General features: G+C 45.9%; 3 protein-coding genes across 4 annotated transcripts; 2 read left to right on the top strand and 1 right to left on the bottom strand.

Moving 5' to 3' along the window:
• Positions 1-7937: 7937 nt before the first annotated feature.
• LOC308494505 (melanoma-associated antigen 10-like) lies at positions 7938-8912 on the top strand (the record flags this gene model as incomplete). Its single annotated transcript, XM_081042278.1, has 1 exon — positions 7938-8912. One exon carries the CDS (start codon positions 7938-7940, stop codon positions 8910-8912), a length of 975 nt encoding a protein of 324 aa, XP_080898404.1.
• A 30122-nt stretch (positions 8913-39034) lies between these two features.
• Positions 39035-42958, bottom strand: CETN2 (centrin 2). The gene is made up of 5 exons (XM_081042780.1): positions 42805-42958; positions 41706-41864; positions 41253-41381; positions 39686-39823; positions 39035-39230 (listed from the first exon to the last, which is right to left on the bottom strand). Exons 1-5 carry the CDS (start codon positions 42805-42807, stop codon positions 39141-39143), a joined length of 519 nt encoding a protein of 172 aa, XP_080898906.1. The 5' UTR covers positions 42808-42958; the 3' UTR covers positions 39035-39140.
• An 81-nt stretch (positions 42959-43039) lies between these two features.
• NSDHL (NAD(P) dependent 3-beta-hydroxysteroid dehydrogenase NSDHL) lies at positions 43040-66942 on the top strand. Of its 2 annotated transcripts, none has more exons than XM_081042778.1 (8): positions 43040-43179; positions 50121-50234; positions 52050-52208; positions 55555-55701; positions 59437-59565; positions 61962-62104; positions 63362-63464; positions 64567-66942. In XM_081042778.1, the coding sequence occupies exons 2-8, from the start codon at positions 50163-50165 to the stop codon at positions 64897-64899; spliced, it is 1086 nt and encodes a 361-aa protein (XP_080898904.1). In that variant the 5' UTR covers positions 43040-43179; positions 50121-50162; the 3' UTR covers positions 64900-66942. The 2 variants fall into 2 exon arrangements, with proteins under 2 accessions (XP_080898904.1, XP_080898905.1); XM_081042779.1 differs by having other exon boundaries at positions 43046-43179; positions 50124-50234.
• The last annotated feature ends 4231 nt before the right edge of the window (positions 66943-71173 follow it).

Genomic DNA, 71173 nt, shown 5'->3' with positions numbered 1-71173 from the left:
AGACCCTCTTCTGTTACTGTGGGGTTTGGTGTAGGCCAGGGCTCCCGGACAGTCCCCATCCTGACACTGTCTCCATAGAGGAATATGTGGATGCTTTGTTAAGGGAAGGTCCCTCCCTTCCTCTCCAGTGAGTAAAAAGGACTCTGCCCCACCATGCCACCAGACAACAGCTAACCACATAATGCCCACTTTGTTACAGCATAATCTGTCAGAGGTTAGGTGTGTGCTGCTGTGGTGACAATCCCCAAATCCCAGTGACTTAACCCCAAAACATATTTATTTCCTTCTCACACTGTGTGTCCGATGCAGGTCATCAGGGAAGCTTCTGCCCAATGAAGCCACTCAGGGACAAGCTCACAGAGGCTTCATCAACATGTGCTTCTCCAATCTTTGTAGCAGGGGGAAGGAAAAGTGAGGAGCTGTCCCACACCAGTGATTAAACACTGCAGTTGGAAAGGACACATGTCACTCACACTCACAACTCATTAGCTAGAATTTATAGCCCAACCCAACTGTAAGAAGCAAGGACGTCAAGTTTGCTACATACCCAGGGGAGGTGAACCACTTATCAATTAGTAGTACTAGCAACAACCAATGGGAGTTTCCCTTGATTTTGCAGGGACGTTGCTTGCTGCTCTTCCCACTCCGAGGCACTCATGCACCTTTCTGTTGTAGTCTGCTCACTTTTAACTTTGACACATGAGTCAGCAACACACATCAAAATTCTAAAATCCTGCCGTTCATCAATGAGAGTGTCTGCCATTCGTGTGTTTTTTTCAGTAACGGTTGGCATTCAATATTATTTTATATTAGTGTCAGATGTACAGCATATGCTTAGACATTAATATAATTTACAAAGTGATCCCCTGATTAGTCTAGCACCCCTCTGGCACTATACATAGTTCTTACAACATGATTGACTACATTCCCTAGGCTGTACTTTATATCCCCATGACTATTTTGTAACTACCAATTTGTACTTCTTAATCCCTTTACTATTTTCACCCCAAACCCCCTCCCATCTGGCAACCCTCCATTTGTTCTCTGTATCTGTGACTCTGTGACTTTGTTTCTGTTTTGTTTGTTTGTGCAGAACTATTTAAAATAGCCAAGATATGGAAGCAACCTAAAAGCCCATCAAAAGATGATTGGATAAAGAAGATGTGGACATATATGGAATGGAATGGAATATTACTTGGTCATAAAAAAAGAATGAAATCTTACCATTTGAGACAACATGGATGGACTTAGAGGGTATTATGCTAAGTGAAATAAGTCAGACAGAGAAAGACAAACACCACGTGATCTCACTTACCTGTGGAGTGTCTGCCATTCTTGGAGGAGGGCTTTCTGGCCTCTGGAGGAGGTTGTACCCTTCCTATGGGTGGGACTCCAATTTATCCTTTCAGCCACTCTGGGCCAATCACTATTACTCCCATCTGGGGCAGTTGCATTAGCTGAAGGTCACACCTTCATGGTGTGTGGGTGTGGCCAGTGTCCAGAAGGAGATTAAGGTAGGCAATCACTCCTCTCAGTCTTCCCCCAGAAAAAGAAAAGACAGCCCTTTGCTATTTCACATGGCTGCACTATCAAAATCCCAGAGGTCATGAGGGCCAAGAGCTGAAACTCAGCTTCTAGCTGTGTCCTGGTTTAGGAGACCTTTCTTATCTGAGCTTTCTACCTTTACCACTGAGGATTTATACCTAATTCCAGCTACAAGGAGAGGCTAACTGCATTTGAGACACTAAAACCAAAACTGAGAAAGAAAGCACACCCCACCATAGCTCACTTGGTCCTGGGCAAAGTGGACCTGAAGATGGGGCCAACCCTTCAGTGAAATTGCTGACAAAACTACGAGTAAACTTCTTTTGGCATCTCAGGGTTTCTGAATTCTTCTGAGAGTCCTGTCAAGAGTGAGGGCAGCTGAAAGGAAGTATGTGGAACAGAAATAGGGGTGGGCCCTGTTCTAACCTAGCAACTCCCCATGGGTGGATGAGATGACCCAAATGGACTATCCTCACGCAGGATCCCCTCAGCCAAAGAACTTGTGACTCCATTGTCATTCAGAGAATGAAACTGCCAGCCTAATGCCCTTCCAATCAGGAGCTTCAAATCCCATTTTGATGGCGGAGAGATTTCATTAAGGCACTTCCATGACACCTCCTGCCCAGATCGGTGGCAGTCCATGTGCTAGAGGGGTGGCCTTCCCACTGCCATCTCTGGAAGGACCCTGACCAGTGTGGAATCACTCCTTGATTCCTATCCTCTCACCACTTAAAGCACCCCTGACTTGAGGAAGGAGAGAGACCCCCTTCATCGCTCCATTAAGTAACCCAAACCTCAGTAGTGGGGGTCTACTGAAAGGGTTTCCTGCAAGACAGCAGGATCTGCAGGACACCTTCACTGGAGCAAAACAGCCCCTTGTCATGAGTCTCTGGGATCATGCTGTCAAGTCATACATCTATGGGTCTGTCAAGATATAGTCTCCATAGCTTCAGAGGTCAACAAAGACTAGTGCAGTGGGAGACGAAATGAACAGATCATTAGCCCCGATGGCTTTCTCCCAAGCCATTGCTAAGTAACAGGCCCTGCTCTTTGAAAGCAAAGGCCCATGAAGGTGGCAAGGCCATCAATGTTGGAAACAAGGGCACAGAAGGAGCTACTATTTCCTATTCTCCTCCACAATTCATATCATCTCCACCCTTTTGTTACTGATCTGATCAAAGTCCCCAGCCTCTTCCAGTCCTTTCTCCTCCAGCATTATCCATACCCTACTTGACCCAGATAGCTGGCTGTCTAGATGATAGAATATATAAAAGTTTATTTTACTATTTTGTATATTTATACATATGGTTGAACATTTGTATAATAACAATGTAAAAAGTAGGTCTTTAATCCCTCTGCAGTTGGCAACAGGGCTCCAGTTGCATTGTGTTTTCTATACGGGTTTCCAGTAGTTTAACTGCCATTCACTTAAAAGACTGTCCTTTCCCCACTGCTCTGAGATTGCACCTTTTTTCATGAAGCGAATGTTCATATATAAGTTTCAGGGCTCTATTTAGTTCCATAGGTTTATTTGTCAACTCCTATATCCATACCACAAACTTAATTACTATAACATTTTAACAATCCTTACTTATCTAGTAGTGTAACTCGTCTTATCTTCTAATATCTCAAGAGTATCTTGGCCTACTTTATGTCAATTTAAATTTTAGAATCATTGTGTCATGTTTCATACACAAATATGCATAAATACAGACATTCACCCACAAAGTCTTTTGGGCTTTCTATTGGGATTGCAGTCGATCTATACATTAATTTTAGGGAGAACTAACATGTTTATGATATTGAATATTCACATCTATGATCATATTATATTTTACATTTATGTAGAGCTTCATTAATTTATCTAATGGCATTTTTACATTTTTTCCACAAAGTTGTTAAATGTTCTTTGTCTAAAATTGTTCTTGGTACTTGATATTTTGGTATGATAGGTTACAGATTATATTTTGTTTACTTTCATTTTCATATTATTTGTTGCTGTCGAAACAAAGTTTACTTTTTGTACATTGGTGTTAAATCCAGCAGCTTTTATATACGCTTTTATTGATTGAATTGTTTAACTTTAGCTCTTTTGAATTTTCATCACACGCTAATCATCTATTAATCATGGCAGCTTTGTTTCTTGTTTTCTGATCTCAATCTTTTTTATTTTTCTGCTTCCCACGACTGCACTGGCTACTATTTCTATCAAAATTTTGAATAGAATTGGTGATAGCAGGTATCTTTGTCTAGTTCCCAATTTCAAATGAAAAGTTTTCAACTTCTCCTCATATAAGTATGATGTTCACTGTGTTTTTTATGCATATCCTTTATCTAGTTGACTAAATTTTCTTTTTAATTTTTAATAAACTTTGTTATTATAGAATAGTTTTAGATTTACAAAAAAATGCAAAGATAGTACCAAAAAATAGTACATATACTCAACACTCAGTTTCCTCTGTTCATAACATGCTATATTATGGTACATTTGTCACAACTAATGAACTAATATTGTTACAATGTTACAATGTAACAAAAAAACCCACAGTTTATTCAGATTTACTTAGTTTTTATCTAATGTCTTTTTGGTTTGTTTGTTTCAGGAGCCCATGTAAGATCTCACATTACATTTATTCATCATGCCTCCCTAGGATATGTCTGGCTGTGACAATTTCACAAGCATTCCTTATTTTCGATGACCTTGACATTTTTGAGGAGTACTGATCAGGTATATTTTAGGAGTCTGGAGTCTGTGCTATAGCCATCTGAAACCGTCTTAGTGGGTGAGGATGCGTCTCTCAAAAAAATTATTATATTAATCTCATATGAAGAATGGAATACATATAGAATAATGAGTGAACCACACGGTAGGTATTCTTTTATGAAAAAAATGTATATTCTAAAAATACACTAGGTAGAAATGTAAAATGTATTCCTTACTATGAATGAGGATGAAAAAGTGAAAATCCCTGCACTGGACAAGGCAAACGTAAAGAACTGCAAAGCACAGGACCTCCCCAAATCCTTGCTGCTGCTCAGCATCTTCAGTGAAAAGTAAACCTTTAGGACACGTTGTTTCTAAAGTCTCCTTCAGACTGGTGAAGGGACGCCATTGAAAGGGGGCCTTCTCTGACCCTCCCCCACGGTCATAGGAGCTGCAGCCCCCCCTCTAGCTTCTGTCCTGGGACTGCATTTTCTGCATGGATTGTGAGGATCCTCGGAGTGAGGACTGAGGGGTTTACCCGCCTCAGAGGGCTTTGCCGAATCCATCTCCCGGCGCTACTGTCAGCTCTGAGGGACCCCCGGCACGGCAGTCGGTCTGAACAGCCCCCACCACAACCACCCCCCACCCCACCCCGCCTCCACCTCCTCAGGGAACTCAGGGAGTCACAGCCTTCATCTGAGGGCACAGACTCAGGTCGCCAGAGGGCAGGGACCTAGGTCCTGCCCGTCAAGATGGAGATCAGAGTGAACACTTCGGGTTCCCACGGAACCCATCTCTGCTCCTCCTGTCAGTTCTGGCGGACCCAAGAAATGCTGTCCGGATATGACGCAATAATGTCCGGATGTCACGTCCACTGACTTCCGCCTCACAAGTCTGAGAGTGGAGAAGATCACGTCTCGGAGGCCAGCTTCAGGTCGGTAGAGGGAAGGCGTCCCATCAGGCAGAGGTTCAAGGTATGACCCCGAGGGAGGACTGAGGGCCTCCACACGATCCAGCCTTGCCCTTCTGGTAGCTCTCAGACTCACAGGGACTGGGTTCTGTGGCTGAGTACTACCCCCCACAACTCACCCGCCCACACCACCACCCACACTCACATCTTCAGAGAAGTCAGGAACCAAGGACAAGACCTTAGGAGAACAAGCTCAGGTTGGCAGGGGGCGAGGCCCACACTTCACCTGAAATAAAGGTGGGGACTAGAGGGAGGGCTGAGGGACCCACAGAATCTATCTCATCCCCTGCTGACAGTCCTGGGAATATTTAGGCTTGGTGGCCTGATGTGATGTCCCCAGACTTCACCTGGGAGTCTCAGGGTAGTGAGGACCTTGGTCTTAGGTGCCTGGCCTTAGGTCAAGACAGGGAGGTTCCCAGGACCTACCAGGGCTCAACGTGAGGACTCCGAGGGAGGACAAAGGAACTCTGGACCCCAAAACAGTCACTCCTGGGAGGCCCAGAGGACAGGATGACCACACACGGTGTGTCCTGACTTCTGCATCTGTGTCTGAGATACTCTGGGGGCTTGATGTAAAGGGCAGAGCATCACGGTGGCAGAGGGAGGGCACAGGACCTGCCAGAATTAACGTGACGACCATGAGGGAGGGCTGAGGACCACAGACCCCAAATCAGAGATGGAGCCTATGCCTCTGCACTCGGTCTCTGGAGGTCCCAGAGCAGGATAACAAGATGACACGATTCCTGACTTCTGCCTTAGGGGGTCTTCGGGAGGTAAAGGCCTTGAACTAAGGAGTGTAGTAACAAGCCAGCAGCTGGTTAGGTCCCAGGACCCTGAGGGAGGACTTAGCAGACCCCCACCCCAGACACAGGGGACCCCAGCAGAAACCTCTCCCTGTGGTTTGTCCTGGGAAGCCAGGAAGGATATCAGGAAAAGTAGCCTCCCCATGTCCTCTTGGAGGGTATCAACAACATGGTGCCCTTGTCTTGCAAGGATGTGTCCTCCGATCAATAGAAGGGATAGTTCCAGGACCTCCCAGGAGTAAATATGAATACCTTGAGGTGACTGAGGGGACTCCCACTGCAGACACAAGAGCCCCTAGTGAAATTGGCCCTGCACCTATCATCCCTGAAGTCCCCAAGCAGGGGTAGCCACAGGTGGTACACCTTCATCTCTGCCTTGGGCTCTTAGGTTCTTCTTCTTCTGAAGGGCAACTCCAGGTCAGCAGAGACAGCTCCATCTGGTCAGCAGAGAAAGGAGTCCCAGGATTTGCCAGGTCTCAAACAAGGACCCTTGTGAGGATGTAGGGCATGAAGGTGCCCCCACCCCAAAAGATAAGGGACCTTAGAGTCCACTTTGCCCTGTTCTCAGGCCTGGGAGGATCTGGGCAGGGATGACTAATGTGGCATGCTCCCAAGACTGCCATGTGGTTGGGGAAGGGGGTTCTTGGGGATACAAGGACCTTGGTCTGATGGGAAACATGAGGTCAATCGAGGGAAAAGTCCCAGGATCTGCCAGGTGTCAAGGTGAGGACCATTCGTGAAGCTGGAATTTGCCCTCCCCACCCCCATCTCAGAAAAGGAAGGACAGCGCAGAGTCTGGCTGTCACCTATTTTTAGCTCTGAAAGAAACAATGGTTGCCCTAAGTGGCATGCTTAGTTCTACCATGGGCAGGACAGTGAGGAGTCCTCAGTGAGGTGAGGTCTTGGTCTAAGGGGGAGAGGTCAGCCATCCCAGGACAGGTGTGAGGAGGAAGGGTAGGTCCTGGCAGGACTAAAGATGAATGACCTACAGGAGGACTGTGGAACTAACTCAGGGTAGATGGCCCGGTCCTCGCTGCCAGGCTTGTGACACTGGCAGGGGTTGGTGTGGGTTGCAATATGGTGCCTCCTCACTTTTCTTTTCATGCTCTCAGGGAGGTGAGGACCTCGGTTTGAAAGGACAACATCTGGTCATCTGAGGAAGCACATCTGCTCAACAGAGAGAAGAGAACCAGGTCCTGCCAAGGTGAGGACCCTGAGGGATGAGTAAGTGTACCCTAATCCCTGGAATAAAGAGGGGCCACACAGAAATCTGGCCTGCCCCTACTGTCAGCCTAGGGTGTGGCTGAGCCCCTCCTCATTTCCAGATTGGTTGGCTCAGCTACTGGAGGGCCTTGGTCTGAGGGTCTGGACCCCTGGTAGGGGTCCCGGGGGGGGGAACCCAGCAGTTTCCCCATCCTAGTATCCCTGGGAGGCCCTGAGCAAGTGTGGCCAGATGTAGGGTCCCCCACACTTCCTTCTGTTTAGTCACAGGGGTGTATAGTCTTATTCTGAGAGTTTTGCCTCAGGCCAGAAAAGTGGGGGAACAGGCCCTGACAAGGAAAAAGTGAGGACCCTGAGTAAATAGAGAGGGGACCATCCACCCCAGAACAGAGGAGACCCAACAGTTTCTGACCCCATGACACCACACTGTCCGCCCCCAAACCTCGGGCTGTGCCACCTGAACCCTGAGATGCTGTCTCACTTCCTCCTTTAGGTTCTTAGTGGACAGGCTGCCCAGGAGAGGAGACGCTGTGAGGCCTGAGAGCAACTGTAAAGACACCTGTAAGTCGCCTTGGTCAGAGCCACCGAGGGTGTGTTTCTCAGCTGAGGCCACTCACACTCCCTCCCCCCCAGGTGTGGGTCCCCATCGCCCACCTCCTGCCCACACTCTTGTTGCCTCCTGACAGGAGTCGTCATGCCTGTGAATCAGATGAATGAGCTCGGCAACCTTGGGGAAGACCATCAGGACCCAAGAGAGCAGCAGGATCTGTTGGAGGAGCAGCCGTTCAGGGCTGAGGAGGAGGAATCCCCCTCCCCCTCCTACTTTATCTCTCCCTCCCCCTCTGTCCTGTTCCCTCACGGCCCAGTGGCTGCTGCTGTGGCACAGAGTCTTCCCCGCAGCTCTTGGGGGGCCTGTCGCTCCGCTTCTGCCATGGAAGCCATTCCATGGAGCCAGTCAGATGATGAGGGCTCCAGCAGCCAAGATGAGGAGGAGCCGAGCACCTCGGAGGTCCCGGAAAGGGTCAGTTACTCCCCGAGAAGCACCCGGCCTTTCAGCATGAACAAGCTCTTGGCTTACCTGCTCCTGAAGTACCGTGCAAAGCAGCCAACCACACAGGCGGAAATGCAGAGCATCATCCGAGACCATGAGGACCGCTTCCCCGAGCTCCTCAGACAAGCTTCGCTGTGTCTGCAGCTGCTCTTTGGCATTGATGTGAAGGAAGTGGACCCCAGCGACTACTCCTATGTCATGGTCACCTCCCTGGGCCTCACCTATGATGGGATGGGGAGTGATCGGCGCCACCTGCCCAAGACCGGCCTGCTGGTCATGTTCCTGGGTGTTATTGCTGTGGAGGGAGAATGTGCCCCTGAGGAGAGAGTGTGGAAGGCGCTGAATGACATGGGGCTGCATGACGGGGTGGAGCATTCCGTCTATGGGGAGCCCAGGGAGCTGATCACCAGGGTTTGGGTGCAGGAAGAGTATGTGGAGTATCGGCAGGTGGCCAACAGTGATCCTGCTCGTTATGAGTTCCTGTGGGGCCCCAGGGCCCACGCTGAAACCACCAAGGTGAAAGTCCTTGAGTTTTTGCTCAAGCACAGTACCACTGATGCCAGTTCATACCCATCCCTGTCCGAAGAGGCTGAGAACTCTGAGGAACAGAGGGCCTGAGCCACACTTGCATCCAGGCACATTTCAGGCCCACGCCCAGTAGCTTCTCTGGCTGGGCATGAAGTGAGGTCCATTCTTCACCCTGTGTTTGAGTAGAGAGCCCTCAGCGTTCTAGGTAGTGAGGGCCAGGGCAAGTTGGGGAACATGCGTGTAACATTTTTGGGCTCCTGTGGTGACATAGAAATTGATCTGTTTTCCTTTAGGGATTTCTCAAATGTTGTTCTTTTTTAATACAAGTTTTAATAAGCTTCAGCATCTAAGTTTGTGAATAATTTTGACCATACATGCGTTGTGCTAAGCAGTTCAAGAGTAAGAGCTGTGCTATTGAGTAACACAAATTGGGACACCTTCCATCCTAGTTGTGATCCCAAACTGGATCCCATGGCATTGGAGCAGGATTTCCTTGGAAATGTGAAAGAACTTAGCAGTACAATCGGTGGGTCATGAAATAGAGAAATAAAAGTGAAAGGTTGTAAACTCTTGCTTCTTATCCCTTCTTGCGTGTCATTCTGTGAAACATTATATGTGTATACCCTGAATTGCTTGGTTCATTCAAGAGTTGGAGAGATTTCATCAGAATAAAGAAGACCCCTGCTCAGTGGTTCACTCATCTCACAGACGTTCACTGAGCCTCTGTCCTCTGGAAGACCCTGTGTTAGTAGTGGGGACACTTGGATCAGCAGGACACACCCACACATAGAATGATAGGGTGGGAGCCCCAGTCCTATGAAGAAGGTGGTGAGGAGTCCCCTCATCCTAGAGAACAAGTGAAAGAAGGGGAGAGGCGGTGGGCCTCCAGGGGAGAGCACTCCAGTGTAAAAGGCCCGAGCCAGAGCTGTTTGGGGCTTTGGGAAACTGGTTCCCTGTGTGGGAGATGATTGTGATGAAGCTGGTGGTGGAAGCGGCCAGAGTGGGCAGATGGTGTGTCTTGGGCGTGAGAGGAAAACCTGGAAAGGAGAACTGCACTTAGCAGTCATTTGGGGGATAGTGGATAAACCAGAGAGCAATCCCCACCTGGGGCTGATAGGGAAGGGGGTCCCACACGCTTGTTCCAGTGCAGGTGAATACAGGGTACAAACTAGATGTTTCATACCCATCACCTGCACGGATTTCTGCAGAAATACAGTCATGTTCCTTTGAAGTGATGCCCAGAAGCCTCTAGACTGACACTCTTTTCCCTGGCCATGGAACACCAGCCACAATGCATTAAAGAGGATACTTTAATTACATTATCTTGTGTGTAATTTGTACAACTCTAAGCAAGGGCTAGATATTGGTGAGGGTGAATGAATGAAAATGATGCTTTGGAGGTAAGAGCAGCTGGGAGGGAGGGAAAAGGTTGGTCTTTGACTCAAATTCTAGGAGCTTTGAGTTATATCCTGCTGGGAAAGACTCCTCTACACTCAAATTAAATAATAGGTCCTCTAGGAGGGAAATTGTCCTGAGTTTTATTTGTGAAGCAGTATTTTTGGCTAATTTAATATTCTGTATAAATTAGCATTGCATAATCTCTGAGATCTGAGAAACAAAAACCAAATTTTCCAGAGTAGAGAGCAGTAGGGCTTCGGGGTAATATAATACTAGACATCACTGCCACTCACTAAAGTGGTAATGTACACCAGGCACTGTGCGAGTCACTTTACAAACACTTCACATTCTCCTGCAGTCCTACAGGACAGGGCTCATCAGACCCACTTACTTCACAGATGAAGAACCTGACGCTCATAGGACTGGTAATTTTCTCAAGGTCACGTGACTAGTAAGTGACAGGCCAAGTTCAACTGCAGCCTGTGCCCTGCCCAGGGCCACCTGGCATGAGTCACAAAGCAATTTTCAGATGGAAAGTGCCCTCTCTGGACTTGGAGGTGCCTCGAGAGGCCAAGCCACAAACTGAGGCAAGCTATTGCTGCTGTTGGGTTTAGAGCTGCTTAGCCAGCGGTATGGGATACATGAAGCCAGATGCTGCTTGTTTTTTATTTTTTGAACCATTGAGTGATTTTAGGAAAGTCTGCAGCATGAGCTAAGATAGGCTGTTTGTACAGAAAAGCCACGGGAAGTGGCTTAGGTGTGCCCAAAATTTGGGTGGGGCCTTGTCTCGGGGTATCACCAGGGTAGGGCAAACTGGGGAAGGAAGGAAAGGAGAATAATCCCTTTGTGAGTAAGAGGAAGTTACTGGAACTGATTGTGATTTTATTTCAAATACAGAAATTTGACTTAGAAGTGGTCTGAGGGTGCTATGAAAGGGAAACTGAGGATCTCTGACAAACAGAGATAACAGGAAAGTCAGAACTGGACAGTCAGCATAGACCTGGTTCTCTGAAGAGGACACTGCCCCCAAAATTGTGGAAAACACTACTGTTGGAGCAATAGCATCCTGCAGAGCACGCATCCTTACCTAAGACCCCATTTGCCTCCTTAGTACTATCTACACTGTGGAAAGACTTCAGGCATTAATGGCTGAGTTTTTCCACATCCCCTACCCAATCACTTTCTCCTGAAGGCCTCTTCTCTCCCTTATTCCAACAGCTAGACATGAGTCACCTCTAAATAATCAGAAACAAAGGCTGCAAATATAAGGTAGACTAGTAAGGAGGGGAGGAAAAAGCGATTTTCCGTCCAAGCAGCAGACAGAATGATTTAAATGCATATATTCCACTTTGAATATAAAGACACACAACAGCACTTGAGGAGAGGAGGAAAGGAAAAGATTAAGAAAGCAAGACACCCAGCTAGAAGGTGCATAGCCTCAGACCCATGTGGAATGATGACTGGCCCAACCCTCTCCCACCCCCATTCTTGTGTGATAACCTTCTCCCATCCCCTTCCAGCTTTACAATCCTCACTGCCTAGGGCGCTCTTAAAGCAAGCCCCAGACAATGAATCTGACACTTTGAGGAATGATGAGGATTGAAGGGAAAGTCTGGCCGTAATTACAGTACACTATAAAGAACCAGTTGAAATCACTCCCTGAGTAAATAGTAGCCTTGTTTTATAAAACAGGAAAGAAAGGAAGGGAAGAAGAAAGAAAGGCAGAAAAGTGAAAAAAGAAGGGAGGGAGGGTAGGAAGGAAAATAATTTTTTAAATCCATGAAGCAAATAATCGAAAAGGATGATTTTGAAGGGAGGTGGGTGGTCAGAAAGGAAGGGGAAGCAAAAAGAAGGTATTTGTTCAGCTCTCTCATCCATTTTTTTACTCAGTTTGTTCATTTTTCTTGTTGTTGAGTTTTAAGAGTTCTTTGTATATTTTGCATAACAGTCCTTTATCAAATATGTCTTTGCAAAGGTTTGCTCCCAGTCTATGGCTTGTCTTTTCGTTCTCTTGACAGTGTCTTTTGTAGGGCAGAAATGTCTAATTTTTTTTTTAGAATATTTTTTTATTAGTTTCAGGTGTACAAGACAAGGTAATACTTAGACGTTCATCATTTACAACCCTCACACTGTGAACCCCCCTCCCCCCATCCATTATCCCTCCGACCTCACACCCAGCCATCACATTATATATATAAAATTATAGTTGGCATTCATTAATGTTTAGCTTCCAGAAATGTCTAATTTTAATAATATAGAGCTTATCAAAGATTTCTGTCATGGATGGTGCCTTTGGTGTGGTATCTAAAGAGTTATCTCCAAATCCAAAGTCATCTAGATTTTCTCTTATGTTATCTTCTAGGAGTTTTATGCTCTTGTTATTTACATTTAGATCTATGATCCACTTTGAGTTAATTGTGGTGAAGGGTGTAAGGTCTGTGTCTAGATCTATTTTTGCATGTGTGTGTCCATTTTTCCCATCACCATTTGTTGAAGAGATTGTCTTTTCTTCATTGTATTGCCTTTGCTCCTTTGTCAAAGATCAATTGATTATATTTATGTAGGTCTATTTCTGGGCTCTCTGTTCTGTTCCATTTATCTATTTATTTATTCTTTCATCAATATCATATTGTCTTAATTGCTGTCACTCTATATATTTTGAAATCAGGTAGTGTCAGGTCTCCAGCTTTGTGCTTCTTCTTCAATATGGTGTTGACTATTCTGGATCTTTTTTCTCTCAATATAAACTTTAGAATCAGTTTTTGTCATATTCACATAATGACTTTCTGGGATTTTGATTGGAATTGCATCGACACTTCCATGGTGGAAAGTTCACAAACTTAATTGTCTGACCTTAGATCAAGTTGGGAAGAACTTACATCTTGACAATATTGAGTCTTCCTATCCATGAACATGGAACACCTCTCTGTTTTAGTTCTTTGATTTCATTTGTCAGAATTTTGTGGATTTTTTAAAATAGATTTATACCTATTTCATTTTTGGTGGTGCTGATGTAAATGGTATTGTTTTTCATTTCTAACTTCATGTTCATTGCTGGTATATAGGAAAGTGAATGACTTTTGCAACCTTGCTAAAATTGCTTATAAATTCCAGGATTGTTGTTGAATCTTTCATATTTTCAACATAGATGATCATTCATCTGTGAACAAAGAGTTTTATGTCTTCCTTCCCATTCTGTATATCTTTTACTTCCTTTTCTTGTCTTATTGCATTAGCTGGGAGTTCCAGTACAATGCTGAAAAGCAGTGGTGACAAGGGACATTATTTCCTGTTCCTGATCTTAGTGGGAAAATTTTGAGATTTTCACAATTTAGTATGATGAGTGGTAGGTTTGGGTAGAATTTTTGTCAAGTTGTGGAGATTCCCCTCTAGTTCTACTTTACTAAAAGGTTTTTTTGTTTTATCATGAATGGGTATTGGATTTTGTCAAATGCCTTTTCTGTATCTATTGATATAATCGTGTGATTTTCTTTTGTCTGTTGATGTGATGGATTACATTAATTGATTTCTGAATGTTGAACCAGTATTGTATACCTGGGATAAATCCCACTTGGTCATGGTGTATAATTCTTTTCGTACATTGTTGCATTTGATTTGTCAATGTTTTGTTGAGAATTTTCACATCTATGTTCATGAGAAATATTGGTTTTAGTTTTCTTTTCTTGTAATGACTTTGTCTATTGGTATTGATATTAAGGTAATGCTGACCTCGTAGAATAAGTTAGGAAGTATCCCCTTTGATTCTATCATATGAAAGAGATTGTAGAGAATTAGTATAATTTCTTCCTTAAATGTTTGGTAGAATTCACCAGTAAACCTCTCTGGGCCTGCTGCTTTCTGTTTTGGAAGGTTGTTGAATAATTGTAACAAATGTACTATGCGATGGGATGTGAATGGTAGGGGAACTTGTGCATGCATCAGAACTCTCAATACTTCCCACTTAATTTTACTGTGAACCTAAAACTTCTCTAAAAAATAAAGTCTATTTTTAAAAAGCAGTTTTACTCAACAGAGTATGCACATTTCTCAGTAATTCCAGTGATTAAACATTCTCACCAAATCTTTTATCTTTATTTTTTCAAAAGCTGTTTTTTTTCTGCAGAGAATACAATTTTTTTAAAAAAAAAGTTTTATTGGGGGTATATTTGGCATACAAAAAAACTCCATATGTAAATTTGATAAGTTTTGACACATGTATGTATCCAGAGAACCATCACCACAATAAAGATAGTGAATGCACTCATATTTATCATCCCCAAAGTTTTCTCAATAACCATTGTAATTTTTCCCATCCACCCTTCCCTACACCCACATTCTCAAGTAACCACTATTTTGCTTTCTGTCACAATAGATTGTTTTTCATTTTAACAGTTTTATATAATTAATTAGGTGTGGGACGCCTATATCACATGGTAGATATATGTTTAATGTTTTAAGAAACCACTAAACTGTTTTCAAAAATGGTTGTACCATTTTACATTCTTACCAGGTGTATAATGAGAGTTCAGGGTTCCACATCCTCACCAACACTTGCTATGGGTAGTCTTTACTATTTTAGACATTCTAATAGTTCTGTACTGGTATCTCATTGTGGTTCTGATTTGCATTTTCCTAATGACTAACAATGTTGAGCTTCTATTCATGTAAATATCTGCCATCTATATGTCTTCTGGAGAGATGTCTGAATTTTCTGCTCATTTTTTGTTGGATTGCTTTATTCCCTCTTATTGAGTATTGAGCATTCTTCACGTATTCTGGATATAAGAAATTTATGAGATATCTTACTTTAGAATATTTTATCCCAAGAAATTGTTGACTAACCAAAGACAATAAATATGTTTTTCTGTGTTTTTTTCTAGATTTATACATTTAGTTTTACATACAGGTCTATTATCCATTTTGAGTTACTCTTTTATATAATTTGAGATATGGATTGAAATTTGTTTTTTGCACATGGATATTCAATTGTTCCACACCCAATTGTTGAAAAGACAACTTCTCCCTTCTTCTCTAATCTTTCTTTGTATCTTTATCAAAAATCAGTTGTCTGTATGTGGGTATATGTTTGAGTCTATTTCTGCACTCTCTATTCTGTCCTAATGATTCTATCATTATGCCAATATCACATTGTACTGATTATTCCCACTTTTTAATGACTCTTAAAGTCAAGCAATGTAACCCCTCCATCTTTGTTTTCTTTTTTATATTTCTTTTAGCTACATAGGTCCTATCCATTTTCACATGAATGCCGGGATCAAACAGCCATCTATGTAAAAGTTATCTGGATTTTGGTTGGGATTGCATCAAACCTATCAATGAATTTGGAAATAATTAACATCTTAACAATACTGAGTGTTCCAACCCTTGAATAAGATATATATTTCTGTATAGTTAGGTCTCAATTAATTTATCTCTGCAATGTTTTTTAGTGTTCAGTGTACAGGTTGTCTACATATTTTTTACATTTATCTCTAAACATTTCATATTTTCTAAGGCTATTTTAAATTGCACTGTTGTTTATTTCAATTTCCAAATATTTATTTCTGTCATATAAAAATATGATTGATTTTTTTATATTGATAATGTATTCTGCAACCTTGCTAAACTCAATGATTAGTTCTAGAAGTATTTTTTTAGATTAATAGAATTTTCTGCACAAACTGTCCTGTGGTCTTTGAATTAAAACAATCTTACTCTTCTTTTTCATTTGGGAGGTCGTTTTTCCACTTGTTGCACTAGACAAAATTTCAAGTAAATGTTGAACAACTCCCCCCTCCACCCTACACTGTGATATCATTAGTCTTGGCTTTAGTTTCCTACATGCAAACATCCAGGACAACATCCGTATAGGAATATCTCCTTCATGGCCCCTACACTGTTAAAACCCAAGCCTGGGTACTACACCTATGGAGATGAACACAATCCCCAGATTTGAAACAAGACTAGGATATTCTGAGGAACAAGTTTATTAACTGAAGTCTTTCTTTTTCTCATGTTTCTCACTGTCTCTTTGATCAGGTTTTTATTCAAAATTAGCTGTGCAAAGCGATTTGACATTCATGGAATGAAATTTCAGTTTATGCCTTGGGATACTTTTCTTCTGTGGTGGGTTTCTTTTCTGTGGGCTTCTTCTCAGCTGCTGGTTTCTTGGTAGCTGCAGCCTTTTGTCCCACCAAAGGCTTCTTCTGTTTCATAATACTAACAGCCTTCTTTCCTGTCTTTCCTACTGCTGGCTGCTTGTCTGGAACCCCCTTCTCATCAGATTTGTCTTCTAGCGCTGCTGCTGCTTTATCCACCCAGTGCTTATGGTTCTTGGCCTGATGAAGAATGGTGTTCTGGCGCATGGTCTTTGCACATTTGTTTAGCTTCAATATGATTCTCAGGTTTTTCAGGGATTCTTCTTCAGGACTCTGCAATGAATCTTCTTGCATGGTGCTCGGGCAGCCCTTTGGATCTCTGGGCTTTTGAAGACTCTGCTCAGGTCTGTATGGAGCATCTTGTGCATAGGATGGTTTTAGTTACTTTTGAGGGAAGCAGCTTTATGCCAAGTGCCATACAAATCATCTAACTTGTGGAAAGTACTTTCAGTCCAAACACAGACATGGCCCGCATGGCCACCAGGAGCAAGTTGTAAAATGTTCAGTTTGCTTGTGTTTCACAGAGTAGATCTAGGGATGTTTCCGAAGGCTCTGATGATGCCATTGTCCTCATTACAGATGATGCAAGGTCCCCTGTGCTGGATACAATGATGGTTTCTCATTTTGCCCTTGCCAACTCTCATTTGCTGAGAGGCATAGGCCTTTTTGATTTATATGGGGGACTTCTGCATTGCTGGTGATATTCTATCTCTAAACTTGTGTGGTGGTTATATGGGTATTAACTACATAATCACTGCTAAATTGTGTACGAGGTCGGACAATGAAGTTCATGAACTCATCCCAGAAAAAGTACTACATACCTCACTGCTGAATATCACTATGCTCACCTTTGAAGTCCTCCCCTTGGGAAGCTGTGCACCGACGCCAGCGCCTAGTCCACCCTTCAAAGCAATTTTGGAACTCTGTCTGGAATGGCCATCAGAGCTGTCGTCGTATTACCCTTGATGTCCTGAATGTCATCAAAATGTCTTCCTTTCAATATTTCTTTTATCTTCCGGTAAAGAAAGAAGCCATTTGGGGCCAGACCAGGTGAGTAGGGAGGGTGTTCCAATACAGTGATTTGTTTCCTGGCTAAAAACTCCCTCACAGACAGTGCCACGTGAGCTGGTGCATTGTCGTGATGCAAGAGCCCTGAATGGTTGGTGAAAAGTTCAGGTTATCTAACTTTTTCAAGCGGCCTTTTCAACACTTCCAAACAGTAATCTTGGTGAAGTGTTTGTCCAGTTGGTACAAATTCACAATGAATAATCCCTCTGATATCAAAAAAGGTTAGCAACATCGGTGCAACAAGTTCACTAACTTAATTGTCAGACCTCATATATGCAGTTTTCTGTATGTATATTTCATATTTATAAAAAAAATATTTAAAACAGATATATTTAACAAAAGATTGGTATCCAGAATATCTAAGGAACTTCTATAAACTAACAAGAAAAAGACAACTTATTATAAAAATGGGCAAAATAAACAGGAGTTTCACATAAAAAGAAGCACAAATAGTCCATAGACATTTTAAAACAGCTTTATTGAGATAAAATTTGCATACCTTATAATTCATCCATTTAAAATGTACAATTCAATGTTTCCAGTCATGTATTTATTTACTTGTTAGTTATTCATTCTCTCTCTCTCTCTCTCTCACTCTCTCTCTCTCTCTTTCTCTCTCCCTCTCTCTCTCTCTCTCTCTCTCTCTCTCACACACACACACACACACACACACACACACACACACACACACACACCAGAGTATAAGATCCTTGAGGGCAGGGACTTGTCTTATTCATTTTCTGTGTCCTGATATCTAGAATGGTGCTTCAGAATAGCTGGCCCTCAATAAACATTTTTTAACTGAGTGGAGGTGGAGAGAAGTGAATTGGTTTGAGGAATTTCTAAGACGTGGAGATAGATGAAGTGTGGGGACTGAAGGAGAGGGATGTGTCATGGTTCTGAGATTTCTGGTTTGAGCTGTTCAGTGGTTGGTGATTTCAATGTTCTAGAACATTGGAGGCAGAGCAGGACTGAAGGCTCCAAATGACTGGAGAAGAATGGCATGTTGTAGTGAAAAGAGCACAGAGGTGGAAGGCAACAAAACTGAGTGAGAGTCCTGATTTTCCTATGTGACTCTGGTCAGGCCATCGCCCATTTCTGGGCCTTCTTTTTGTTTTGTGATGTGGTAGATTTGTGCTATACAATTTCTTGGTTTTGACATACAGATTTTGCTACATATTTCAGGACATATAGAATTGGATCACAGAGATCTGTTACATTGAGTCCATACCCCTTAATTGGCCTCCAGCTGGTAGTACAAAACTGTCAGTAACATCACAGCTTCACTCAGGGATCTCTAGGATTTCCAGAGTGTGGTGCACAGGGGCTTGCAAGCAAGTCTCTCACCTACACTCAGCCTGGAACACAAGGTATGTTCTTCCTTTGCCATTCCTGTCCCCACTGTGCACTTTTGTGTCCAGGGAAGCCTGTGATGATGGGTTCATCAAAGGTGCTTACATACAGAGGGTGGCAAAAAAATGTATACACATTTTCAGAAAGAAAAAAAAGGTATTAATATATACCCATCACAAAAGATGAATACAAGTCACGTGTGACTTCTGCAATGACAAGAGGTGCTCCAAGTGGTGACCATCAGTGTCCAAACACTTCTGATGACGGCGAGCTACTGCTTGAGCCATTTTGACTAAAGTGTTAACATCTCTTAAAACGTGTAGACATTTTTTGGCGCCCCCGGTATTTATAAATTCATATTTATATAAATTATGATTCTAATATATTATAAATTATATTTATAAATTTACTTAAAACATACTTGTGCTATTATAAATTAAATTAAATATATTTGTAATGTATTTTATATTCATATATATAAAACAACAAAAACAATGATGGCTATGACAATAACTGTCATGATGAAGAAAACTTTTAATCTGAGAAGAACAGAAACAAGGCAAAATAACTGGACAACAATAACATGAGATGGGAACAGGCAGGAAGAATTTGAAAGTTATGAAATCTTTGTGCAGTTTGACAGGAGTGTAAAAATGGTGATGAATTTTAGATGTCGTTTAGTCAATTGTGCATGTTTGACTAACCAAGGATAAACCACTATATATATGTACATATATATAAAACTATATTATGTATAAATAGATATAATGTATATATAGTATATATATAATGTATAACTTCCAAACCAGTAGAGGGGGAAAGAAGGAACGAAATAAAAAAAAACAAAAACTTGACTGATTTAATAGGTAACAGGAAAGGAAAGGAGAAAAAAGAAGCATAGAAACAGAAAGCACAAAATAAGATGGTAGAAATCAATGCAAATATACTAATAATTTCAATAAATGGAAACAGAAAGAAGGCAAAGAGCAGTGGGTTCTCCCTGGGCAAAGCTCATACCACTCCCGCCCGCAGGAGGCAGTAGAACAGTCCTCTCCCCTTGTCTGGGCTCAGCCTGCTGGGGCCCGTGGTCTCCCAGGGTGCTGCCACCTGACTAAGCCTACCTCAGAGAAGGGGGGTAGACTGGGTCACATGGACCCATTGGTAGGGCTGCCAGAGCCTCTTTTAGAAATTGAGGGGACAGAAGAGACACAGGTTTGGCCCTAGACTTCTCCCTTTCTTTGAAACTTGGCTCCTTCCCGGTTGTTATTGTTCTTTATCTTCTGTTTTCCTTAACACTGTGCCTGTCACATAGCAGATGTTCAACACATTTTAGTGAAATGAATGACTGTAACCTCATCTCTACTGTCTGTTGCTAAATACTGTGGCTAGTTTGCAGTCCTTTCCTCATTGGGTAACGCTGCAGAATGTGACAATGATGATGGCAGATGGTGTCCCTAGAAATGCATTATTTGCACAGCGATTTGTGCCCGCAGAGCTGGAGGTAAGAAGCAGGATTTCTGATAGTGGAGCTTGAGAAGACATATAAAGCAAAGGTGCTGGGAAGAGGGTGCCTCTCTCTGCTTAGCAGAGAGAAATGGCAACATTTGTATCTGCCCCTGCTGCCCCTCCACTTTTAGTCGCCTGTTCACCTCTGCAGAGAGCCTGACCGCCCCCATTGCCGTAGAATAGTCTGCCCGGGGAGGGCGTCCCAAGGAGGAGCCCCTGCCAACCCCGACCGCTTCCCACCCCCACTCCCCGCCCTCCCAGCTGCCCCTGCTTCCTCAAGCCCACTGGGGGCCCCGGGCCCTCACTAACTAGACTAGTTTGCAACTGATTTCTGGATCAAAGCCCCGACTTCCACATCCAGGAGCCCAAGCCAACATGGGAAGGGGACCGCAGAACCCAGCTTGTGACCACTGTGCCTCAGCAGGTGCCAGGAATGACCCCTTGTGGGGAGAAATGTGCAAGAGCCTCTCACCGGCAGCCTGTATCTTTTGGCTGTCTACACAGTTATCAGATAGATCTTAACTAAAAAATCAATTGGATCGCATTTCTCTCCTGCTTAAACCTTCCAATGGCTCCCTGCTTTCCTCAGAATAAAGTCCAAACCCCTTTCCACGGCCCACATGGTTCTGTACAATGAATATGTACACGGCCCCCTACCCAGCCTTGCCTCCTACCAGTCTCCCCATTTGATTGCAATCTGAGGCCCAGGGCTCCACCACCCCTCAAATGAAGCTCTTACCTGCCATGCTGGGGGCCCCTATGCTCATGCCTTCCTGCCCTTGAGCTTCTGTGGCCTGTGAGTGCCACCCTGTGCAAGGGCTCAGTCTTACCAGGCCTCTACCCCTCTGAGGACCCAATCATGGGATTGTAGGGTAATGTCTCCTCTAGCTTCGTTTCCCCAGATGCTTAGCTAAGAAGGCACTAGGACTGTATGGGTCTCAGCCCAGCCTGCAGGACATGAGAAGCTGGGAAGTGAGAAACCTGGAAGGCCTGAGAACTGAAAGCTGCTGGCAGATGCCTCAGGGCCCTGCAACGAGTTTCTTGTAGCAGGATTTCCTGTCATAAGCATCCTTTTCGGATATCCCATGAGGCAGTTGGATTACGAAGGTCATCTGTCCAAAATACTAGCGCACTCATTCTCAGGTGCCAGGACCACGCAGGGAAGTTGTTGATTCCCTGCTAGACCCCGACCATGAATCCACGAGGATTCATGGGCACCTTTTCCCCTGACAAGACGTTTTCAAGCCAGGAGTCTTCCGCCTCCTTTCCCTCAGATTTTTTAAATTGCGGTAAAATATACATAACATAAACTTTGCTATCTGAACCATTTTTAAGCGACAGTTCAGTGACACTAAGTGCATTCACATTGTTGTGTAATCATCACCACCACTTATCTCCAGAACTCTTTTCATCTTGCAAAACTGAAACTGTCCCCATTAACTCCCCTCCCCCCTCCCCCACCCCCTGCCAAACACCATTCTACTTTCTTTCCCTATGAATCTGACTCCTCTAGGGACCTCATACAAGTGGAATCATACAGTATTTGTCCTGTGTTTGGCTTCTTCCGCTTAGCATAATGTCCTTAAGGTTCATCCATGTTGTAGCATGTGTCAGAATTTCTTTCCTTTTTAAGGCTGTATAATTTTCCATAATATGGTCATACTACCCATTGTTTATCCATTCGCTTTGATGGGCATCTGGGTTGTTTCCACTTTTTGGTTATTGTGAATAATGCTGCTATGAACATGGGTGAACAGATATCTGTTCAAGAGCCTACTTTCAATTCTCTTGAATATATATATACCCAGAAGTGGAATTTCCTGAATCGATATGATAGCTCTTGCCAACACTTGTTACTTTCTGTTTCCTGTTATCATTGTCATTTTTTGATAGTAGTTTCCTGATGGGTGAGAGGTGGTATCTCATTGGGGTGTTCATTTGTATTTCCCTAATAATTAGTGATGTCCAGTATCTTTTCATGTGTTTATTGGCTGTTTCTATATCTTCTTTGCAGGAATGTCTATTCATGCCCTTTGCCCATTTTAAAATCAGGTTGTTTGTTTCCTTGTTGTTCAGTTGTAAAACGTATTTATGTATTCTGGATATTAACCCCGTTTTAGACATATGATTTACAAATATTTTCTCCCATGCCATAGGTTGCCTTTCATTCTGTTGGTTGTTTCCTTTGATGCACAGTTTTTAACTTTGATGTAGTCCAATTTATCTATTTGTTGTTTTGTTGCCTATGCTTTTGGTATCATATCCAAGAAATCGTTTTCATATCCAAAGTCATGAAGTTTATCCCCTGTTTTCTTCTAAGAGTTTTATGGTTCTAGTCCTTATTTTTAGGTCTTTGATCCACTTTGAGTTAATTTTTGTATATGGTATATGATGAGGGTCCAACTTCATTCTTTTGCGTAAAGATACCCAGTTGTTCCAAGACCATTTGTTGAAATTCCTCAGCTCTTAAAAGAAGAAGTAACAAGGAACAGGGTGCCTGAAAGTGACTGGATGACTGTGAACAAGGTTTTTTCTCTCCCTGAGCCACTCACTTGCTCAAGGAACCCGCGTAAGTTACTCAGCTTTTACTTTTTCATCATTTTTTCATTCATTAATTTGCCATTCATTCATTCATGTAGCATGCAATTCCCAAACTCAGAGCTTACAACCTATGTAGAATTTAGAGGGTCTGTGGACCTGGATGGGGGAAGAATATTCTTTATGTTCCCTAACCTCTACCTGAAATTTAGCATTATGGAAATTTAGCATATGGAACCAACCGCAGGAAGATTGGCAGTAACTGTGACTTTTTCACCAAGAGAAATCCCTGATATTTCCATAACATGTTACTGTGGCAGCAGCTCTCTCCACGTATCCTTTACACTTGTCACTACTTACAAACTACAGTAATTATTAGACATGCCACTATATCTTATTATTTAATGCCTCAATGAAGATGCACATATATTTTACAACATCACAATTGTGATTTTAAAATATTCTGATAACTATACTTCAATCAAAAAGCTTTCCTTTGTAATCCTACCTATTTTGTTTCACGCATTGAAAAACATTATTCTGAGAAGGGCCCCACAGGCTTTCCCAGATGATCAAGGAAAAGGTTAAGAAGCCCTGCCCTATGTTGGTTTCTGGGGACACAGCCTCGGTAAGATCCAAGCTTCTGGGAGTGGGGTGGGGCATACAGATGTGTAGAGACCACATAGTATTGTGATTTGTGTGCCAGAGGCACCAGCAGACTATGCAACTCCAAGTTGAGCAGCCATTTGTTGAAGGTCTCGGAGGAGTGACCAACCACTCATTAGCCTTGAGGAGTGGTCCTGCCCCGGTGACCTGTTTGCCCCTCTTTATGCAGGTAATGAGACTCAGAGGAGGCAGCCCTGCCCCCTTGGCAGCAGAGCGTCAGCTCCTCTTTCCCCTCTTCTGCTAACACCAGATATATTCAGCTGTAGGAGCGGAGATGCGCACTGCGCTCTGGTAGCTATGGAAATCCCAGGGTTTCCCTAGCAACGGCTCTGGTTCAGCCTTGTTGCTAGGGAACGCTGGGATTTCCTAGGCTGCCGAATGAGCAAGACTGCTCTAGCCCTTGGACAGAGGCATGAGCACAGTTGTGGGTCTGAACCCCTGGGATGGATGGTCCCCTTTGGACTCTGATCTTTTCAGGGCACCCTAGCCCATAGACAAGTTGAAAGGGGGACAAGGAAGGAGTGCTATGGAGTAAGCGAACTAATTAGAAAAGTACAAATGAGCCCAACAGATGCCAGGAAGTGGAAGACACTGGTTTTCGGGAAGCTCTTCAATCTCCAAGTCCAGTACTTGGCTGTTTGTACAAGATTACCATGTAACACACACCTGCTTGGTTTCAAGAGAAGGCTCAAGTTAGAGCTAAGGCCAGCCTCATGGCTGTGCACCCCAGGCAGTCCCACAGGACCCCATGCTTAGACGGACTCTCCATGCTTGATATAATAATGCCCTATTATCACCATCTTGAAATTCAATTTTTGAACACGAAGCCCTGGATTTTCATTTTGCATTGGGCTCTGCAAATTACGCAACCAGTCCTAGTTATAACTCCCATTTTGCAAAGGAGAGAACTGACCCATAGGGAGCAGGTATAATTAGCCCAAGTTCACATGTCAGAAAGCCCACCTTAGGGGCCATTGTGTTTGCCCTTAGCTGCTTTCAGACACCAGCAGCTGGAGGACCTTGACCCGAACAGGCCTTCAACATGGGAAGGCATTCCTGGGATCCCCATGGCAGGAAGATAGGGATGGCCACAGTTATGGCCCCCTCGTTTGTTCTAAGGGTTGTACAAAGAACTGGAGAAAGCAAGGCTTCAGGGAACTCCAGATCTAGGAGAGGAGAGTGCCAGCATTAAGGAGACGTAATTGGCATGGGCGGAGGCAGCAGTGAGTCCATGGCAGGTGGGAGCAGCACTGCTTCTGTTCATGTCTTAGAAAACCCTGAAGAGGATGTGTCCTTCCTACTGCCCTGGATCCTTTAGAAAATGGATGTTTCTCATCCTTTTGTCCCGTAGGTACTAATTCTATGGCAACAGGAAAAGCCCCATGCAATATTATACACATATTTAGTGAGACTTCCTGATGCCCAAACCTGGGATGATATCTGTTCCGGGTTGAATTGTGTCCCACCTCCTGCAAAAAAATTCATATGTTGAAGTCCCAACTCCAGTACCTCAGGATGTGACTGTATTTGGAAATAGGATATTTAAAGGAGTAATTAAAATTAAATGGGGGTCCTTAGGGTAGGGCCTAATCCAGTATGACTGGTATCCTTATAAAAAGAAAAGATTGGGACATATGGACACAGACAGAAGTAAGACCATGTGAGGATACAAGGAGAAGACAGCCATTCGCAAGCCAAGGAGAGAGGCCTCAGGAGAAACCAGCCCTGTTGACACCTTGATCTCAGATCTCCTAGCCTCTAGAACTGGGAGACAATCCATTTCTATTGTTTAAGCTCCTCCAGTCTGTGGTACTTTGTAATGGCAGCCCCAGAACACTAATACAATAGCTTTCACTGCTCCCACTCCTGTGGGATAGACTATGGCTGTCTCACAGAGGAGGTATCTGACACTCTGAGGGGTTAAGTATCACTCTTAGGGACACACAAGCTACCACAAAGCCATGCCAGGACACAGACTTAGCTTAATTTGACCCCCAAGCCTGTGTTTCCTACTCAGCCAGCCTGGGTGTGTTGCACCCCAGCTCACTCAACTCAGAACAACCAGAGCCCTTTCCTGGGCATATCTGTACCTCTGCTGTCCTGTGGGCTCAGGGATTTCTGGCACAGCCCTCCTGCCCCCAGGCCCATGACCAGCACATTTCTGTCCGGTATTCCAGTTTCTCAAAGTTTCCTGGTGGTTGGCACCTATGCCCCAGGCTGAGATCATTGCCCTGGCTGGATCCTTTGAGGCAATATTGACATTTACTGACTTAACGACCAAATGAAAGAATGGATATGAAAGGACTTCGAAAAGTATCACAAAGCAAAGTGGCAGCTGCATGGCGTCTCTAAACCCTCAGCACTAGGGGGACACCTTATTTTCGGGTTAAAGTGGCTACACCGGGAAATCCCAAATTTTGCTGCTTTCATGCAGGGGAGCAATTCAGCATTCTTTCTCTTTGACTCCCTACTTTCATCCCTGAGGCAGCCAAGTATCTCCCTAAGCAAATCTATCTAGCCAGAGAAAACCATGTCACGCCCCTGGAAAGCAAAAGCAACTGCAGGTAGTTCAAGGGAGTTTGCTTCTTTTTACCTTTTTTTAAAAAATAAAGCTAACAGAACTTTTTCAAGGTTTAGTGCACACACCATAAATTCCACAGATCTCAAGTATAAAGCTTGATGAGAAATTTCACAAATCTACACTCCCATATGATCATCCAGGTCAAAATGGTTGCAGTGGTTTTAAATAGAAGCACCCACCTCTCTGCTAGAAGATTTCCATGAGCAGCGTGCTAACTCAGGCCAAATATTGAGCCTAAGGATGGAGAGTTGAGGCACAAGGTCAGTGGAGTAGATGACCTTGCTAACTTAGCAGGAATGGAGCTATAAGAGAGAATAGAGGGGCTGGGGAGCACAGGGAGATGGACAGGTCTAGCCAGAGCTAGACACAAAGGATTCCCCAAGAGCATGTGACGGGTAAGCTGGGTATCATAGGATAAGAATGAGTCTTCCAGCGGGGAGATGAGCAATAAAAAGACATTGTAGATATAAGGATGTGCAAAGGCTTAGGGGTATCAAACAGCTTAGGAGAAAAAGTTCAGAGTAAATACAGCATAGGATGGTTCACAGGGTACGAGTTGGGGTCAGGAACAAGATATGATTATAGAGAAATGAAACTGAGCTTCTTGTCCGACTCAGAAGCTGTTTCTGAGATCAGAACACTCAGTGCCTGCCTGATGGTCATGTCAGGCTTTATTGCTTGTGGTCAAAGGCTGCTGCACAATACATGGGACAAAGCTCAGAAATGGCTTAATTCTCATAACAACATCTAGAACAAATGTGAATCTCTGCCCGAAAAGTGACATTGCAGAGCAAGTTACATAAATGGAATTTTTGTCGAATAGATCCCAGCACAAATTGATCCAGGTCCCTACAATCAGCTGAGTACTGGTGTTTAAAGCAGTCAGAAGCAAAGAGATGTTTTGAGTTATGAAATCTAAATGCATATTTCACTTCATTATTCCAACATGTCATTTTCTTCCTCTTTGAACATTTGTTTTGTCACCAGAATGTGTCTTTTGAGCTACCTTAAATCCTTTCTGAAAAACAGAAAAGTATAAACGTAGATGACCACATACATACATGCATCAAAAACCATCCATCATTTCACAGCATCCCTGAAATAAACCATACTGCTATAGGCACTTAAGTCTGTTTTGAGACCATTTCTTCTGTTCCAATAGTTGTTTATTTGTTCCTGGCCCTATACCACACCATTTTTATTTACTGTGCTTCTTTCTCTTTTAAACATTCAAACGTTCTCAAGTCTTTCCCATTAAAGAAAAAAGAAAAACAAAAACCAGTTCTCCCCATGTCACTTTAGCAGACCACTACCTACTATCCTTCTCTTCTTATCCTTTTACAGTCAAATTTCTCAAAAATATTCTACATATATTCCTCTACTTCCTCACCCACATTTCACCCCCAAGCCACCACAATCTGATTTCCACAGAAATTTCTCTTGCTAAGGTCTGTCTCTTGACACACTTTCCCCTTCCTTCGTGACATTCCATTCCCCTGGGTTTCCTGCAGTCACTTTCCTTATTTTCACACTCTTTTTGCTTTAAGTCTTTTCCTGTTCCCGTTTCTTCTACACTGAAGCGCCTGGGACTTTGGTCCTGGGTGGCCTCCTCTTAGCACACCCACTACACAGTTGTCCTAGGACTGCTCTCCGTATCATAGATGATGCCACATGTTCATCAAACACCGTTTCCTTTTCCTCCTTTACTTGCAGCTAGACCACATGTTCCAGAATCTCTTGTGATTCAGTGTAGTCATGTGACTGAGCTCTGACCAGTGCAATGTGGGAAAAAGAGACAATGACACTTGCAGGTCTGGCCACTCAAACCTCACTCGTGGTCCTCCAATCACTCTCTTCACTCCTCGGCCAGACAGGTGTAAAGAAGCCAGTGGAGATCTTGGAGGGCTTAGGGGCCTCTGGAGGTACCAGGCAGAAGGAAACTGGGTCTCTAATAGTCTGTGTGGAGCAGAGCCCAACCCCTACTCCAACCCACCCACCCCCATTGACTTTGAACCATAATGTGATTGGAAAATAATCCTTTATTGAGTCAGCTCACTGAGATACAGAGATTGTTTGATACAGCAGTTAGCCCGCCCCAACTAATAACACACTATCTCTATGCTAATGACAACCAAATATATGGGCTCTAAGCCTGTATCGTGCATTAAATAATTGACAATGGTGACCAAAAATGATAAGCTAGAGAATGTTTTTTAAGTAGATTATTAGCAAGTCACAGAAATTCATTATTGCATTTTAATAAATATTTATTGAATGCCTACTGTGCACCAGACACTGTGCTAGGCTCTAGGATTGCAATGACGAGCAAAGATAGATCCAGTTCTCGCTCTTACAGAGTGTAGCGTGAGCTGGATGACAGCAAATCCTCACATTTCCTTATTATATTCCAGCTGAAACTTCCTCAGCACTTGCTGCTTCACTCAAACACACCATCCATAAAACCCAAGCTGCCCCTCTATAGTCCTTAGAAGCCACAATTTTCCTCTTTGTAAAAGGGCACAACTGGATCTCATAGTACAACACCCTTTCTCTGAAGAATTTTTCTGGGTGTTTTATTGTGGTAAAACATACATAATATTTATATATTAAATATATTCACAATGTTATATAACCATCCCCACTATCTACTCGCAGCACTTTTTCATCATCCCCAGCAAAAGCTCTGTACCCGTTAGTAACTAATAGCTTCCCTTCGCCCCTCCCTCCAGCCCCTGGTAACTTCTACTTTCTGTCTCTATGTATTTGCCTATTCTAGGTACGTCATATAAGTGGAATCATACAATACTTGTCCTTCTGTGTCTGGCTTTTTTCACTAAGCATAATGTTTTCAGAGTCCATTCATGTTAGAGCCTATATTAAAATTTAATTCCTTTTCATAGCTGAATAATGTTTCATTGTGTACGTATATCACATTTTGTTCATTCATCTGTTGACAGACACTTGAGTTTCCACCTACTCTGAATAATATTGCTCTGAACGTGGGTACACAAATATCTTTTCAAGTCCCTACTTTCAATTATGTGGTGATATACCTAAGAGTGGAATTGTTGGGTCATATGGTAGTTCAACACTTATTCTTCTGAGATGCTGTCAAATTGTTTCCCAAAGTGGCCGCATCATTTTACATTCCCACCAGGAATGTAACAGGGTTCTAGTGTCTCCACGTCCTTGCCAACCCTTGTTATTTTCTGTTGTTGTTGTTTTTTAATTACAGCCATCCTATTATGTGTGGAGTGTTATTTAATAATTCTTAAAAATGTAAAAGCATACATGAATAGACTCTTGTTTTAAGAAATTCAAACCCAGAACAGAATAAAAAGAGGAAGTCCATGTCACTGTAGCTCCTTCCAAGAGCCTTCCTCTCTCCAGAGAAAGCCACTGTTAAAAGTTTGGTGTCCATCCTTTCGGACCTTGTTTTGTGCATTTACATTGTCACATAGGTATGAATGCAAAACTACACAGACTGTATATGCATACATTAGGCCAGTAATGTCAGTTTCCATCCTTCTTTCTGTTAGAGAAGTTCCATCTCTGATACCTTGCCCTTAGCTTATCCCATCGGTTATAATGGCATCTGTGATTTCCAGGAAGAGTTAGCTGTGTAATTTTATCACGAGCAGCAGAGCTTTGGTGTCCATCTCATGCAGAATGCATTTCCTAGGATGTCACAAGCCTGTTCTCCTATCACATATACCAACACAGTATGAACTTCTTCTATCATATATACCAACAGCGATGTTCCTTTTTCTCTCTGAAATTACCTTCCTTTGTCTGGAAAAAAAGGAATTAAAAAGATTTTCTCTCTTTTGAAGAAAACAGCTGTCCAGCAATTCCAAACAAGAAACAGGCCGTGTTTGATGGGAGAGCGCCCTCTGCTGGCCTTATTAGTCGGGCTTCTCCAGAGAAACAGAACGAATAGGAGATGAAAAGGGTGGGGGGAGATTGATTTATGATAAGGAATTGGCTCACAGGATTATGGAGCCTGACAAGTTTCAAGATCTGCAGGGTGAGTCAGCAAGCTGGGGACCCAGGAGAGTGGACGGTGTAGTTCCAGTCTGAAGGCTGGCAGGCTCAAAACCCAGAAAGAGCCCATGTTTCAGTTCAAGTTCAAAGGCAGAAAAAAGCCAGGTCCCAGTTTGAAGGAGGACAATTTGCTTTTCTCAGTTTACAGATTTAAGTGTTAGTCTCATCCCTAACACTCTCTGACAGAAACACCAAGAATAATATTGGACACCCATAGCCCAGTTGATACATTAAATCAACCGTCGCACTGGTCATGTGAGCCTTTTGGGAGGCCTAAACCCATAGCGGGAAGCCGTGATGCCCTTAAGTAATTGCCCTGATGGGTGTTGTAGGCAATCAAAATTCTAAGTAAGAAATTAGTTATAGAGGGGCGGCTGGTTAGCTCAGGTGGTTAGAGAGCGGTGCTCTTAACAACCAGGTTGCCAGTTTGATCCCCACATGGGCCAGTGAGCTGCGCCCTCCACAACTAGATGGAGACAACTACTTGACTTGGAGCTGATGGGTCCTGGAAAAACACACTTAAAACAAATTTTAAAAAGTTAAAAATAAATACATAAATAAATTAGTAATAGAAATCATCAGCCAAGCCAGAGAGAAAGAGAATAGGATAAACCATCTAATTTTCACTTGAAAATATTTAAGCTCATTGAAACAAGGTTAGTACATTGTCTACTTAGAGAATAGTGTGATAGAGTAGCACTAAGAGCACGAACTTCATAGAGTCAGAAGCTCTGAGCTTGAGCCTCAGCTTCCATGCTTACCCTCCCTGAGGCTCAGCTGCTTTATCTGTAAAATGGGGTCATAATAACCTCCACCCAACACTGACAATGCAAGGATCAAGTCCTTTGTCAACCATAAAGAGTTTGGAGAATCCTGGGACTGGGAATTACAGGCGACTGTGCCCAGAATGACCTATTATACCTGGCCAGCAAGCGAGAAGAAGTGGCTGTGGATGAGGAAAGGACCAGAACTTGGGGAAAATAATCCTGACATTTTGAAGTTCATAATAATAATAGACTCAAACTACAACATGGGCTCTTATCTGGGTCTTGAGCCTGCCAGCCCTCAGCCATGAACTTATATTAGAGGACCTGAGAAGGAAGACTCTGGGAGGAAAGAGGCAGAAAGCAAAATAGCACACAACACAAGTTGTAGTCCCACTGCTCAAGACCCTAGAAGGGAAGATGGCTGCTGAAAAATAGGGATTCTACAAAGGGGAAATCTTCCTCTATCGCTTTAAATTTCAGATCAAAAGTTTCTCCAGAAATTTCCCAACCTCAAATAATCCAAATGCGATTAAAAAAAAAAAAAGTCTGCCATGTGGCTATGCAGAGAGATGTCTAAATGAGCTCATATGTGAAAAGATATAGGCTTCTACCCTTGCTCCCATAGACAATTCTTAACATTCTCAACACAGCTGCCAGCAGGGGAACTCCAGTACAAGGCATGTTACTTTCCTGCTCAGATCCCACTGATGATACTCCATTACCCACAGAGCATAACCCTTAGTTATGGGGTTTATGAATATGAAGCCTTACTTTACCCCTGCCTCCTTCTGCAACCTGCCATTTTTCACTTTGTTCATTTGGCCCCAGGGCTGCCTTATTGTTCATCACCCATGGCAAGCACATTGCTGCCTCAGGGCCTTTGCACTTGCTGTTCCCTCTGCCTGGGTACTCTTTCCCCAGACCCCCACACAGCTCTGGGTCTTTGCTTGATTGCCATCTCCACAGAGAAGCCTTTCCTGACTACTCTGTCTAAAGTAGTACCCCCTCCGTCTTTTTCTATATCCTTATCCTGCTTTATTTTCTTGAGATGTTTTTCTCTCTTTGTCTCCTTCACGAGAATGTAAATCCCATGAGGCCAGAGACTGTATTTCTTCACTTCAGGGCTTGGGTCAGAACAGGTGCTCATTAAGTATTTGTTGAATGAATGAATGAATGAATAAACAGTGAAAAATAGAGGAGGAGAAACCAGATCTAATGATGGATTTAAGAAAAAGCAGTGTCACAGATCCCAAAGAATAATTTCAGGGAGGCTAAAGCTGAAAATGGCTTGAGGCTTTCAAAAACAACCTGCTGAACGCAACGAAGTAAAAGGCCTTTCAGTGGGTATAAGGAGGGGAAAGAGCAACTTCTTAGAAGGCAATAAATCTTCTTCAGTGGCATTTTCCTTCCCGAGGATTGATTTTCAAGCTAAAAAGGCTGGAGGGGAGGGAGGAGAGATGGCAGGAAATCCAGGCCAGTGATGATATTGCTGGATCCTGGAATCTCCAAGGAGGGAATGATTGCAGGAGGCCTGGCCAGGGACAGCGACAGCTTCATAGAGCTCCCCAGGCCCCAGAGCAATGGGTAAGTGGCAGTTTCAGGCCCTCGGGCATGGCAGGCAGGACCAGGAGAACAGGAAGACCACAGCGAGTGCCTATGAGGACAGAAGGTGTCAACAGCAGTTCCCCCCCCACACACACACACACACTGTGTGGATGATACAATACTATGTGTTTACATCATTCTCTCCATGTCCCAAATGGCAATGTCCAACTCCAGGGCAGTGGGTCTGAACCTGTTTTGGCTCATGGACTCTTTGAACAAATCGGATGAAAATTGCCTGCCTGCCTATACGTACAAATTGTGAGTGTTGTTTCGGGAGATTTAAGAACCACCTCAGGGTAATTTATGGACCCCGGAAGTGTAAGTGACCCAGGTGAGGAATCCCCATTCTACTGGTATACCCCTGAATTGTATCACTGGGATAACTGATGGAACCCCTGAACCCTATAGTTGAGGATTGCAGCCAAATTCTGAATTTATTCATTCAACAAATATTTATTGAATACCGACCACGCACCAGGCTCCGATCTAAGCTCTTCAGATACCCTGTTTCCCTGAAAATAAGACCGAGCTGGACAATCAGCTCTAATGTGTCTTTTGGAGCAAAAATTAATATAAGACCTGGTCTTATATTATAGTAAGATAAAACCAGGTTTTATATTAATTTTTGCTCCAAAAGACACATTAGAGCAGCTAGGTCTTATTTTCAGGGAAACATGGTATATTCACTTATTTAAACCTCACAGCTACTCTTGACGTGAGTTCTATTAATAAGCCCCCTTTGACAGATGAAACCAATGAGGTAATTTGCCAGAGGTCATGTAAAGCAACTTCACTACTCCAGCTCCAGAGACATTTCACAGCTACTCATGCCCCTCATGAGGCTAGTGTCAGTTCTTTCAGACAGCCAGGTGCATCCCGAATGGGTTTCTTTCCAACTGTGTAGTGCAGTTAGAAACAACAAAGGCCCCTCCACCATCCGAGGCTCTGTCACCTGCCTCTACTCACTCATCATTCCCATGCTTTTCTGACTCAGTTTGTAGTCATCAGCATACCTGTTGGACCTCTTTGTATGAGGGATTGCATAAATATTTCCCCACACACACACACCATGTGGGGACAGAGCCAGGAGTGCAGTTTCCAGGCTCTTGCCCTCATGTGAAAAGGTGCTCACTCGGGTAGTAAATGGCCATCAACTGTGATCAGATGGCCATCAGCTGTGGCTAGTTGGCCGTCAGCTGTAACCAGTGAGCCATTGGCCACTAATATAACTGCCGTGGCTACGCTAGCAGAAAATGGGGGCTAGCAAGAAGATGGTGGCTGAGCCTGCAAGAGCAGATTGCAGTTAGCAGAGTGGATGGCAGTTAGCAAGTGGGGTTGGTTGGTTGGCAGAGAAGTGGACAGCAGGTTCTGGACAGTGTGGCTCCTGCTTCCTGTGTCTCCGACCCAGACGCCAGCGAGACTATAGTGATATGACTCCCCTATCTATGGCTCTGTGGGTGTTCCTTTTTGGCCTCACCATGTCCTGCGTTCTTATGTGGGGGACGAAACCAGACGCCCTGCATGACACCCTGTAGCACACACCATCTCCCAAAGAGAAGGCCTCACATCCATGTACAAGATTTCAGGTGGTGACACCACACACCCCCATGTGCTCATGGATGTCTCAGGACAGGCCACATCAAGTGTCCACGGAGGGAGGAGTTCCACAGCGGAGATTCACAGACCGGGCTTTGTTTTCTCAACATCACTGTGTGCACTTCTGGTCAGGACACTTGGGGGAACAAAGGAAGTTTTACAGGAAGAGAGTATCCCAACTGGTGACTTAAACTACAGAAATGCATTGTCTCCTTATTCTGGAGGCTGGAAATCCAAAATCAGCAGGACAGGTTCCTTCTGAGGCTGTGAGGGAGAATCTGTTCCAGGCCTCTCTCCTTGGCGTGCAGATGGCCATATTTTCCCTGTGTCCTCACGCTGTCTTCCCTCCATGCATGTCTCTGTGTCCAAATTGCCCCTTTTTCTAAGGACACCAGTGATATTGGATCAAGACCTACTCTAATGACCTCACTATAACTTGGTAAAGATCCTGTCCTCAGAAACAGTCACATTCTGAGGTTCTGGAGATTAGGACTCCCACATATCTTTTAAGGGAACACAATTCAAAGCATAACAAGAGATAATTGTCAGAGGAAAAAGAGCCACAGAATGCTAGACTTTTCTAATGAGCTAATAAATCCTTGCTAGAGGATCAACAAGGTTGGTAAATGAGTAAGCCTGCTTTTGTAAACAGTGTTCTATGAGGCACCAAGCACAGCTCTGAAGAAATCAAAGGCACATCTGCGCTCTTCCCTTGAGAAATATTCAGTGTAGTTGGGGAGTCTCAGTAAGACCATGTAGCAGGTAAACAATTTTCCCCGCACACACTCAGAAATGCAAATATGTCATTTATTCTCTTTTAATTAGACTTAATCGAGCATCCAACCAGACACACTTGGTGGGTTTTCTGAGGACTCCACAGCCCCTTCAGGAATCTCTCCACTATGACATTCTCTCCCTTACACTCCAAGGCTGGTTGGAGCCACAGCCATCTTAAGGCACCACGGAATTCCAGTTTGAACCACTGCTGGACTCCAGGTGGTTCGGTACCTTGGAGGCTCTCTGTTCTGGCACTCCACCTAGTGGCAAGAGACATATCTGCAAGGCTGCTGTTTCAGAATTTCAGTTGGGAAGCCGCCTACAAGCCCTGTCTACTCTCAAACCAAAGTTTTTCTACAAGGAGAGAGCTCTGAGAGGGAGTTTCATAAGAAGAGAAGAATGCATATTTGGGAAAAAGATAGGGGTAATATTTCATTACGAACAATAGCAGAGGCATAAGTACAGGTATAGAAATGAACTCCATACCACGGATAACACATAGGCACTTAACTAAGGACAGAAGAGTCCAAGTTAAGGCAAAAAACAGGCTAATGGACAGTGATCATTGGTGGCCAGGAGGGGTGGATTGGCTCTACATGAGGCTGTGGCGGGAGCACACTCATTGCATGCCCACAAAGTGTCTTGCGGCATTAAGCTAAGCACCTGACGTTTGTTAGCAGTTTTGACCTCACAGCACCCCTGTTTTCTAGATGAGGAAACTGAGGCTCAAGACAGTTAAGTCATGTCTCCAAAAGCATGGCTGCTGAGTAGAAGAATTGGGATTTGAACCAGTTATGAGTGAGTCTGAAGGCCAGGCTCCTTCCTGAGCAAGAGAGTGACATGAGGAAATTGTACCACAGATCACCTTGGGAAAAGATAGGACAGAGAAAGCAGCTAAGAGGACATCACAATGATCCAAATTTGATTTCAGATGGTGGCTTTAGAAATGTAAAAGGAAGGAGTGGATCAGAGTGACTACTGTAGGGAAAGCTTGATGACACCCTAGACGTCCAGGGCAAAGAGGAGAAAGGAAATGAAAAGGACGAGCCTCTAAACTTAGCAACCAGAAAGAAAAAGGGGAAAGGTGGTGGTTAAGGGGAGGCTCAGGAGAGAAGACGGGGTCAGCGGGGGGGGAAAACTAGAAAAGACGTGACTTGGTTTCCAGACACATCAAATTCTGGTAGTGATGTTTTTTGAAATGGGCCCAGAATCCCTGTGAGAATTTTAGACACTGATTGCTTTTAGACACAGAGTGATTGCTTTTGCTGCAATGGAAGATGCACACTATTCCAGCAACTTCTAGAATATAGAATGTTGAGCTGAGCGTGTCATGAGACATGGAGTGGAAGAGGTTGCCACTTGCTGTGAGACGCTTATCACAATGGCCCTGGGGGGCTCAAAAGGGGGTAGTTCCTGGGCTGTGGGAGAACTTGAACTTAGTGAGGGAGTGCCACTAGGGAGCAAGCAGTTCTAGTCAAACAGAAGACGGACTAAGTGTGTAGTGGGATGACCAGTGGCTGTTTTCTATGGAGCTGTGACTTGTAATCACTAACTAGTAAAGTGTTGTTTGGAGTGTATTACTCCCTTTGAGTGTGCTGTCCCAAATCCTAGCATTTGAAAATTTGACAAAAACAAGAATTTAAAATCTGATAGACAGTGAAAGGACCTCAATAGCGCCCCCTAGGACAGTCAATGTGCATTCCCGCCCTTCAATATCCGGTCAATAGTCTGGTCCAGCAGCTCTTCCATGTCTAAAAGGGGACAGGAATTGAGCTACTTCCGTTCTTTAAACAGCTTCCTTAGAATCGACTTATCTCAAGCCTGATTATCGCTACCAATGAATCCAGCTGTTCCTAGCAGTTGAAACACTTTGGAGCAAAGAAAAGACTAATCCACCAGAGAGTTCTTTCAAGGACTTCCCTGAGTTACTAGGGAGGACCACAGGCCCAACAGCAACTGCCTTCTTCTCCCTCCACATCCCTCCCACCTTCTCTCCCCTAAAGCTGCATTCCCTCCATCTCCTGGCATCTCTGCACATCCTCATAGGAACTGAAGATGCCAGCTCCCTCTCCATCTCCATCCCTTCATCCCCTACAACTCTGTGCACCAGCTTTATATAAAGGCACTTCCACTGCCTCTTCATCTACATCCCTGCCACCTCCCTATGACCCTCTCTGGTCCATCTTACATCAACTAACTTCGGCTCCCTCTTTTTCCCAATACCCAACCCAACACGGAATCTGCCCCCCTCTCTCCACCCCTCTCACACCTCTATCTTTCTCTGCCCCACCTGCAGGAACTGACCTCTGCTCCCATCCCCATGGATTTTACCTTCATATCTCTGGCCAAGTCCCACATGAAAGTACCTGTCCTCCCCCTTTCTCTCCCCGCCCCCCCCCAACTTCCATGCAGTTCTCTGGTTCATCCTTACATAAACTGATGTCGGTGCTGTGTGTCAAATCCCACACCCACTCGCCCACTCATCTCTGGTCCAGCCCGATATGCACTGACCTCTGTGCCCTTTCCCTCCCCATTATCCCTGATCCCACTACACTCTCTGCTGGGGCTGAACATGAACTAACAGCTGCTCCATCCTGCTCCCCATCACCCCCAATCCCCTACAGCTCTGGTTCATCTGCACATGAACTAACCTTTGCCCCCTTTTCCTCCCCCTCCTCCTAATCACTTTCCTGCCCACGTGAACTGACCTTAGTCCCTCTACTCAGTCCCACCTCACTCCACAGTATCTTGCTGGTCCGTCCCCAGTTGAACTGATCTCTACTACCTCTCCCACCCCACCCCATTCTACTCCCCCTACATCTCTCTGGCACAACCACAAGGGCTATCCCCTGTTCCCTCTCTTTCCCTTCTCATTCCCCTCCACCTCTGTAGACCATCCTCCAGAGTTAACCTACCCTTCCTTTCCCTCCCTACCCCACCACTCCCCTACATCTCCCTGACCTAGCCCCACAGAAACTGTGTTATACTTCTCTGTCCTCCCATCTCCCCTACATCTCTTGTTCCAGCCCCACGTGAGCTTCCCTCTGCTCCCCTCTCCCCATCACCCTTTACTCACTCTCCTACCGTCTGCATCATGTGCACCTGCACTGACCTCTCCTACCATTCCCTACATCTCTTGTTCCAGCCCCACGTGAGCTTCCCTCTGCTCCCCTCTCCCCATCACCCTTTACTCACTCTCCTACCGTCTGCATCATGTGCACCTGCACTGACCTCTCCTACCATTCCCTCCCCATCCCTCCTATCCCCTCCATCGTTCTGGTCCAGCCCCACAGGAACTGACCACTCAGCCCAACCTGACACCAAGATTCTGAGACACCATCCAGCAAGGACACTGAGCAGAGATTGGCTGAATTCAACCTACTGTCATCATAACCTTGCTTTCCTTGATCTGTCCAAGTACAAATTACCAAAAACTCTTTTTTGGTCTTATACTTTGCCCAAACTATTTTTAGGGCATCATTTAGGCTTATGTGAAATGAAATTCTACTAGTTTTACACACCAGTGGATTCCCAAGGCAAAAACCAATTCATGCCAGTAGCAAAGGGTTATTTCCTTTTCTACCCACAGGCTGAAAAGGAGTTGGGAGTGAGGAGTTTGGGACTTACCAGACTGCCTTCAACACAATGGTTTAGAAGAGCTACTCATAGTCAAGTTTAAAGAACTCATCCTTGGAGAACAAAAGCTCAAAATAAGAAAGGCTTTATTTTTAAGACAAAACAAATAGCGCGCACACACACACACACACACACACACACACACACACACTTCCAAATGCAAGTGAGAGAGTTCACTGGAGTTTTGTAAAAGAAAAAGCGGCACTCAGGTGTCAGTTAAGACCAGAACCATTGAAAAGATGCTGGCTGCCTGGTGACACAGGTAAAACATGTGCTTATCTCAGAAGTCCTTCTGTGGTGGCATAAACATGGGAATGTGTGACAAGAGTGAAGAGATACCAGGCAGAACGGCGGGTGGGCAAAAGTTTTAAGACCCTTTTCTCCACTCTAATGTGCTCACGCTCTGCTTTGGGGAATTAAAGTGACCAGCAGGCCACCTCACAAAGAACTTTACTGTCAAAGAACACTTTCCAAAATCGAAAAGAGGTTTGAGGTTGTTACTAAGGTTACACAGGGAGGTCAGTGGGGAAAGAAAACAATTTTTATTCTCGAAAACCAGGTTTCACACAATGGCAGGCACTAAATCTAGTTATGTGTGCTTGCAATAGAAAAGGAGAGAACAATCTTAATAAAGGCTGGTCTTTTTCATGATGCGCAGGAACTCTTGTTCATTGACTTCTCCGTCTCCATCTCGATCCGCTTCGTCAATCATTTCCTGTGTGACAATAAGGACTCAGGTGAGATCAATTCAAAATGAAACGAAAACATGACTAAGCAACAGGCTCTTATCATGCTACATGAATAGACAACTGTAGTCCACCCCATGCAAATGTGCTGCTTTTGGTAATAGCGTGGTTCCTGAAAGTGATCTGAAATCCAAGTCATAGTTTGTCACGCATATCACCTAGAACGGAGCCCAAAGGTCATCTTCATTAGGGGGATTCCTAAAACCTAAACTTATAAGTAAAACTGTCCATGTGTGCATTTTTCTGGGAGCAGGCTCCATAAGGAGTGTCACACCATCAAAAGAGAAATTAAATGGTCAGCACGGAGACAAGAAAACACTAGTTCTCCTTCAAGGTGGCACTCACATCCGAGAGAGTGTAACTCAGAAAAGTCACCCAGGGCTCCAAGCAGGGATTCTGCATTCCAGTCTGACACACTACAAACCTGCAGCTCCTCGTCAGTGAGGTTCTCGCCCAACTCCTTGGCTACACGTTTTAGATTTTTGAAGGATATCGTCCCAGTTTCATCATCATCGAAGAGCTTGAAAGCTTTCAGGATTTCTTCTTTGGTATCTTTCTCAGACTTAACAAGTAGAACATAAAACATATGAGTAGGGAAACACTGCAGTGATTAGTCCTGTAGCCCCACAGTGCCTAGCCTCTCTGCCCTGTCCCTACATCATTACATGGTCATGGTGATGGTCTTTATGACAGAGGTCCTAGGTCACAGGAGATCAAACATCATCCAGGGGAGAAAAGGAGGACAAACTCAATGACATTATTACAAACTTAGAGGCTAACAACGAAATATAAAGGGCTGCACTTAAAACATTCTTTCTGTACAAACCAAAGAGAAACTGGATTCGTTTTTAAAATACAGAAGAAGGTGGAGTTCACATCAGGGAGAATATACTCCTTAAGCTGGCAGAAGAGGGATCCTCTTGGTGGAGGGGTCAAGAAGCAAAGAGAAGGCTGTTTTACTTGTGATGAGATCATAGAGCATTACTGGGATCCCTAATCCTCTAACAGAGGAAGAGAGGAAAATCTCTAACAGCTCAAACTCCCAATATTCCTAAAAGATAGCTAAAGATAGAAAGAACCCCTAATAAGAGCAATTCGGAAGCACGCTTGAATGTGGGACAGCTTTAGTAGGTAGTGACAGAATGTTAAGTTTTCGGATCTCTTAAGTCAATCCATGAAGAAAAATATAGGTATAATTAGATGATTTCAAAGCAACAGTTATTAGAGTAGGAACCGATCTGTGCCCTGGGAAACACACCTGAGACACTGATGGAGTTACTGCTCAGTATCTGTCTCGATAGACCAGTGGAACACAGATGAGCCACACTAAGGAAGAGCCAGGAGGCCAAAGAAAGAGCAATGGCCCAATGGGAACATACGTCCTGGGTGGGATAACAGGGCAGTGAGGTGGGCTGCTGGGGTGACATCTTATAGTCTGTCTTGACCCTTTGGACCCTTTAAAAGAGGGACACCGGAGACACTAGAGAATGGGTAAACTTAACCTTGGGAGTGCTAAAAGACCAAATCCCCAGCGCAGCCGAAAAGCATGGCTGCTGAAGTTACAGATCCTCAAGCTAAGGCTGCCCAGAATAACAAATGGGAGAGAAAAGAATTTCAAACTTTAAAATATAGGAACTTTGTCTTATCAAAATGCGAGACACTATAATACTGTTGGCGTTTATAGATTTTACTGCTTGTGGTTATCACATGGACAATTCAGTTGGGGAAAGATAATAGCAAAAATGTGACAGCAGTATACATTCACTACTTTACAGAGGGTAAAATTACTTTTCCTATGACTCTGTGGCCTTGGAGAAAGCCAAGTAGAACCGAAACATCTTAATTCTCAGTCACAAATACTATCTTTTATCAGCTGAACTCTCTCTAGTTTGTATTAACTTTTCTTCAATGAAGACATTTTCATAGCGAGATTCAAATTTGTCCATTATGGGTGGAACATATGAATATGCTGATCATCTTAGCTAACTTACCATTTTCTGAGTCATCACAGTCAAAAACTTACTAAAGTTCATTTTTCCTGTCCCTTCCTTATCAATTTCACTTATCATTTTCTTGATCTCTTCTTTCTTGGGTTCGAAGCCCAGTGCCCTCATTGCCACCTACAATGAAAATAGGATCATCTCAATATGCTCATCGAAACCTAGCAGGAGCAAAAATGAATGTTAAGAGCATTAAGCCAGCATCTGACCCAATCACGGTGAAATAATTGGGAAACACTAGAGCATTAAGCCAATTGATATTTGCACTCATTTTACTTAATAACACTCGGGGTAAGTAAAGACAGGAAAACAGAGCACAGCACATTCTTTCCTTGTTACTTTTTTTTAGGGAGAAGAGGGCAGAAGGGGTAGAGCAGTGGCAGGGAAAAAACCAAAGAGGCAGAGGCAAGGCAAGGCAGCAGAGTAGGATTGTGCAGGGCTTGCCTTAAGTTCCTTCACATCTATAGTCCCAGTTCCGTCAGCATCGAAGAGATCAAAAGCTTCCCGGATTTCCTGTGTCTGCTCTTCAGTAAGCTCTGGCTTAGGACTCATCCTTTTTCGCTGGGTAGTTGATGGCATGTTTGCCTTCTTAAAGTTAGAGGCCTTTAGAGATTTTACAAACACATAAGCACAATATCATGTACCATAGTCCATATTTTGCATAAAATCGTTAGAGACAACCATATCTGTTTTAAAAACTGGTTTATACCAAGCAATCCCAAAGCTTTGCTTAACTGGAGAGATAGTAGGGTGTACTGGGCAAAACGAAGCATGTTTCCATGTAACTCTATCCTTTTCCTCTTCTTTACTATTGTTTCTAGAAACAAGGACACCCCTTATAGAAGATCATCCGTAAAGAGAGCTAGCAAGCCAAGGAGCAGAGTATGGATAACTGGACAGATAAACTTTCCCTGAATTTGGGGATCCTAATTCTAGAAATGTCTTTACGATGCCCACTCGCGGTACTCCGCTTCCCTCTAAGTATTCTGACTTTCTGACTACTTCTAGATTTAGCCAAATATTACTAACTTATTAAGATGTGTATTCTGTCAATATCGAATAATGAAATTCAATCCACTTGGCCCATCTGTGCGTTCACCCAAAAGCTCAAATCGTCTCCCAAATGGCCCGATACTTAAAATTTAAAATGCAAGTTAACAATTCAACGTGATAAACCTCCCCCCCCCACCCCGCCCCCGGCATTGTGCGGAAACTTTGGTAGCACAAGGCGGCGAGGAGACCACGGTCTGAGAGGGGTCAGGCCCTGCGGGGAACCTGAGTCTTCTTCACCCAGGAACCCGTAACCGAGGGGGCAGGGAAGGCCAGGTGAGCCCGAAGGGCGGATGGGGGCCGGCTGTGGGTGTAGGGGAGGCAGTGGCGAATCACAGGCCCAGCAGGGTGGCTGGCATCTCTTCCCAGCCCTTCCGGGAAACACATCATAGAAGTAGGGGCGCACCAAAGCCCAGAACGGTGCAGGAGAGGTGGCGGGGTCCGAAGGGCTCAGCCTCTGGGCAAGGGGCGCGACAGGGCAGCTGGCACTCACCATCGCCGACGGACTGCTCTGCCCGTTGTTACGGTAACAGACGTACACACAGCCTCGGCGCAATTCCCACCGACCCGCGCGCACTGACCCGCTCGCTGCCGCCGCTCACCATTGGCGCAGGGTTGGAGGGGTGGGAGTACACCGACGAAGGCCCGGATCAGGGCGGGGAGCCGCGCCCTGGCCTCATTGGGCTGGATCACGCCGCGAGAGTTGATTGGCTGAGCCCGCGCCACGCCGAACCAGTCGGGGTAGTGAAGGACCGTCGGCCGATCGTCAGCTCAGGCGGGCGGGGAGAAAAGGGCGGCGAGCAGCGGGAGCTCGGCGGGTGCGGGCTGCGGGCGCGCTGAGGCCGGTCAGGGGGACATCCACGGACAGGTAAGTGTCGCCTCCGAGCCCCTGGAGGCCGCCTTATGTAGGCTACTGGGCGGGAGGGCAAGGGGCTGGGTGGGGCGATCCGGGTCGGGGCTTTCTGCTCTGGCCTAAGACTGAGTTAGAGTCAGAGAAGATCGTAACTTTACATGTCACCTATGGAGAGCGGGGCTGCCCGCGCGGGTCGGTGGGAACTGCGCCGAGCTGTGCGTGTGCGTCGATTGTAGCAACAATGGGCGGCGGAGTCTGTCCGCGGTGGTGAGTGCCGGCTACTCACAGAGCGACTGAGACCCAGAAAAGGAAAGGGACATGCCAAGCATTGTGGCAAAGGTTCGGACAGTTGAAATTTAGAAGCTGAATCCAGCTGTGGCCCTTTGAGAGCATCCGACCCCCCACCCCGACCAGGTTCCAAGAGAGGATCATTTGAATTCTCCCCTAGCTAAAAGCAGTCCAGGAAGGTGAATAGACTTTGAAGGGAGTGAAGGACATATGAGCGAGCATGAGGGGGAGAGGTCATCACATGCTCTGACATCCAGTCAAAGGCGGAAAAGGAGGGTCATTCCAGGCCGAGATACCCTCATGAGCAAAGTGGCAGAGGAGTTTTGGAAGTGTGAGGCATGCTTGAAGAATTACAAGGGGGCGTGTGCAAGGGTTTGGGCTGAAATGGAGCTGCGGCAGTGGAGCTGAAGGCCCAGGGTCCACCCCGCCTAAGAGCGCTCTGTGGCTCTCAGCACTTACTTACCTGCTTCCCCTCTGGGCATTGGGCAGTATTTAGGCAGGCAGGGGACACAGCAGAAGTTTCTCAAGCTGAGAAAGGCCTGAGGTTTATTAGCATTCCTTAAATGAAAATGTTCACCGATCTTCTGCCCATTGCCCTCTTCCCCTTCGAGCACAAACCAGGTCCCAAACCTTTTGGTTATATTTGATATAACTTTCTTTTTCTGTTCCCTTCCCCAGTAACCAGTTTCCAAGTTCTATCAGTTCTCCCCCTTAACTGCCACTTATTTTCTTTTCCACCTCTGTTGCTCCACTCCCAACTAGTTCAAGCTCAAGTTCTCCCCTTGGTCTGCAAGGCCTGGTATGACATGCCCCCACGTCTCCCCTGGCTCCTCCAGCCCCAGGACATTGGCTTCCTTGCTGGGCCTCAAAAGCACAGGCACACTCCTACCTTAGAACTTCTGCTCCAGCTGTGCCTTTTCTGCCTGCTAGGTCCACCTCTTTCCCTGCACCAGGCCCTTGCTCAGTGAGCCATCCTAAGCAGCCTATAATAGTACTTATTACCTTCTAACCTATGGTATATTTTACTTATTTGCTATGTTCTTTATTGTCCATCCAGTAGAAGGTACGCTCAGTAAGAGCAGACATCTTTGTTTTGTTCACTGGTAGCACTCCAGGACCAGCAACAGTGATAGGCACATATTAGGTGCTCAGTAAATCTCAATTGAAAGACTACTGCATAGTCCCCCAGTTTCCTGCTTCTCACCTGTCTAATCCTCCCTGCTTTGCCAGGTTAACCTTCCCAGTGAACAGCTCTGGCAAGGTCACCCCATGCTTTTAAACCTTCGATGGCTTCCCATGACTACAGAGTAAAGTCCAGACTCAGCCTGGCATCTGAGCCGCCTGCCCTGTTTTGCCCCTGCTACTCCTTCTAACATCGTGTCCCTCCACACCCTACTTCCCAGTCAGACTGCAGGTGGCAGCATGGCAGAGGAGAAGGAACCACCACAAGTTCTACCTTGGCCTATAGGAGCTGTGTGCCTTTGGGCAAGTTGGTTCACCTCTCTGAGACTCTTTCTCCTCTATTGAATGAGACCACTACTGTCTCCCTAACTAGATACTTTTTGGATCTTAATGGTATAGTATAGTCATATGTACAAGGGCCTGACAGCAGGTTTTCAGGCAATATCAGTTCTCTTCTCTGATTTGTTCTTTTCACCACCTACCTGGCATACCTGGAGGCTTAGACATGGCTAAAATCCCTTCACACTGCAGCCAGAGGGATATTTCTGATCTCAACACTCACACTGCTTGCCACTTCCAGGGGCTCCCCATCTCCTCCTTGGCTAACTCCTTAACCTGACAAACAGCTCTGCGTGTTCCCCAACTTTGCTCCCGATCTTGCTTCACACCCGCCATGACACAGCTTGCCGTAGTTGCCAGAACTTGCTGGCTCTGTGCTCTATCACCTCATCCTTCCCACCCCGGGCCATGGAACGTTTTCCAGGCACCCACCCTCTCCGCTTAACTCACTCCTCTGGGGCCTTGAGAGCTCAGCTCAAGGATCGCCTTCTGGGACAGGCTCCCTGACCTGGGTTTATCCTCAGCAGAGCTCAGGGGCACTTCTACAGTGCTCTGCTAGGTGTGTCTCCCACGCTAGGTGGCGAGCTCCCTGTGTTATGCAGGTTCTGCTTGGCGGTGTCCGGCTTGTGGTGCCCTGTGGATGATGGAATATAGGAATGAGTGAACTGACACCCAGAGGCTCTTTCGCAAGCTGCATCTCCGCTTTAACCCGTGGGGCTTGTTTGGGCCCCATAGCAGCTGTGAGGGCGGCAGGAGAGATTACTGCTCTGCAGATGAAGCCTCGTAGAGCAGCCGCAGCAGCACAGTTCAACCCAGATTCCATTCCCGGTTCTTTGCTGGCACTCCAGACGCTCACAGCCTAGTGGGCCAAGACAGCTATGGGGGGGGAAAGTATAATCCTGTGCGATGTGCTAGAATGGGAGCAGACACAGGTGCTAAGGAAGTAGCTAACCTTTGCTGGAGGGGGGAAGGTTTTACGGAGGTGACAGTGGAGCTAGGCCTTGAAGGATTACAAAGGTCTTACCACAGAGAGGGGAGGGAACAGCATACGCTAAAGCTCACAGTCATGCTGATGGGTTTCTCAGTGGCCACCACAAATTCAAAGTCACTTATCATACAAGTGAATAGACAAAGCAGAGAGACAAATGATGGACAGAAACCTGCACATACCTCAGGTCTGTGAAAGACAAGGAGGGAACACTCATCTTTCTCTCTCTGGTTTGAAATGGACAGACTATCCCTTCCTTTTGTCTCTGGGACTCAGTAATGTGGAACTGTTCCCAGAAGGAAGGAGGAGATGGGTTCACTCGCTCCTCTCTTCATCAAATTCTGTTAGCGGCCCTCCTCTTCTTGCCCAGAAGTTGAGCGAGGCATTTGGATTTCACCAATGGAAGGTGGTTCTCTTTTCCTAGATTCCTTTCCGCCTAAGACTTTGTTCCAGTGTGTGTAAGAGGACATGCATACTGGTTTTTAATGGATTCCAAGACCTACCGTCTTAAAGGAGAAAGACTTCAGGCTTCTGATTTGTGAACCTTAACAAGCCCAGTCCCTAGAACATTGCTCTTTGGGGTCTTATTTTTCCATTCAGAGCTGTTCTTCTGAGTGTATGCGTGGTAAAATAGACAGAACTGAAAATTGACCATTTTAGCCATTTTCAAGTGTACAGTTCAGTGGCATTAAGTGGATTCACAGTGTTGTGCGACCATCACCACTGTCCATCTCCAGAACTCTTTTCATCTTGTAGAACTGAAACTCTACAGCTGCTAAGCGGTCACTCCCCGATTCCCCGCTCCCCGGCCACTGGCACCCACCACGCTGCTTTCTGTCTGTGAATTTGACTACTCATCATGCAGTGTTTGTCCTTTTGTGTCGGGCTTGTTCACTTAGGATAATGTTCCCAAGGTTCTCGTGTCCCATGGCGTAATGTCCTTAAGGCTCATCCATGTTGTGGCGTGCATCAGAATTTCTCCTTTTTTGAACTTTTTATTGCATTGCATTGTATTGTATTTTGTTGTGGTGAGAACAATGAACTTGAGACCTACCCTCTTAACAAATATATCAGGGTACAGACACTACTTCTGTCTGCAGGTCCAATGTTGTACAGCAGACCTCCAGAGCTTATTCATGTTGCATAACTGAAACTTTCTCCCTATTCATCAGTAACTCCCCATTTCCCCTTTGCCCAAGCCCTGGTAACCAGCATTCTTTGATTCTATGACTTTAACTCTTTTAATATTAGGTAGGTGCAAAAGAAATTGCGGTTTAAAAGGTTAAAAATAATTGCAAAAATCACAATTACTTTTACACCAACCTAATATATGTTATATATATATATATATACACACACACACACACACACACACACACACACACATATATATAATACAGTATCTTTCTGTGACTGGCTTTTTTCATTTAGCACAATGTCCTCAAAGTTCACCCATGTTGTCACATATTGTAGAATTTCCTTCTTGTTTATGGCTGAATAGGATGCCATTGTATGTATACACTACATTTTCTTCATCCAGTCATCTGTCCATGATATTTAGGTTGTTTCCATCTTAGCCATCGTGAATAATCTGCAGTGAGCTTAGGAGTCCTCATACATCTTCACGATCCTGGTTTCAATGCTGTTGGGTATATGCCCAGAAGTGGAATTGCTGGGTCATAAGGTAGTTCAATGTTTAATTTTTTGAGGAACCCCCATACTGTTTCCCATAGCGGCTGCACCATTTCCCATTCCCACCTGCAGTATACAAAGGTTCCGGTTTCTCCACATCCTCATCAACACTTGTTATTTTCCGGTTTCTGATAATAGCCACCCCGGTGGGTGTGAGATGGTAACTCACTGTGGTTTTGATTTTCATTTCTCTAATGATTAATGACACTGAGCATCTTTTCATGTGCTCACTGGCCAGCTGTAAAGTCCATCTTTTCCGGAGAAAAGTCCATCTATTCATTCAGAGCTATTCTTGGTGTTTATTTTAACCTGAGTGTATATCACATGGGAATTGAGGTGGGGGGGGTTGCAAGTAGGATCTGACTTATTCCCCAGGCTCGTCCTGGGTACTCCAGCTCCTCACAACTAAAGTATCACCAAAATCCTTACCTGGCTCATAGTATTTACAAACTTTAATTTGTATATAATTTGAGACAACAGAGATTTGCTTTTGTTTGGGGTTTCACAAGAGGCTGGTTTGCTGAGAATTGCATGAGCCTTGTTTGAATGGTGTGGATCCATGGGGGCAGGACGGATTTCTTCTTTCACCTCCCATCTCCGCCCCTAGAGATGGAGGGAGCACAGGCTTTGGGTGGGCTATGGAATTGGCAGCTGTGCTATTTGGATTTCGGGACTGTGGAGAATACTTGTGTTGATCTCCTGGGGCTGCTGCAACAAATGACGGCACACTGGGGGCTTAAAACAACAGACGTTTCTTCTTTCCCAGTGCTGGAGACCAGAAGTCTGAAATCAAGTGTGGGCACGGTCGTGCTCCCTCTAGAGGCTCTAGGGGAAGGTCCTTCCTGCCTCTTCAGCTTCTGGTGGCCCCAGGTGTCCCTTAGCTTTGATTGCATCACTCCAGATGCCATCTGCCATGTCATTTCCTAATGCTTCCCTGAGTACCTGGGGAAATTGAGTAAGAAGTCAGTGGTGGGTATTTGTGAGGATAGCACCAACAGAAAAATAATAAACCCGTTTGCCCTGTGAAGCTCTCATATCTTAGATGAGCGTCTGTGTATATGTGGTAGAGAGCAGAAGGGGGTCTGCATGGGCGTGTATACATTTCATGTACTCATGAGTCTAGTGGATATGTGCGTGCCCACTTTGTGTCAGGCACTGGGTTTCATGCCGACATACCATGTTGAATAAGATGGAACTAACACGCTACTAGGCTGCTGCTAGGTCTTGGTGCAAGGGCCCAAACGCTGGTTCCCCAGCTGATACACGCTGAGACAAATGAGTCAAAGCTCCCCAGCCACATCTGTTTACAGTGGACGGGTAACAGGGCCCCCAGCCCACACAAACAGGATTATGGGATAAAAAGAGGGACAGAATAGGCATAGAACGGCCGGTCAACATATACATTCTGAAAAGGCCTTTAAAAAGTGAAGTGTTTGAAATACATTTTCCAGATAATTTTTGTTATCATTTCAGAAATATGTTTTCCCAAAATGGCCCCATCAGAGACTGAAGATCCTAACATCTGTTTCAAGGTCATTTTAGCTACCCACAAAATCAATTCCTACAGGGACACATGACCATGACCGTGTGTGTGTGACTCAAGGTGTGGAATCGGACGGGATCAGTCAGAGTGTTGGAGACCCCAGTGCTGGCTGCCTGCCTGCCCCCTCCTCACCGAAGTGTTCTGTGAATCTAGCATTTTGTCAGCAGTTCGATTGTTTGCCTTGTCAAGGATTTCGCTGTCTCCAGATGTTAGGGGATCCATGATAAACTGTTCTCCTGTTGGGTATCATTGTGGGGCTTTGTCAGTTGGTGTGCTTCACGAATGTCTCCCGAGGTTTCCGATGGCCTCAGACACTCTGAGTTCTTCCATGCATAGTCAGGATGGCTTTAATTTCACTAAGAAGGAGAGCTCCATCTTCTGTTACACTCTGTCCCTCCCAGTATCCCAGGCCCTGGCATCTTCGTATTGAGCAGCTAGTTCATTTTATTGGTGGGAAAACTGAGCTGCAGCAAAGAGACATAACTTGAGCGGATTTATACAGTTTGTGATCGGGCCAGGACTGGACCCCAGGGCTCCCTAGGTCTGTGCATTTTCCCACTGCACTACTGCAGTCTACAGATCAACACAAGAGAAAAGAGAGTATCTGAAGCACGCGAGTGCCATGGGAAAAGCTACGATGCCAAGATGTTCGTTTTGTTGTAACTGACGACTGAGGTTATTTAACTGGACTCCCATTGTGCCTCCAATCCAAGTACACGGTGAGATATGGGCCCAATTTTGGCCTTTTCTAAGACAGCAGTCTGCGTCACACAAATGGTAGCTGAGGGCTCCATCCAAGGGCTACAGCTAAGGTTCAGTTCTGTGAAAACTCGACAGGGGGATGGCATTCACAGCAAACACTAACAGCTAAAACATGTTTTGCTTTATACAACATAAATGTCTGTCTCTAAATATGTCTTTAAGAAGAGAAGGCTCGATCGCTACAGGACCGTATTTGGAGCTGAAATGGAACAAGCAGTTGGCAAGCCAATGAGAGGCCAGGTCACAACGACACATTTGACAGAAGACGTTCCAAAAGTAAGTACCTACACAAAAAAGGTTAGCCAAAACCAGGTAAGGGGAAAGTCCAGCACCTACATACCAGCAAGCCACTGATAGTTAGCTGTGGGTTAAAATTATATTCGGTGAGAGCCATGGGAAAAGCTACGATGCCAAAGATGGTCTTTTATTATACTCAGTACATTTATTAAACCAATTAATGTTGAGTATTGTTTTTTTTATATAAAATTTATGTCTTTATTTAGGATGTTACTTATTGCGTGTAACAATGTCAGAACACAGTGGTTTAAAACAACACCCATTTCTTTGTTCAGCTGGACCCAGCTGGGAGGTCCGTGGCTGGTCTCCCGTGGGCTCACTCCCACAGCTGCAGTCATGGGGACCCCCTGATGTGTATGTTCCAGGTGGCCTCACACACCCGGCAGTAACTGCCAGCAGGCTAGACTGGGCTTCTGGGTGGAATGGCAGAAGCCTTCCTCGGGCCACAAGGGCAGTACCAAGGTCTAGCATCTTGAGTATCAAAAGGGACTTTAAGGGATTGTCAGGCCTCCTAGAGATTTTTCGATCCACTTTTAATGAATGCTAATACTTCAGAAATGTAATCACACCAAGGTAAAATGATGCTAAAGACCCAGAGCCATCTCCAGACGTCCACTGGACTCCAGTAAAAATGTCATCCCAGGTGGGACAGCAGGGTGGCAGAGGTGGACCTGTAGAAGGCTTTGGTACCCCTTGAGTCTCCTGCATATCTCAATTATATAGGTATTTAAGGAATAAGTAGGGGAGTTGTTCGTTTGTTTTTCATCGGGAACAGGATTCTTTTAAGATCTTTAGGTTCCACACCCCACTTTTGATTCACTATACTTGAACTTAGGAAAAAGGGGGGTTTGTCATCTTAAGGAAGTCCAGATGTGGTTTTAGAAAGACCCCAGGGAGGAGGTTCTCGCTTGGGGACACTTGTAGCCAGCTTATTCAGCACGCAGCAGTCACAATTTTGCATTGACTCCCTGGAGTGAGAATATTTAAGTGCCTGCCCGTGGTGCTCTGGTTTTCCATTATCCCCAGTGACCACAGTTGGCATTTGGTCCAGAAAGTGGTGCAGAAGCTAAGATGTAAAGACCAGAGCTCTCCCAGATTCGTCAGCCTCCTCAGAGCTCGGAGAAGGGAAAGCACCCATCCCCATTGCAGTCCCGCCAGCACATCCCATCAGACTGCAACAGTCTCGGATATACTGAGGCCATAGGGGTTAGGCGACGAGCCCAAAGCCGCCCAGCCCAGCCCCCTAGAGTCAGGAGGAAAAGGGCCTGACTCTCCTGCAAGGATGGACGCTGTGCTTTCTTCTTTCTGAGGTTTGAAGTATACTGTCAGTTGCGTGGGTGGTGTTTTGTTTTTGGTGTTTGTTTGTTTTGTCTTATAAATGCCCAGGGATCAGCTATCAGAAGCAAGAAGATGTCACTTTTGGGGTTTTTTGTTGTTGTTGTTGCTGGTTTGTTTGCTTGTTTTTTAGATTGTCCAATTTTGATCATAGGTGGTTCAGTTTCTTTCAGCAATGCCTGCTTTTCCTTTCACTGAACATGCAGCGGGTATCAGGTCTTCCCGTGTAGCCAGGCTTTCTCAGTCTCATTTGCTCTCTCTTCTGTCCTGACTGAGCCCAGAAGAGAAGATTACCATTGGTGAGAGAACACCACAATTGTCTAAAACTTCCAGCTGGCTCAAGAAATGTCAAACAGACATGGACATGCCATCGCAGTGGCTCATGACACGTGAGTCCAGACTCCTTTTAGGTTCCAGCTCTCGCCACACCTGTGCCCCCTGCCATCCCTCTCTCCACAGGCCAAGAAGTGCACAGTGATTGGAGGCTCCGGGTTCCTGGGACAGCACATGGTGGAGCAGTTGCTGGCAAGAGGCTACACTGTCAATGTATTCGATATGCGCCAGGGATTCAACAATCCCCGGGTACAGTTCTTTCTGGGCGACCTCTGCAGCCAACAGGTAACGGATCACCCAGCCTTACCTATTTCCCACAGGCCACCAAAGGGAAACCAGTGGACTTCCCCTGCTCAGAGGCCAGCCAAATTGTTGTTTCAAAAACCATTGTTTTTTATTTTGAAAAAAATTAAAGATAGAGAAAAGAATTTAACACATGCCCACATTCTTACCACTCAGAATGAATAGCTATCATTTCTGTCACTACTACTCCACTCTGCCGTGGCAGTGCAAAAGCAGCCTGGTCAAATGGGTGTGGCTGTGTGCTAATAAAACTTTATTTACAAACGAAGTTGTCTATGGGTTGCAGAGTGCCGTCTGCTACTCTAGAATATATGCCCAAAAGTGCACTTGCTGGGTTTCTCTTACTTTTTTTAGAGACATAACTCACATTCTATAAGCTTCACGTTTTAAGAGTGCACAATTCAGTGGTTGTTAGAAGATCCACAAAGGTGTGCAAGCGTCACCACTATCTAATTCCAGGACATTTCCATCACTTTGAAAGAAAACCCCCGGGCCCGTTAGCAGTTGCTCCCCGTTTCCTCTCCTACCCTCTCAGTCCCTGGCACGCACCCATCTCCTGTCTCTGTGGGTGCCTATTCTGAACATTTCATAGAAGTGTAATCATACAGCGTCCGTCCTTTTCTGACTAGCTCCTTTCACTGAACACAATGTCTTCAATCTTTACCTGTGTCATAAGAGTATCAATATTTTGAATTTTATTAGATGTTGCCAAATGGCTCCACAGAACTGCTATGTCGATTTTTCCATTGCCACTGGCAGCGTGGGATTGGATCCCCATGGCTCCATGTCCTTGCCAACACTTGGTACAGTTAGACTTCTTGGTGTTGCCGTCAGGCAATGCTTAGAGTCACATGTCCTCCCTGTTCGGGTGGCCAGGCTTCTGTGTGAAATGCCTTCAGCGACCTTCGCCCGTCTGTCTTTGGGCTGTCTGTGTTTTCCTTATGGGTCTGTAATTCCTTTCTCTTTGGGATGCCTATCCTTTGCGTGTTGTATGTATCGCGGGTGGCTTCCCTCAGTCACTGGGCTCTTCTTCTTGGCTTTGGCCTCATTTACCAGTTTCATTTGAATTTTAAGGGCGTGGCTTTTCCTGCAACCCTGTCCAAGTCTGGCCTGTCTTGTTTCCCACACCACACACACCTCTGGGCCTGAGATGGGGTAGAGGTCTTTCTTGTTGGTCATTGCCGCTTCCATCACTCTGCCCTCAGCTCCGTCCAACTTTGCAGATGACACCAGCAGACTGTCCCCAGCCCAGCCTCTTTTCTTGTGGCACTCATCCACAGCCACCCACTCCCTTTCCCAGGCGACCGCATCTTACTTCGGAGTGATTTCAGCTCCTGGCCAAGACAGTCTCCTCTCACTGTCAATGTGTTGAGTATTCACACAGGTGACCCTGCCAGTACTCTCGCCTCGCATCTCCTTGGGCTCTTCTCACCCACCCATCCTGGCCTCCACGCCTGTCGTCATTTCCGAGCCCCTGGCCTTGTCATCACCAGTAAATGTGTCTTCTCTATGATCTCACTCACAGGCACTCTACACTGAGCGCCACCTCCCGTCTGACCTCCACTGGACCAATGATTGGACCCCACCAGACATTCGGCTGTTTGCCACTGTTCCTCATCTCATTCGTGTCCTCACTGCCTTTGATTCCATAGCTGACTTGTTCTCTTGCATAATCCTCACCCCTCTGGCCCCTTTCTTCTTGTTGTATGTATCAGTCAGGGTTCTCCAGAGAGACGTGTGTGTGTGTCTAAAGAGAGAAAGAGAGAGAGAGAGAGAGAAGGAGGGAGGGAGAATGAGATCATCACTGTATGCTAAAATCAATTGCCAGAAGGTTGCTGAGGAGGACGATATTCAGTCTCAAATGGTTACCCCAAAGATTACTTGTGAATTACAGAGAGGGAAAGGTGCCTTTTTGATGGCCAGAATCTGGCAACCATCACCTTAACCAAGTGATCGAAATCAACATGCCAAAAGTGTTAAGCCTGTATCTAATCGTAAGGAAACAGACGAATCCAAATTGAGGGACGCTCTAAAATAACTGACTTGAAAAGTGGCAGTGTTACAAAAGACAAAAAAGAAAAGATGGGGAGATTGTTCCAGATTCAAAGAGATGGAAGAGATATGATCCATGATTGGATCCTGGATCCAAATACAAAAACAACTATAAAGGACATTACTGAGACATTGGGGGAATGTGGATATAGGCTGATTGGATAAGAGTGTCTGATCTGTTCCATTTCGGCGTGTGATTGTTGTTTTGTGGTTATTTAGGATGCTTTAGTTCTTAGGAGATACCCGGTGAAGAGTTCAGAGGCAAAGTGGCATGATGTGTGTGACTTAACTCTCTAATGGTTTCAGAAAATAAAAATCATATGTCTATGTATCGACATAGAGAGAATTGTCACAAAATATGAATAATCAGTAATTATTAGGCATGTTATTCATGGGTGTCTTTCTTTTGGTGATGTTAGCATCTATTGATGTTCATTCCTAGATCTTATTACTTAATTAACGTTTTGCCAAATGGTCACATGCCATCATGCTCTCTTTGTTTCTCACCTCAAAACTTTGTACCTTATGCAGATTAAATGCTTGACTCTTTCCCTTTAGTTACCAGTTTGTAGAAAGAATGCTTATTCTCACTGGTGATCAAATTCTCCCTTTGGCCAGTGGGAGCCTCTGTAAGTTGGCTCTTAAGTCCTTTTAGCAGGACCCCAGGAGCCTTGGCTAGCTTCCTTACTTTCTGGTATGACAAGGTGTTTCTGGCTCATCTCGTCTATTTCCTGCCCCAGATCTGCAATCAGCCGTTGCTCTGGGGGAGCTCTGGTTCCTCTTAGCAGTAAATTAAATACACCTGTTTTCAATCCCTTTCAGGTTGCTGTTTTATGTCTCGTTTCACAGAAAGGAATACTCCTGTGTATTGGCTGTTTACACTGTCTTTCATGGTTTGGGACTTTTTCATATGATTCATAATTTGTGTCTATGAGCTCATCTTCCCCTAGAGTTTTACCCCCCAGGTTCCCCAAATCGTGCCCCACCCCATGGGGCACAGTGGCACAGATGTCCCCTCTGGCTGGATCCCCCAGGCTTCTCGTACCCCCAACTAGTTTTTATTGGGGCCTAGTTAATGAGGAGGAGGCGATTACAGGGACGTGTGCTTCTGTACTATTGGAATCTTTCACAATGAGAATGTATTTCCGTGTTCATTGTAGAATTATAAAAGGGAAGGCAGGACATCTATGTGCCGCAGATGGGAGAGGGAGACTGTGAGGAGGCTGTTTACTTGTGTACGGCAGGAGTGATTTGTTGTCTGTGTTTGCTTTTCCAGGACCTGTACCCAGCTCTGCAAGGTGTAAGCACAGTCTTCCACTGCGCGTCACCCCCACCATCCAGTAACAACAAGGAACTCTTTTACAGAGTGAATTACATTGGCACCAAGAACGTCATTAAGACTTGCAAAGAGGCTGGGGTTCAGGTAAGGGAAAGGCCGGAGTGAGTGCTGTCGCACATTTCTAAATGTGTGTGGGCCAGGTTTGTTGCTCTCCTCCTGGGCCTAGCCAGGCTTGCTTCCGAAAGTGTTGGGAAGATCCTAGAAATTAAGCCCTGGAGCGGCGGGGCCAATTTAAGTTGTAATATTTGAATTGCTTCGGAATAGACCTTCTGAGGTCCTTAAAGCTTATGTCTTTGGTTAAAGAGCTACAAAATGTAGATATTGCTTATAGCTTTTATTGTGATTATACATGTATACATAGGTACGTGTGTGTGTGTGTGTGTGTGTGTGTGTGTGTGTAAGTAAAATAAAAGTTACCATCTGAACCATTTTTAAGTATGCAGTTTGGTGGCATTAAGGACATTCACACTGCTGTACAGCCGTCCCCACCATCTGTCTCCTGAACTTTTTCCTCTTCCCAAACTGAAATCTGTCCCCATCAAACAACAGCTCTCTCTTCCGCCTCCCTCCACCCTGGCACCTACTCTTTTACTCTGTCTCTATGAATCTGACTCCCCTAGGGACTTCATATAAATGGAATCACATCGTATTTGTCCTTTTGTGACTGGCTTACTTCACTTAGCATCGTGTCCTCAAGGTCCATCCATGTTGTGGCACGTGTCAGGATTTCCTTCCTCTGTCAGGCAGAGTAACATTCCATTGTATGGATGGACCACATTTTGTTTCTCCATTAATCCATCAATGCACACGTGGATCGTTTCCACCTTTTGGCCACTGTGAATCATGCTGTTGTGAATATGGCTGTGCAAATAACTGCTCCTGTCTCTGCTTTCATTTCTTTGAGGTAAATACCCAGAAGTGGAATTCCTGGGTCATACAGTAATTCTATGTTTAGCCTTTAAGGAACTACCATACCATTTGCTTCTCTTTTCAAAGAAAATCTATTTACTTTTACCCAATAGAAACCTGTTATAACACAGACCCAAGGGGCTATGGATATCCACCATGTCGTAGCTTGTTGCATTGCTGTCAATCCTGGTTCTCAGGATCACCTTTAAGGGGCACCACCCAATGGACAGAACAGCTCCCTGTAGGCCAAGCTCCCCACACTCACAGTGATGACATATGCCTCAGCAGCTGTGTAAATGACAGAAAAGACTGAAGTGAGTAGGGGTTCTCTCCCAAGAGTCCTGGTGCTGTCGGCCCCTGACACCACCAGCCGGCCCGGCAAGACCAGGAACTCTTCTGAGCTCGCGCCCTGGGAGGAATCAGTTATAGCCATAGTGACCCCTTACACTTGGAAAATGCCAAGAAACTTCACCCTGCAAGTGTCAACCTCATTTGCTCCTCGTTAGGTAACGTTAGGAGCTACTAATGTGACTTAACAGGGGAGGAAACAGATTTGGAGGGTAAGTGCAGTCTCTTTACTAGTAAGTGAAAGAGGTGGGATTCAAATTAGACCCTCCAATGCCAAAGCCCTGACTCCTTAGTCTCCCTGCTTGTATAACGGAGTGCTGCGAAGCGTGCTGCTGCTGCTGGTTTTAAACGGAATATCCCAGGCATCCAAAAAAGATTTGAGAGTCATATGGCAGCCATGCACTCATCACAGCATTTACCAAACACTGTTACTGGTAGAGGTGAAGCCCTGTGTGTACCCACCCTCGATGCCATTCCTGTCCTTGCCCACCCATGGGGAACCACTGTTGTGAATTTGGGTTTACCATTTATTTGGTCCAGGTGCAATCAATACACGGTATTGGTTTGCATGTTATAAGACTTTATTAAAAGATACCATATGGAGAAGATCTTCTTATAACTTGTTCTTTTTTCCCTCAGCGTTACGTTCTTGAGATTTATCCATGTTGATAGATGTAGCTCCAGTATTCACTGAAGTGGCAGAATTGCATAGTAGGTAACAGGGTAGGAAAGGATTTTTCGTGTTGTATTTAGGGAACGTTTCACAACACTGAGATCGAAAGATTGTGTAAGGTGGTTTTTTTCATCAAAGGTTTAAAGTGTTACTTCCTACATTTAAAGCTTTCATCCATCAGGAATTTATGTTTGTTTACGGTTTGAGGTAGAAACTGCATGGTTTGTTGGTCAGCACCATTTCTTGTGTGATCCATCCTGTCCCCACTGCCATCGCCCCATCCAGCACACCTCACGTGTTGGTGCCCAGCATGGGTCTGTGCCCATCTCTCTCTTCCGCTCTGTTGGCCTCTGTTGGCCAGGGCACTGCGCTCTGCTGTAATTCAGCAAGCCTCAGAATGAATCTCAGTGTCCGGTGGGACAAGTCACCCCCAACCATGTTCTTTAGAATTCGCTTGGCTGTCCTTAGCCCTTTGCTCATCCATATACATTTTAGGATCAGCTTGTCGAGTTCACTGAGAAAACCTGTTGGAATTGTTATTGTAATTGCATCAGACTTAAAGGTCATTCGGGAAAGAACTGACATCTTTCCAGTATTGAGTCTTCCTATCCATAAACACAAAAGCTTTCTGTTTAGCTCTCTGATGCCTTTCAGTAGGGTTTTATACTTTGCTTCATAATGGTTTTGTACATCTTTAGTCAAATTTATTCCTATGTACCTCATTTCTGGTTATTGAAATATCTTTTATATCATATTTTCAAGTTGTAACGCATAGGAACACAGTTTTTGTGTATTGATTTTGTACTCAGCAGCTTTGCTGAACTCTAATATTTTCTGTATATTCATAGTGTTTTCTGTGTACACATTTCCAATATCTGTGAATGGTGAGAGTTTTGTTTCTTTTCAATTCACTATACCTCGTTTGTCCTATCCTACCGAGCTGGCTAATACTCCTGGGAGTGTTGAATAAGAGTGATAAAGATATGATTCGAGGTAATGATGTTCGGTGTGGGATGAGCTGCCCTTAACCAGAGGGCTGGGAGCTGGGGACCCTTGTAAGAGAGCTTCTCCCTTTTTAATAGTATTTCTCAAGTGGGCGTGTGCGTGTGCATGCGTGTGCTGACAAGCCAAGTCTGGTGTCAGAATCACCGGGGTCTTTTTCAGATAGATATCTCCCTCAAAGTTTGTGGGCTATCCTTCCCCCATGGACAGTCACTCCCATAGTGAGATACCGTGAATAATGGAAGTCAGTTCTATCCCTCAGTTGTGATAGGAGGAGAAAGAAATGTGAAATCAGTGTTTTAGAATGCAATACCATAATGTGTGTTTACATTTTCTTTTTTCAGTGACAGTTGACATTCAATATTATTTATATTAGTCTCAGGTGTACAGCGTAGTGGGTAGACACTTGTATAATTCACAAAGTGATCCCCCCAATTACTGAGCAGGTACCCACCTGGCACTATACATAGTTATTAGAATATTACTGACTATATTCCCTAGGCTGTACTTTACATCCCCTTGACTGTTTTGTAACTACCAATTTGTACTTCTTAATCCCTTCCCCTTGTCCACCGATCCCCCCCATACTCCGCCCCTCTGCCAACCATCAGTTTGATCTCTGTATCTATGAGTCTGTTTCTGTTCTGTTTGTTCGACCATAATGTTTCTTGAATCCACATTGTTGGAAAAGATAGTAACCTTTGGATTATTTTAAGGCCTGAGAAGTGAAGGCATTGCCATAAATCATGTGCACAGTGCCTTGCACGCAAGTGTCGTGAACAGATGCCATTTGATTCTTTCATACGTGACCGTTGGAGTGTTTAAACAGTGCTCATTCCCGACTTGGGTTTTTTTTTTTTCTTCAATCTTCCTTTCTCCTCTGCCAGAAACTCATTTTAACGAGCAGCGCTAGTGTCGTCTTTGAGGGCGTTGACATCAAGAATGGAACCGAGGACCTCCCTTACGCTGTGAAACCCATTGACTACTACACGGAGACGAAGATCTTACAGGAGAGAGTACGTACCTGTGAACTGGTTGAGTGAGTGAACACCTAAAGGGCTTAGATTCTTAAGAAAAATGTTTGTGAACACATGAAGTTAGTTCCCTGAGGCCCAAGTACCTAACTTGGGAAGGAAAGTTTGTGGGTGAGGTTCCGTTTTAAACATCATAACAGAATAGCTTGATGTAGCCAGACACTGCTGACCCTAAGGAAGTGCCTCATTTAAACTTCACAATGACCCCATAAAGCGGGTACTATTATCGTCACCAGATTACGGAAGAGCACAGTGGATGCCCGGATTCAGAACCATCCTGAGGCCATGCAGCTAGTAGGTGGCTGAATCAAGGCAGTTTAGCTCCAGAGCCTGCCCTTGAACTCGCACCATGCAAGGTTACTCAGTGGCTATAGAACTCAGAAATCAGGGAATTTATGAGAATCCAAAGCGTGCAGGCAGAACTCGGCCTTAACACACAAGGAGTGTGTTCCTAGTGGCACTCATGCCCCCCTCCCTTTTTTGATTAAACAATGGAAGGATCTTGCTTGATTTTAAGGAAAAATACTTTTCCGCTTGGTAAACCAGCTTCGCCTGGGAGCACCTACTTTTAGCAGAAGCCTGGGTTGAGTAACGGACATGAAGCTTTCCGACTCCTGGGCTCCAGGGACCCTGACAGCAGCCAGCTCTGGGATTAATGTCCAGGGAGGACATGACCCTGAGGACAGCCGCCACTCAAGGCTGCGCGTGCTCACCGGCCACAGACGACTCGCCTTAGCTGGGTAGCTGTAGGCTTACCTCTCCCACTGAGGGTTCTTTCTCAGCCAGTGCGTTTCATACCAGAGCTTAGCACCGAATCGGCATGAGTCTCCTCCCAGCACTGCCTGAGAGCCAGCTGCCTGTTTGCTATTACTCCAGCTCAGAAAGTTCCAGAAGAACTCGTCTGCAGGGAGACATGAGGTCCTCCCCAATCCAGGGGGTGGAGGCCCGGCCTTTTGCAAGCTGGAGTCCTGTCTGCCACCCTCCTCCTTGGAGCACAGAGAGCCTCATAGTTCTGCCCCTGCTGCAACCCACAAAGCACTGAAGCCTCTCTCCAAGGTGCCTGGGCCTCCCAGCCGTGGCTCAGACCATTGGTGTCCCACTTACATGGGCTTTGGGTACTCAACTAAAAATAAGCAAAGCCTGTCAAGGCCTCCTGCTGTAACCTCCCCCTGGAGCCTCCTGTCAGCCATTGTTGGCACACAACTCTGTTGGCTCTCAGACCTCCTGATATCAAAAATGGAATGTGGTGTTGATCTAAGACCTCTCCACCTCTCTTCTTTTTAGTAACAGAGATGAGCCTCGGTGGAGGGTATTTGAAGGCTTATTTAGTCATTTCCCCCATTGCCATATGGGACCAGGGGCCTGGTAGGAAGAGGAGCAGCCGTGGGAATCTGTCGCTAGACCGCTTCTCCACTGTTGGGTAGCTCCAAAGGTTATCAACTCAGTCCACGAGGAACTTAAACTCGCTGGGACCCAGACATGCACAAACATTTTGCCACCATAGAGTAAAAATCCTAGGTGAGGTGCTATGACATCTCTCCTCATGAAGCGTACACTTACTGCAGCAGTTGGCATGGGCCATCTTGTTGAATCAGCACACAGCCCCCTCAAGCTAGGCACTGTCATGCTCCCCATTTTTACCATTAATGTAACAAATCATGGAGGAAGTTTTGTTACTTTTGAGGCAAAACCTGTTCCTCTGTACTTTAAGCCCTTAAGTTCTGGCTTGTCCACTGAGCCACACAGAGCACAGCTTTTTTCTCTTCCTGACAGTGGATGACCGAATACCAGCCGCTGCTTCTTGAACACTTACTCAGTACCAGGCACTGCTCTGAGGACTTTACTGTACTGGCTGCCCTGTTTCTCCCAGCCCCTTCACCTTCTCAGTCCCTTCTTCCTGGCCCTTTTGGGTTCACCAGAGTCCCTTCCAGTGAGGTGGTATTCAGAACTGACCGGAACAGCCTAAGACTAGTGGAAACGTGCATTTGGCACATGGAGCTTAAGGCAATAGCCCCTTTGGTGGTGGCAGCCTCGTGGGAGGCTGGGCTCACAGCTAAGTCACTCACCGGAACCCTCGGATCTTTTCCATAAATTGCTGCCAAGGCTCATCTTCCCCTGGCTGCATTTGTGCATTTTAGTCTGGAACCCAAACCCAGACTTTCTGTTTGATCTTACTGCTTTTGACCCAGCTTTCTCTCTTGTGTTTTCTGATTTGGGTGGTGAGGGTGAATGGGACAGGTAAGTAGCCGGAATTATACCAGTTGCTGATGCAGGTCTTCAGCCCAGGGCAGTGGGTGCCATCTGTGTCCCCTGTGGGAGGTGCTGCTTACTTGGTGTGGCACGTCCACCATGGACACGCTCTTTCTGCTCTCCTACAGGAAGTTCTGGTCGCCAACGATCCTGAGAGGAATTTCTTAACCATCGCCATCCGCCCCCATGGCATTTTCGGCCCAAGGGACCCCCAGCTGGTCCCCATCCTCATCGAAGCAGCCAGGAAAGGCAAGATGAAGTTTATAATCGGGTAAGTCGGCCCAAGGTTGCTCTTCTCCGTGACCCTCTGACCCCACTGTAACAGGAATCAGACACTTTCAGCTCTCTTCTTCTGTGGCCTTCTCTACTGCTGTCTGTGTTCATTTCCTAGGGCTACCACAGCAAATGACCACACACTGGGTGGGGAGGGACTTAAAACAACAGAAATGAATTCTCCCACTTCTGGAGGCCAGAAGTCCAACGTCCAGCTATAGACAGGGTTGGTCCCTTCAGGAGACTGAGGGCCAGTCTCTTCCAGGCCTCTCTTCCAGTTTATGATGGTGGCCGGCAGCCTTCGGTGTCCCTTGGCTTGTGGATGCAGCACTGCACTCCCTGCCTCCGTCCTCACCCTCACCTGACCTCCTTTTCTCTGTGTGTCTGTGTCCAAATGTCCCTCGTCTTGTAAGGACAGCAGCCATTGGACGTAGGGCCCACTCTACGCCAACATGACCTCATCTAACCTTGATTACATCTGCATAGACCCTATTTCCAAATAAGGTCACATCCACAAATGCCAGGGGGCCATGAATTTGGGGAGGAGACTCTTCAACCCAGTTCACCCTCTCAGGCATGCTGGGAAAATATTTGTGCTCCTGTTTGAAAATTGAGGAAGTAGGCTTAGAGGGGAAGACTGGTCCAGGGTCAAAGGCCAGGCCCTCATCTCTCCTTGAATCTATGAAGGCAGGTGGAGTCATTAGCATTCATCCTGGAGGAAAGTGCAGGTGGAAGGGCCTCTGCAAGTGGCGACAGTGTGGCTATCTCCCCAGTACACTTGCTTTTTCTTCCTTCCTTCCCTTTTCTCCCTGTATCTTACTGCCTTGCCTCCCTGCCTCCCACTCGGCTGCCCTGTCTTACTGCTTTCAGGGATTATACAGAAACGTGTGAGGCCAGAGCAAGGCATTAGCTCAGAATGTCCTGTAAGGAGTTCAGAGCTGTTGGCCAAATTGGAGCTCAGAGCAAACAACACCAGTGTTGGCCACGCTGGAATGGGGCAGGCAGGGCACCGGGCTTTCAGATTCATTGGTTGCCCCTGAGGACCCCAGAAGCCCTGGCTCCCTGTACATCCTTGGCTGTTAGATGTCCAGGTGTGCCGGGGCTGGCATTGCCGAAGCAGGTAGCAGCCGTTGTGTGGGTGGCAGTCTTTCAAATGCTAACACTCGGGAGCAGCCCTGGGTCCACGGGCAGGGGCTCCACTGGGCATGCAGCTGAGCGCTGCCAGCCCAGTGCAACCACTCCTGTATACTTGCAGAAATGGGGAGAACTTGGTGGACTTCACCTTCGTGGAGAACGTGGTCCACGGACACATTCTGGCTGCTGAGCAACTCTCCCAAGACACGGCCTTGGGTGGGAAGGTAAGGTGCCTACTTCTCCGGGCTGGGCAGCGGCTGGCTCGCCACATTCTGCCCCTGCGCATTTTCCTGGGATTGGATTCACTGGCATATTGCCACCGCGGTCCTGGATCCTGGCGGACCTGCTTTAGGATCCCATTGGGCCAAAGTTGAGTCCCTCTGGTGGGGAGTGTGGTGTCATGGCAATGCCACATCACACAGGGCAGCCCACATCCGGAGGAATGAGCTGGGACTGAGCAGATTCAGGACCTGGTTCTCTGTGAACATGACCTGGCTGCCCGCCATGGACCTGGCTACTCCAGGGAGGGTCCTTCATACGTTGGGCGGGTGCTTGCTACTCACCCTTTCTCCCACTCATTCCAGAAGTCTCTTTTTTTCCCCCATTGCCCTGCCATGCTCACGCCTCTGACCCCTCCGGAGGAGCAGATGTATCTGAATCTCCTGGCCTTTGGCAGCCAGTAGGCAGGGTGGGCATGTGGGGGAGGTGAGTGCTTAGGCAGAGACAGGAGAAAATGTCTGGGCCCCTCGTCCTTTCCTCCCACTCTATGGGCCCCCGTCTTCCTTGTTTTTCACTCCTGCCTTTGGAATCCCTCCCTATTTGGGCCTCATGTTTTCCTCCTGGACCTCTGCCATGTTCCCACTCATATAATTTAGGGTGGGTATGACTTTTGGTTTAGACCAAACACAGCACATTTGAGAAATGTAATATGACCCGTTCATTTCATCTGAAGATGAGTTTTACTACGATTAACACAATTACTAAATTAAGTTAACAAATGTACCTTCCCGAGTGCAATCTAAGCTTCATTTAAAACCCTGGCATATAGATAAAACTTGCATTACTCCCCTACCCCTAAACCTGCCCATCGCTGCAAATCGAAAGATGGTCTCTATAGTGGCTGACACTTGTGGATTAGAGATATCTGCCTCACTTTTGAGCTGCCCTGCATAGGGGCTGGGGCGCACAGGCAGGGAGTAACCACTGGTTTCCCAAAACATTGGTCCTGGGCTGAGCCAGCAGCTGTGGCCGAGCTCCGAGTTCCGAGCGTGGCCTACTTGTCCCTCCAGCGGGGGAGCGGTCTCTAACTTCTTGTTCTCTCTCCAGGCATTCCACATCACCAACGACGAACCCATCCCTTTCTGGATGTTCCTGTCCCGCATCCTGACAGGCCTCAATTACGAGGCCCCCAAGTACCACATCCCCTACTGGGTGGCCTACTACCTGGCCCTCCTGCTGTCCTTCCTGGTCATGGTGATCACTCCTGTCATCCAGCTCCACCCCACGTTCACACCGATGCGGGTCGCACTGGCTGGCACGTTTCACTACTACAGCTGTGAGAAAGCCAAAAAGCTCATGGGTTACCAGCCATTGGTCACCATGGATGACGCCGTGGAAAGAACGGTGCAGAGCTTCCACCACCTGCGGAGAGTCAAGTGAGGCCCCGGAGACTGGGCCCTCTCGCCATGTCTCCCCGCCGAGAGCTCTCTGCGGACCAATAAACTATCCTCCTTCCAGTGAGTTTCTTCTGAGCTTGGGTCCTTACTGCCAGTTTGATGGGAGCACAAGCAGCCCTTCTGTGACCGCAAGGCGGGAGAAAACAGCAGACATTTCTCTTTGTAGGATCGGATTTGGACTTCTTATACCAGGCAGCTTCAAACACATGTTTTGTGTTCTCTTTCTACCATCCTCCCTCTCCCCCTATCATTCCTTATCAGTCTAGTGTCCTTGTACATAATCGAGGAGGCTGTAGGGGAGAAACAACCCCTTTGCTAACTGACGATGGGGAATTAGATTTATTTCCATGCAAACCAGTACTAGAGTAGAAGCCACAGACTGTTCAAGGAGCCACATATTAAAAATATCCTAGAAGAAAAGCAGGGGTTATAAACACATGGTGAGACTTCACGTGTACATTTCAAACAGACAGTTTTAGACAGTTTAGAGCAAACATTTTTAAAAAGCTTAAACAACAGTGCCCCCCACACCCCAGTCCCTGGTTCTTTCCCTCCTTACATGCTTCCAAGTTCTCCCTCAGACCCCCCTGCAGTACCTGCCTACACTGTGTTTTCATAAAACATTCTGTCTTGGACACATTTCTCTTTATCAACACAGCCATTGTGTGTGTGGTGTGCAATTTCTGCTGTTTAGCTCCTCTGCTAACATAGGACATCTGGCCCCTTGATGGTGAGCCATCAGAAAGGTGGGACAGAAGAGAGCCTCCCTTATCTGCTTGAAGTGACAGCAGAAACTCCACGAGCTGGTGCAGCAAGGGTGCCTTCACGCTCACAGAATCCTAGCCAATTTCCAGAAGGTCTAGCACAGGTGGTGATTCGGTGTCCTCTATTTTCTGGGGATGTTCTGCTTACAGGATCTGGTCTCTTCTTAGGCTAATTGCCATGTAATTTTAAAGCTTTTAGTTTTCTTCTCTGCCTTTGTCCAAGGATGGGGAGGCTCCTGGGTAGACAAATAAAGTAAAGACATTGGACACACCATTCAGTTTGCGTGACCCCCCCCCCCCAACCTGTGGGGGGACTGTTACGCTGATGGTGTAATGGGAATGTCAACAGAAATAAGAAATGGTCTTTGTCTTAAGGCACTTAGAATAGAGGACTTAAAAGTACATCCACAAGTCCCTGTAATACCAGGCAGGAAATGATACACACGTTTGAGCCAAGTGGCATACGTTCAGAGGAAGGAGACATGGCTTCCAGCCAAGACTGTCTAAAAAGCCTCCATGGAGGAGGTGACAGCATTGGGTTGGACCTTGAAGGAGGCAGAGAGTCAGTAGGGGCAGGCTCCTAGGTGGCATTTGAGGCTAAAGGTCAGGTTCACAGTCAATGGCGTGTCTTAGTTTCATTACCAGTGTGTTGTCTTTCTTAGATTCCGTGAAGTACAGAAGTGACGACCTGGCTTGGGGTGGGGGGGGTGGAGCCGTGGGAGGGCGGTGAAGCTGATGAGGTGTGCAGGGCTACGGACGCCAAGGGGGCTGAACTTGATCCTATAGTCGGGGGTTGAAACCACTGGTCGTTTAAGCAATAGGGCACAAAAATCAAGAAACTCATTCCGGCCACTGCGCTTGGAGCCTGGGAGACCAGCTAGGAAGCGACAAAAATGAGCACCGATGCAGCCGTGGAAATAGAAATGAAGCCTTAGTGGAAGCACCTGGAAAGGAGTCAGAGCTTGCTGCCTTATTGCCTAAGGGGGTGAGAGGGAGGGAGGAAGCCAGGGCCTAACACAGGACTCCGCTTTCAGAGCTGCCAGGAGGGTCTCTGCTTGGAAGACTGGGGCTGACAGACATCACTGAGGAGCACCAAGGGCCAAAGTGGCCTCAGCTTTGCCCTCCCACCTTTCTTGAGAAAATGCTAGCAGCTTCCTTGACCAAAGATGTCCCTCATCGAACTCCAGACTGTACGTTTCCACGTTTGTTGGGCGCTCCCCAGACTTCAGTGAATAAAACAGACAGCCTGCAGCTGACATTCTAGTGGGGCCATGCAAATCAATACATAATTGGAAACTTGAAAGTTCCGAGAAGGAAACGTGTGGGCTGATATCGGAGCTAGAGCAGGCTGCGAATGAACCTAGCCCAGTTGGATATGGGGCAGAACAGCCCCCAGAGGCTTCCCAAGGAAGCAGTGTCCATGCAGATCAGAAAGGTGAGATTGAGTTCATTAGGTGGTTGGGTGGGGTGTCCTCCAGACAGACGCTGAGCCCCAAGTGAGCAGAGGGCCACCCACCCTACCCTACCTTGCTCTGCACTGCAATTCTGACTTGATCCTATGTCACTCTCCCCCACTTGTTTGGAGAAAGTCTGACCTCCACACCTCTTGGGAGCTTGTTAGAAACGGGCCCCACCCCTACTGAACTGAGTCCCTGGGGGTGGGACTGGCACCCTGTTCACAGGCCCCACCAAGTCCCTCAGCTACCCGACCCTGTCCTTTTCCTGATGGCCGAGAGCCTTGCAGCACACCTCCTTACAATGACTCCCTGAAGATCCACCGCAGGCCTGGGCCTCTCCTACAGCACATCCATCTGTAGAATCAGGGCGGAGGGAAGGGGACAGCTAAAAGTCCATGCCCAGTTCTGCACGTCCATTGGGGAGATCTCTCATTTCAGTCCCTCCTCCCTCCCCATCAGTGCTGACCTAGTTCAGCTCCTGGCCCCGGCCGCACCTGGGTCAGGTGTACTGGGACAGCCGAGCTGATCTGTCTGCCTCCGATCAAGCCTCTATGCACATCCAGGGCATCCTTCCTCAACAGACCTACATCCTGCCTCTCCTCTACCAGAAACACTCAGTGGGGCCTGATTTTCTCCTGAACACTTTCCATGGCCAGTCCATCAAGGCCTGTGTCCAGCTCACCTTTCCAGCTTCTTCCATTGGGCTTCACACCTGTTGTGCTCCAGCCAAACCACTCACGCCTTGTCTTACATCCCCTTGCTCTGGTTGTCCCAGCTTCCTACAATGTACTCTCCCCAGTATGTCCCCAGGTCCAGAAGGGCCAGCTCCCTTTCCTCCCAAAAAGCCTACCTTAATACTCCCAATAGGAAACTGTCTGTTCTCTGGGCTCCCAGCCTGGGGGTCTTGATTTTTGCCTCCTTTACTATGGGTCAGACAATTAAGTTCTCAAAGTCATCCTAGAAAAAGTGCTACATCTCTCATCGCTGAATATCACTATGGTCACCTTCGAAGTACTCCCCTTGGGAAGCTATGCACCAATGCCCTCACCTAGTCCACCCTTCAAAGCAATTTTGGAACTCTTTCTGCCATCAGAGCTGTCGTCATATTACCCTAGATGTCCTGAATGTCATCAAAATGTCTTCCTTTCAATATTTTCTTTATCTTCCAGTAAAGAAAGAAGTCATTGGGGGCCAGGTCAGGTGAGTAGGGAGGGTGTTCCAATACAGTGATTTGTTTCCTGGCTAAAAACTCCCTCACAGACAGTGCCGTGTGAGCTGGTGCATTGTCGTGATGCAAGAGCCAGGAATTGGGGAAAAGTTCAGGTCGTCTCACTTTTTCACGCAGCCTTTTCAGCACTTCCACATAGTAAACTTGGTGAACTGTCCAGTTGGTACAAATTCATAATGAATGATCCCTCTGATATCAAAAAAGGTTAGCAACATCCTTGCAACAAGTTCACAAACTTAATTGTCAGACCTCATATATATTCTCTTTGTGTGCTTTCTCCCACCCCCACCAGGTCAGGAGCTCTTTGAGGACAGAGCTAACCAGTGTCCCCACAGCACAGAGTGGGGAAACACAGGTACCCACCTGCCTGGCCTGGAATCCTAGAGTAACAGTGGCAACCAAAGGAAACAACCCAAGGACTGGGGGACGGAGCAGCCAGCAGGGCTGGTCTGAGCAGTGGTTCTGGGCCTTCTATTCGCGTGTGTGGCGAGGAGGTCTGTGAGCCCCACAAATTGGATGCAGCCTTTGGGGCCTCTATGAGCATGTATCATTTGGCAGGAAAGGGCACGTACTGTGTTTTCCCAAAAATAAGACCTAGCCAGACAGCTCTAATGCATCTTTTGGAGCAAAAATTAATATAAGACCTGGTCTTCTCTAACATAATATAATATGAGACCAGGTCTTAATTTTTGGTCTTAATTTTTGTTCTGAAAAGATGCATTAGAGCTGATTGTCTGGCTAGGTCTTATTTTCGGGGAAACACAGTAGCTGTCATCTGCTTTTCAAACATGACAGGCGTAATACAAAACTTGAGACAGTAGGGTGGGGACCAGGAGTTGTGGGGAAGCCCGCTTTGGAAAGAGGGGCCAGGAGAGACAAGCTGAGGGGCAGAAGCCAGAGTGGGGCCCCCAGGCCTTACCAGCATTGTTCCTGGACTAGTGTTTGCCTGTGACCAGCTATGCCGTCAGTGGAGTCCATCACTCCAAAACGGAATGATGGAAACTAAGGAGGAGGCTGGCTCGGCAGACAAGACAGGAATGGTTGAGGCCTCAGGCACAGCCCTCCAAGCTCTGGTGTGCATTTCTATCCACTGACAAGAGGTGTTGGACTTCCTCTCTCTTTGGTGTGTGAGATAGCCCTTGCTGGCAGAAAGTTCTCCCTTCCGCTGAACTGAAATACCTCTTCATGTGACTGCACTCGCCCTCCCTCCCTCCATCCATCCAACTCCAGCAAACTAGCTCATAAGGTCTTCTTGTGCTTCTGCTGGGCCCGCAACCTCCTCTTCCTTCAGACCTTAGCTTTGACATCGCTTTCTCCTCACAGCTTTCTCTCAAGAAGGTCTCTCTCTCTTCTGGCTTCCTGCAAAGCCTGATCGCCATCAAAGCACTTCTTTGGTCCTATGGTAATCATGGGCTTACCTGTCCAGATCTCACACGAGCCACTACGTGCCTCAAAGGCCAGGGCCTTTTTATTAATTTCTCTGTCCCTGAAGCCTGCTCCTGGGAAAGTGCCCAGTAAGTGTAAGGGGACTGTAAGGGCTTTTAGAGGACAAAGCCACCAACACCCACATTGACCAGCTGGGGGAGCCCCAGAGAGAAGAAGCCACAGCCAAGGACACTCAGGGAGTTAGCAGAGCCAGGACTAGACCCTGGGCTCCTGGTCCCCCAGGCCAGTGCACCCCACATTCCCCATTTAATTCATGCAGCCTAATGCACCAAAGATGTCCACGTGAGGATGAAGGGACATGGACTGTGATCTGAGGCTCTCCAACGTGGACGGCTTAAAAAGCACAAATAGATAGTAAAGAATAGAAAGAAAAGAATAGAAAGAAAATGCAAGCTTTCCTCACCAGCACTTCCCAGTTGTTGATCATGGAAGACTCCAAATGATGGTGGGCCCAAATCAGAGCCCTTTGTCAGATCTGCCTCTCACCCACTCAGCTTCAGGAGGTTTGTTCGCGTTAGCTCCTTTGGCCCAGAGAACCTTTCTAGAGTGACCTGGGTAGGGAAGAAAAAGAGAGAAGAGGGCGAGGGCCTCTCTGCGTTTGTCCTGTACTGCAGCCTGTCTCCCAGCAACTCTTGTGAGATGCCTTCTCTAGCAGGTTCTGGAAGACACACACACCACTGGCTTTGTTCTCCTTGGGGGTCGGGGGTGGAGACTGTCAATTCAGAAAATATTAACTGAGCACCTACTAAGTCCAAAAAGGCACAGGAGTGCCTGAGATAGAGCCCTTATCCTCAGAGTCCCACAGAAAAAGTAATCACCCAAGTGCTCCTTGCCTTAAGAGCAGAGGTCCGCAATCTAGGAACTCAGGGTCAAATCTCACTTGCTATCTACTTTGGTCAACAAAGTTTTATTGGCATACAGCATGTCCGTTCATTTGTGTATTGTCTATGGCTGCATTTGTGCTACTACGGCTGGGTTGACCGGTTATTGTGTGATCCACAAAGCCTAAAATATTTACTGTCTTCTCTTTTCCAGAAAAAGTTTTCCAACCTCTGCCTAAGAGTGACTGATAGGCCAACAGGCAAATGAAAAGATGCCCAACATCACTAGTCATCAGAGAAATGCAAATCAAAACCACAGTGAGATATCACCTCACACCCATTAGGATGCCTACTAACAAAAAACAAAATAAAACAGGACGAGACCAATTTGGCCACCTTAGAAGAAGAGGAATGACCTTCTAGCTTCCAGGCCGAGAGAACTACCGTGGGCTGTGGCTAGAAATGGTAGCAGATGAGGTTGCAGGATTCCAGGAGCTTGAACTTGATGGCCCCCTAGAGAGTGACATTTGTGTTTGAATGG

This window comes from Rhinolophus hipposideros, assembly GCF_964194185.1.
Source record: "Rhinolophus hipposideros genome assembly, chromosome: X".
Taxonomy (NCBI): Eukaryota; Metazoa; Chordata; class Mammalia; order Chiroptera; family Rhinolophidae; genus Rhinolophus; species Rhinolophus hipposideros.
The sequence above is the reverse complement of the archived record's forward strand: the minus strand, read 5'-3'. Positions and strand labels throughout refer to the sequence as shown.

What these genes read in the sequence shown, in the direction of transcription:
- NSDHL (XM_081042778.1), top strand. Translation starts at nt 50,163, where the DNA reads ATGGAACAAGCAGTTGGCAAGCCAATGAGAGGCCAGGTCACAACGACA. An exon ending in GCGACCTCTGCAGCCAACAG is followed by an intron (nt 52,209 to 55,554) that starts GTAACGGATCAC and finishes TTGCTTTTCCAG; the next exon opens with GACCTGTACCCAGCTCTGCA. An exon ending in AAGATGAAGTTTATAATCGG is followed by an intron (nt 62,105 to 63,361) that starts GTAAGTCGGCCC and finishes GTATACTTGCAG; the next exon opens with AAATGGGGAGAACTTGGTGG.
- CETN2 (XM_081042780.1), bottom strand. An exon ending in TAGATGTGAAGGAACTTAAG is followed by an intron (nt 41,382 to 41,705) that starts GCAAGCCCTGCA and finishes TTTTCATTGTAG; the next exon opens with GTGGCAATGAGGGCACTGGG. An exon ending in CTGTGATGACTCAGAAAATG is followed by an intron (nt 39,824 to 41,252) that starts GTAAGTTAGCTA and finishes CTACTTGTTAAG; the next exon opens with TCTGAGAAAGATACCAAAGA.